Source organism: Dermacentor silvarum, chromosome 7 (genome assembly GCF_013339745.2).
Source record: "Dermacentor silvarum isolate Dsil-2018 chromosome 7, BIME_Dsil_1.4, whole genome shotgun sequence".
In the NCBI taxonomy this organism is placed as follows: domain Eukaryota; kingdom Metazoa; phylum Arthropoda; class Arachnida; order Ixodida; family Ixodidae; genus Dermacentor; species Dermacentor silvarum.
In genome coordinates, this window is record NC_051160.1 from 175253387 (window position 1) to 175325475 (window position 72089).

General features: G+C 48.3%; 1 protein-coding gene across 6 annotated transcripts; it reads left to right on the forward strand.

Moving 5' to 3' along the window:
* Nucleotides 1–9779: 9779 nt before the first annotated feature.
* On the forward strand, nt 9780–51526 carry LOC125947070 (uncharacterized). 6 transcript variants are annotated; one of them, XM_049671385.1, is made up of 6 exons: nt 9780–10057; nt 10125–10240; nt 49437–49991; nt 50093–50195; nt 50923–51133; nt 51366–51526. In XM_049671385.1, the coding sequence occupies exons 3-6, from the start codon at nt 49927–49929 to the stop codon at nt 51494–51496; spliced, it is 510 nt and encodes a 169-aa protein (XP_049527342.1). In that variant the 5' UTR covers nt 9780–10057; nt 10125–10240; nt 49437–49926; the 3' UTR covers nt 51497–51526. The 6 variants fall into 6 exon arrangements, with proteins under 6 accessions (XP_049527342.1, XP_049527344.1, XP_049527346.1 ...); XM_049671384.1 differs by lacking the exons at nt 9780–10057; nt 10125–10240 and adding exons at nt 48070–48360; nt 48428–48540; XM_049671387.1 differs by lacking the exons at nt 9780–10057; nt 10125–10240 and adding an exon at nt 10590–11133.
* Nucleotides 51527–72089: the final 20563 nt, after the last annotated feature.

Genomic DNA, 72089 nt, shown 5'->3' on the forward strand with positions numbered 1-72089 from the left:
TCGTAGTTGACAGAGGTGTTGCCTGTCGAGAACTGAAACTTCGTACGCCCCTAGAGGCAGTTGCTGTCCGAGGGGTATTGTTTGACAGGCTAGTCACTGTTAGCTCTATATACATCCCTCCTAATTATCATCTTAATAAAACTGAATTCCAGAACTACATAGATCAACTTCCGGCACCATACATAGTTGTCGGAGATTTAAATGCACATAACACATTGTGGGGAGACTCTCGTTGCGATGCGAGAGGACGCCTGATTGAAAACTTTCTCTTTTCTTCAGGAGCATGTTTACTTAATAAGACAGAGCCAACTTACTACAGCATGGCGCACAACACATACTCCTCCATAGATTTAAGTATCGTATCGAGTACACTGATTCCGTATCTGGAGTGGTCAGTTGTGAAGAACCCTTTTGGGAGCGACCACTTCCCAATCATGTTAAAACTGACAAAACAAGATCTATGTTTCCCACACATTCCCCGATGGAAGGTTGACTCGGCTAACTGGGAAAGTTTCCAAGAACAAACGTATTTAAGCAGGGATGATATTGACTCTTTAAATATAGACGATGCTGTAGCATATATAACAGGCTTTATAATTGAGACTGCCACAACATGCATCCGTCAAACTAACGGACTGGCTAATAAACGTCGTATCCCGTGGTGGAACGAAGAATGCAAGGAAGCACGGAAAAATCAAAACAAAGCTTGGGGACGACTTCGCGACTCTCCAGCCGCCGAAAACTTGATTAGTTTCAAACAAATAAAGTCTCAGGCTAGAAGAACACGTCGACGTACTAAAAGGGAGAGTTGGGAGAAGTACATCTCCAGTATAAATTCTTACACGGATGAGACGAAAGTGTGGAATCGAGTAAATAAATTAAAAGGCCGGGAGGTACACCCACTCCCCTTAGTAAGTACTCAAGGAGAGAGCCTGGAAGATCAGGCTGGTTGTCTGGGCGAACACTTTCAATATATCTCCAGTGCGTCCCACTACACACAAGCATTTCTGAGAGTTAAAGAATGCGAAGAGCGACAGGCCCTAAAACGTAAAGGTTCATCGAGTGAGGCCTACAACTATCCATTTACTTTAACTGAACTCAAAGCATCCCTCGCTTGCTGCAAAACTCGGCGCCAGGCGGTGATCGTGTCATGTATGAAATGATTAAGTACCTGAATCCTGAAGCGCTTAAAACACTCCTGTATCTTTTCAATGTCATGTGGGCGCATGGATATATCCCGTCCTCGTGGAAGGAAGCTATAGTCATTCCGGTGCTTAAACAAGGCAAAGACCCGTCCCTAGCCAGCAGCTACAGGCCAATAGCGCTAACAAGCTGCCTGTGCAAACTATTTGAAAAAATGGTCAACAGGCGCTTAATCTGTTTCCTTGAAAATAACAAATTACTAGACCCCTTCCAATGTGGTTTCAGGGAAGGTATGTCCACAACAGACAACCTTGTTCGCATTGAGTCTTGTATCAGAGACGCTTTTATACATAAGCAGTTCTGTCTTTCAGTGTTCCTCGACCTAGAAAAAGCTTACGACACGACATGGCGCTACGGCATTCTCCGAGATCTCTCTGCGATGGGTGTCCGTGGCAGCATGTTAAACACAATTGAAAGTTACCTATCGAATCGCACATTCCGCGTAAGAGTGGGTAACGCTCTTTCTAAGTCATTCACCCAAGAGACCGGTGTGCCACAAGGGGGCGTGCTTAGTTACACACTATTTATTGTAAAAATGAGTTCCCTGCACACAGTCATCCCACGCACTATGTTTTATTCTGTTTATGTCGATGATGTGCAGATAGCCTTCAAGTTATGCAATATTGCCATCTGCGAACGACAAGTGCAGCTGGGAATAAACAGATTGTCCCAATGGGCAGATGAGAACGGTTTTAAAGTAAACGCCCAGAAGAGCACTTGCGTACTCTTTACAAACAAGAGAGGCATAACGCCTGTCCCCAGTATAGAAATCAAAGGAGATGCGCTCTCTGTGAGCAGCGAGCATAAGTTTCTAGGCATTATTTTAGATTCGAAGCTTACATTTATTCCTCATATTAAGTATCTGAGGGCAAAATGCCTGAAGACAATGAACCTTTTAAAGCTTCTGCCGCGTACGACTTGGGGTAGTGATCGAAAGTGTCTGCTTAACCTCTATAAAAGTCTTGTCCGCTCACGCCTCGATTACGGAGCTGTAGTGTGTAATTCCGCAACGCCAAGTGCATTAAAAATACTAGACCCCGTTCACCATCTGGGTATCCGCCTTGCGACCGGTGCTTTCAGGACAAGTCCAATCCAGAGCCTCTACGTAGAGTCAAATCAAGCGGTCACTTCATTTGCAGCGGTCATACAGCAGTTTTACATATTTTCTGAAGGTACAAGCAAACATTGAACATCCCTCTTATTCAACTATAAATGACGTGACCGATGCCACACTCTTCCATAATCGACCTGCAGCGAGAAAGCCGTTCTCTTTGCGTGTGAGGAATCTTAGTGAGGAAATGGGTGTTCCACTGCTTGAACAATGTCCTATGGCTCCAGCGAAACTGTTGCCGCCGTGGCACTGGCAACTCATAGAGTGTGACACATCGTTCGTAGAGGTCACTAAACACGCGCCAGAGGCACACATTAAAATGCATTTCTTAGAACTCCAATCTAAATACTTGTGTACACAGTTTTACACAGATGCTTCCAAGTCACATGCCGGGGTATCTTATGCAGCCGTCGGCCCATCCTTTTCGGAATCCGGTGTACTCCACCCGGAAACGAGTATCTTTACGGCTGAGGCCTATGCACTATTGTCGGCTGTGAATCATATAAGGGCATCAAAACTTCAAAAAGCAATTATATTTACAGACTCCCTAAGCGTGGTGAAAGCTCTGATGTTACTCTGTAAAAACAAAAATCCTGTACTTACTGAGCTCTATTCCAGTTTATGCAGAGCGTATATATCTAACCAGCATGTGACTATATGCTGGGTGCCTGGCCATAGAGGCATTGAGGGTAATGTGCTTGTAGACCAGTTGGCCACATCAACTACATCGCAAGCTATTAATCATGCGGCTACTATTCCTCCCGCAGATCTGAAGCCTTTTCTGCGAAGAAAACTGCGCGACCACTGGCAGCGCTTGTGGGACGCTGAAACAAATAATAAGCTTCACTTAATTAAGCCACAGTTAGGTTTCTGGTCACCCGCAACGAAAACACGACGAACTGATGTCCTGTTCTGTCGTCTAAGAATAGGACACACATACGGTACTCACAATTTTCTGTTGAATGGAAATGATCCTCCAACCTGTGGTAGATGTAGTGAGAGGCTGACCGTCCTCCATGTCTTCGTGGAGTGCCGGGAAGCCGAAACAGAAAGAAAGAAATATTTTCCACAAGCGTACCGATATCATGTCCCGCTTCACCCCATTATATTTCTTGGCGAAGAACCGATTTTTAATGCCAAAGCAGTCGTCGATTTTTTGAACGATGTGGTCCTGCATGTTATTTGCCCAACTAGTTCGTAGCACATCCTCTCTCGAGAGGATGCCGCTGTGATAGTTTTTTATAGCACATGCCTCCAGGCCCTTGTGGTTCAAGGGCTCTGTTTAGGCAGTAGTGCTTCTTGCCAATTACTGCATCTTAAATATTTTAAATATCGTGTCATTACCTCTCAATGCATTCTTCATTTCATAGTACACCTCATGTCATTGCCATGATTTTAGTACATGTATATTTTACGCACTTTACAGCGATTATTTTTAGGCGCTTTTACAGCCACGCTTCATCTACTTCTCAGAATTCATCGCTCCACTGCACACTCACAAACACTGGCATGGCGCTCTTTGGCCATAACTGCCCTTGCGCCATAAAACACCGCACATCATCATCATCATCATCACACTTCAATCAACCAAGAGCACAGGCTGGCTTCAGAAAGGGATATTCTACGATGGATCACCACCATTTCGTCAATCAGGTAATCGAGAAATCTGCAGAGTACAATAAACCTCTCTATATGGCTCTCATAGATTATGAAACGGCATTTGATTCAATAGAGATAACAGGAGTAATTGAGGCATTTCATAATCGAGGAGTTCAGGAGGCATACGTGAATATCTTGGAGAATATGTACAAAGTTTCCACAGCTGCATTGGTTCTCCACAAGAAAAGTAGAAAATTACCTACCAAGAAAGGGGTCAGGCAAGGAGACACAATCTCTCCAATGATATTCACCGCATGCTTAGAAGTAGTATTCAAGCTCTTAAACTGGGAAGGCTTAGGAGTGAGGATCAATGGTGAATACTTCGGCAACCTTTGGTTTGCATATGACATTGTCCTATTCAGCAAAAATGGGGACAAATTACAACAAATGGTTGAGGAACTTAACTGAGAAAGTGTAAGAGTGGGGTTGAAGATTAATATGGAGATGACAAAGACAATGTTCAATAGCCTGGCAAGGGAACAAGATTTCAGGATCGCCAGTCAGCCTCTAGAGTCTGTAAAGGAGTACGTTTATCTAGGTCAGTTACTCACAGGGGACCCAAACCCGCCGCGGTTGCTTAGTTAGCTAAGGCGTTGCGCTGCTGAACACGAGGTCGTGGGATCGAATACCGGCCGCGGCGGCCGCATTTCGATGGAGGCGAAATGCAAAAACGCCCGTGTTTTTGCGTTGTAGTGCACGTTAAAGAATCCCAGGTGGTCAAAATTAATCCGGAGGCCTCCACTACGGCGTGCCTCATAATCAGAACTGGTTTTGGCACCTAACACTCCAGAAAATAAGAACACAGGGGACCCTGATCATGAGAAAGAAACTTACAGAAGAATAAAATTGGGTAGGGGCGCACACGGCAGGCATTGCCAAATCCTTACTGGGAGCTTACCACTGCCGTTGAAAAAAAATTGTACAATCATTGCATTCTACCGGTGCAAACATAAGAGGCAGAAACTTGGAGGTCAACAAAGAAGCTCGAGAACAAGTTAAGGACCGCACAAAGAGGGATGGAACGAAAAATATTAGGACTAACGTTACAGAGCAGTGTGGATCAGAGAACAAACTGGGATAGCCGATATTCTAGTTGACATTAAGCGGAAAAAATGCAGCTGGGCAGGCCATGTAATGCATAGGGTAGATAACAGGTGGATCATTAGAGCTACAGAATGGGTGCCAAGAGAAGGGAAGCGCAGTTGAGGACGGCTGAAAACTAAGTGGGGTGATGAAGTTAGTAAATTTGCAGGCCCAAGTTGGAATGAGCTAGCGCAAGACAGGGGTAACTGGAGATCGCAGGGAGAGGCCTCTGTCCTGCAGTGTAAATGAAATATAGGTTGATGATGATGACAAGGAATCGTAGCTAGTATGAGTTTTCAAAGACTGCAAACAAATTTAGTCCTTTTACTACTTTGTGCATAATAATTGTCACATACAATTTCATTATACAGCATCTAGTTGTAAGCTAGCAATAGCACTGTAATGCAAGGCATACTGAGAATTCTACAGTGGTGCAAATGATGTACCAGATCATTAACATAATAAAGGTGCAACTACTGAGCTTTCCAAATACAATGAACAGAGGGCTATGTGGCTCCATACATCTGCAAATACCACAAACTAGAGCACTGCACGGGCCGATTTTTTCAGCCCGGGCCCGGCCCGGGCCCGTTTTTACGCTGGGCTGCCCGCCCGAGCCCGATCAAAACTTTTATGGTGCGACCCGGGCCTGGCCCGTGCCCGGAAATAATCTACGTTACCCGCCCGGCCCGGCCCGCCACCCCTTTACCTTAGGCACGACCCGAGCCCGACTCGAAACCAGCCCGAACCCTGCCCGAGACCGAAAAATAATGTTTTTCAGAGTTGATACGCCCGAGAATAACTCGCTGCACGCTACATATCACACCACCAGAAAGCCCGAGCCCGGCCCGGGCCAACGTCAAAAAACCCGAGCCCGGCCCGGGCCTGGGTCAAAAAGGACACGCCGTGCCCGAGCCCCGTCCGAGCCCGTGAAAAAACTGTTCTACCCGGCCCGGCCCGGCCCGTGGGCCGGGCCGGGCCCGGGCTTTCGGGTAAGCCCAAGCCCGTGCAGTGCTCTACCACAAACTACCTCAACAGAAATCACAACATATACTAAGTGTCCCTTGCAAGCTCACATTATGCTAACATTAGGGACTAATGTACTACTCTATACACAAGCAGAAAAAAGTTTAAGTGTAATCCAATGTGCAGAGCAGTGATGTAACAGCTGGCACAATATTATGCACAGTGAGCCCATACAACTACTCCTGCAAAAGCAGATATGTTGCAATTTCTGCGCCTGTTGCACCTATTCCCGTTCGTGCATGTTTTAGATGTCAGCAATGTATAGTGTTTTTCCAACTTTCATCGCAACACAAACTCGGTCCACTTCAGCACCATACAAAGGCACTTCATCCCCAACATCAGTACAAATGTGCATGTGGTTCACTATTTTGTGCTCCAGACATATAAGCTTCCGACACAGAAGGACACACATACCATCTTCTAGTACAAAAACTTTGTTCAGTACATAGCGCTCACCATCTTTAGATTTCAAATATGAGTTGCATGTTCTTTTGGTCCTCTGGTAGGTATGCACATGGAAAGCTTGTCCTTTCAAGCACACCCTTTTGTGCTCCACAACAATCTTGGGACAATAGCCCAGTTTTTCAAGGAAAACGGGCTCTTCATTTGAGATATCTGTAGAAAAGAACCCCTTGCCAAGCCGCCTGTTTGGCGGTTTCTCTAAAGCACTGGCAGCAGTCATTTTTTGGCACAATGCCCGTGCCTTCTCAGAAAAAGTCACGGATTGCAGCAGCTGGAAAAGGTGTAGGCGCACTGCAAAGCGTTCGATAACCTGGAGTGGTACTCCGTTTGCATCGCTAATCAAATTCAGCAATGTGCCATTACCCGATTCAAACACGAATGTTGAATGAGACCATAAAGGCCCGAGCAGCCGTGCACTCTGCGGTAGGTGGAGCAGCAGGTGGACATTAAATGTCATAGCTAATTTTCCATAAAGCTCTTCAACCTCATATACAAATTTGAAAAGGTTACCCATGGCTTCTTTGAAGTCATTTTTTGAAATTTTGTCCTTCAGTAAGAAAAAAATGCCATTGACGAGGAGGCACATGTGCTCGTAGTACTTTCTTTCTAGAATACCGTCAAGGCATGGAACTGCATAGAATAAAAGCCAACACTTCCATTCACTAGCTTTCCACATGCTGCGGTCGTCTAGCGTACGTGGCAGTCGTGTAAAAAATTGAGGTGGCCTTAGGTGCAACAGCCGTGCAGTCACTCTTTGAGACTTCAATGGCTCCCCAATGTATGCTGGTGAGTGGACATTACTTAACCAAATTTCCAAAAGTTGTTTGGCAACACCTTCAAGGACTGCGTGCATGTAGTCAGGGCATACTCCCCTCACTAAGTCGAATTTTGGAAGGTGTACAAGTGGTGTGGATCCTTTCACACCATGCGAAGGTTGACCAGTTGACAGGGCCACCCGGATGTACAACTTGACCTGGCTTGTAGTTCGTACAGCTGACGCTTGACATCCCTGAACTGGATACGTCATGGACCCTGAAATATTAAAGCATTCACATAAATCATAGCACAGCACAAAATGACCAAGTAATTAACATAAGCTTCATTGCAGTATATAGGAGTAACAGCACACAGCTAAGGCAGGGCTGGATCCAGGGTAGCCTTCAGAGGGGGAGGCGGGCTTCTTGCACGCTCAACACTGAGGGCTTGCATGTCTCGGGCAAGGGAGGGGGGGTCCAAACTACCACGCCCTCCCGCGGTCTGCCAGTGGCTGTATATATATATATATATATATATATATATATATATATATATATATAAGGCGGCAGGGAATTTATATTTATTTGCAGGAAACACAGAACAGGCTACTCAGTAATAAATACTATGGGAATTGATGTTAGCTACATAATTGCATTCAGAATATTTAGTTTGCACTGAATGACTAATATAGTGAAGTCAAGTTGGAACTGCTGGTTACTCTGGCCTACAGTGTAAGCAATATTTATACAGGAGAAAAACGTAACTGTGACTTACCGTTGTGTCTTTCGCCTTTGTGTAGACAAAAGCTGCATCCAAAATAATCGTTGAACTGCTTGGAGTTCAGGACTGCTGCACCTGCTGGTGCATCAACACAGCAGCAAATCACATGAATCATTGACTCCAGCTTTTGTTCATTGCACTGCCACTTTATGGTACCTGTCGCTAGCACCTCCTTCACAAAGACTTCTAAAAATTTAGTCATCTCCGGGTGTCCTTTTCCAAACCAGAGACCACCAAGTAAAACATTGCTCCAACGCAATGCTACAGGCAGCTCATTTATTACACACTGGATGGGTCACAAGGCTGTCTTGTTGCAGTTGAATACTTTGGCGCCGTCAGTGTTGAAAGTGAGGGATATGTCACTCCACTGGCAGCCTTCCATTTGCTTCTGGTATAAGGCACCATCCATGATGTCCGTCAATACAGCTGCATCGGCAGAACTCTGTGATGAACTCCCGCCTCGATTTTTCTTGCTAAGAGAATCCACAAGTGTCTCGGCTAATTTCTTCTTTGAAAGTTATACTTCAAACTGTTTTTTAAGTTCAATACTGCAAAGAAATTGTGCGCTGTATTCTGAGCGTCAAAGTTTAGGCAAACGAAGTCTCAGCCAGTTGGATTTGCAGCATGAGTACTGCACGATGTGCAGAAGTAGTGGCGCTGAACTGTCCTTTCCAGGTTTTCCTTGCTTTTCGCAGCAAATACTGCGATGACGGCAGCACTTCAGCTCCCAGCAGAAGATTCATCACGTGAACAACTTTCTCCATGTCAGTCCAATTTAATCCAGCTGACGTCGAATGTGCCATCAAAACGACCATTTCATCGACAACACTTAACTCGGAGTTCGGCAAACATTCACCAGAATTAAGGAAGTCTTCCACATCATTTGCGGTGTTTTCATCACTTGCATTGTCTTCATCGCTTGCGCCGCTGGCAGCCTCCTCCGTAGTTCTGTCCTCCGTGAACACAGCATCGTCGGCACAACGCGTTGACTGATTGTAACAATATTCGCTCTCTTCTGATATAATTGCATCATCTCCCGCCGAGGAGCAATCTGCTGGCTCTGCGTCTGCAGTTTATTGACGGGCTAAAACCGCGCAGGAGCTTCTTGCCTGGAACTGGAGCATTGCTCGTGGAACCACGAAAGGTTCTCCAGGTTTCAAATACTGCTTCCGCTTCTTGAAGCGAGGCTGAGCAGAGCACGCAACTTCTGAATTACTGTCACCCATTGATATATAGCTTTGAAAGCTACATCGATATATATATATATATATATATATATATATATATATATATATATATATAGCTTTGAATATGATACAGTGAGGGCGACGAGACGCACGTGCTGTAACAGAGAAAACTTGCAGATGCACGAGGCTCGTGGTGGCTTGCGTCGGAAGGAACGACCACCGTGTCACGTGGTGTCACAGACCACAACCGACATAGAACCAGTCAGTTGACACTAAAAGTGAAACGCTGCATTGCGTGGCAGCGCTGCATGTTTGAACTTTTTTTTTGTCAGCACGTTCCTTGGTTAAACTAGTTAAGCCAAGTCCTTAAAAACAATTTCATAATATTTAACATGTATAAGAAATTTATGCTAAGCAATAGAAGTTGTTTTATAAAATTACAGTGACAGAAAATGTTTATCTGCAACCGCGATCGAACGTGTGTCCTGCGCGCCATACGCGCTCGGCCGAACGAAGACAAGCCCAGCCTGCGAACCAGTCAAGCCGAGTCGCTCTGTCTGCTCAGCCGCTTTGTGAACCCCGTGTGTCTTTTAGTTGACGCAAGCCTCAATTAGGTTTGCTCTGATGCGCTTCCGCGACGATGACATGAAGGTTGTGGTCAGTATCAACCAGATTAAGAACTTCTGAGCCAAAAATGTGTTGGATTTTGACTCTACAAAATGGCACCAAGTATATTGGCAAGACGAGCAGCAAGAAGGATACTTCAAGGTACAAGTGCTCCGATTGTTTGGTGAGTTAAGTGCGTGTGATTTGCTCATGTTTGATGTATGTTTGATTTCACATTTTTTCCCCATTAGAAACACGGGAGGAAGCCTAAAGGCCGGGAAAACGTGTCCCTGGTCCTCCGCGTTCGGTGTCTGATGACAGCGAGGACAGCGACGACTCGATTTCAAGCGCGGACTCTTTAGCCGAGGTTGGGAATTTGCGCACAAATAATGTTACAGTTTGTTTTTGTGCTTGTCAGCATGCATAAACGGCATGAATATAGAGTAAAGGTCAAGGACACGCCTTGCACGTGAGCGTAGTTGGGAGACTCGCTAACCCTTTCTTTTTGTGTAGGTGTACAGCTTGTGTAAGTGAGGTACGTATTGTGTCAAAAACACGTTTATTGCCTCGTAATAGCACTATAGTCGATTTATGTGTTCAAGTGCGCGCAAAGCAGCTTATCAAACTTGTTGCACATATCATACGTTATTAGAACCATATGATGAAGGCCAACTAATATGTCTATGTATAATTCATTACAGAATGTGCATAGCGTACGTATACCTGCGTGCCTTATTAATGCAGTTGCTCTAATTGCATAATCATGCAACATGCAGCCAATTTGGTGTATAGCTCATTTTTGCTTGACACGTGTTTGGCGTGCAGAAACTAGCATTTTGGAATCTAGGTTGCCTTGCTTTCAATCTGTGATATATTTCTGATTGCCACATCGTGAAAGTACTATAGCCTAATTTATTTCATGTCATCTGTAAACTGAGATTTAGTTGCGTACTTGGGGAATGATAATCACCACCATCTCAGAAAAAAACATATCAGTGATGGTAATTCAATGTTGAAAGAATTTGCTGTAATTTAATGTTACCTACACAGTTTCTTTCTCCATGTAGCAGCTTTAGGACACCTTGATGTATCAAATAATTTGCTTCTACAAAAAAATGACCACATTTCCATGACAGCCTGCCATGCAAATGGTCATGCTGTAATTTTTCTGAACCACAAATTCTCTATTCAAGTTTCTGCCCTCTAAAAGTGTAGTAAATATTATCTGGTCACATTTATTTATCTCCGTTTTAAATGCAGGTAACCAAGCGATGCCGATCGAAGAAGAAAGAAGCAGAAGCAGTTTTTCAAAAAGAACACATGGATGCTCTGTTTCCCAGAGATGACCCTAGTGACCCAGACTGGGAAGCCGAGGCCAAGCGAGTGGAGAAGGACAACGACGTGCTTAAAGCTGCAAATGAGCAGCTGAAAACTGAAAATGTTAAACTCCGCAAAAGGGTGGAAATGCTCGAAAAAGCATTGTGCAGCAGGATATTTAAGACAGGTTTGAATTCTGTAGCAGTTTTTATTTCATTTGCAACAGTCAATTTTTATCTCTAAATACTAAGATGTACATATTTGGTTGTTTTCTCATATCTGTTTCACTTATACTGAACACATGTGGTAGGCGAATGTTAAAAGTTGTGAGCAAAAACAATGATTTTCCACTGAGTACCACCATGTGTCTACTTCCGCAGAAAACTGCCTGCTGTCTCAGGAGCATCAACCTGGCTGCTACATGATGGCCGAGAGACACATCCAACAGAAGAAACCTTCACCACAGGTGCAGGTTTCTCCTGTAGGGTGTGGATCTCTTCCTCCACAGGTGCAGGTTTCTCCTAGGAGAGCAGAGCAGAGCACGTGTCACCTGCTGCACCCACACCTGAGCCATCATCGCCCACCAGGCCACTGTCCGCTGCAGAGGCCGAACTTCTAGTAAGCTTGGAGGATTCCGACAAGAATGAGAGGCTGGAATCTTCTAAGATATTTTCAGTCGTTGGAAATGAGGTTTGTATTAGCTTCACTTGAATTTCAATCATTTCAAACTACAGGGGATGATTGGCCAGTTGGCCTGCTCGGACTCCCATTTGGTGGTTTAGTACTCAAATATTAATATTGTTACGGGGAAAAGAAGTAAGAAATATATTTACAGTGTATTTACAAGATTGGCAGCGGCTGACAAGATCATAGTAAGCATGCGAAGTCCCGAGCTTCGTCTTCTTCAAGTCCTCTCAAAACGTCTTCTTCATCGCTCTGTCACATGACCCTCGGCGGCTGAAGCACCGACCCGGTGCTGGTTAGGAGGCGGTCGAATTATACGGCTTAAGACGCGCGACGTGAACTACGTCGGAACAAGGCTGAGCCACGGTGGGGTCAAGAGGGGCGAATTCGTAGGTGACGTCGGTTACTTGACGCAAGACGGGGTAAGGGCCAGAGTAGCGTGAAAGCAACTTCTCCGAGAGGCCAACGCGTCGCGACGGAGACCAAATTAGGACCAGGGCGCCCGGTGTGTAGTGGGCGTCACAATCACGGGTGTCATATAAGCGTCACTGATTTTCCTGCGAGTCCACAAGTCGACGTCAGGCAATATGGCGTGCCTCTTGTGCCTGGAGTATGGCGTCCCGGGCGTACTCTGATGTGAAATGCAGGCTATCAGGCAGAAGGGTGTCGAAAGGTAACGTAGGGTCGCGGCCAAAGAAGAGGAAGAATGGAGAGATGCCTGCGGTATCGTGGCGAGAAGAATTGTAGGCAAAGGTAACAAATGGTAATGCAACGTCGCAGTCGCGATGGTCAGCGGAGACATACATGGATAGCATCTCAGTGAGGGTCCGGTTGAGACGCTCGGCTGGACCATTCTTTTGTGGATGGTAAGCAGTAGCAAGTTTGTGTTTAGTCGCGCACGAGTGTAGAATGTCATTAACAACTTTAGAAAGAAAGTAGCGGCCTCGGTCGGTGAGGAGCTGTCGAGGGGCACCGTGGTGAAGGATGACGTTTTCTAGTAGGCAATCGGCGACATCGGTTGCACAGCTTGTCGGAAGAGCCCGTATAATTGCGTATCGGGTGGCGTAATCTGTTGCTATAGCAATCCACTTATTTCCTGAAACAGACGTAGGAAAGGGGCCTAAAAGATCAACGCCTACACGAAAGAATGGTTCTGATGGCACGTCAAGTGGTTGAAGGCGGCCAGCAGGGAGTGTGGTCGGCTTTTTACGTCGTTGACAAAGGTCACACGCAGCGATATAACAGCAGACGTCACGGTAAAGACCAGGCCAAAAAATCGACGACGAACGCAGTCGTAAGTCCGTGACACGCCAAGGTGACCGGCAGTCGGCACTTCATGAAGCTGAGCGAGAACACTCCGGCGCAGATGCGAAGGGACAACTAAGAGTCAGTCAAGGCCGTCAGGGCACATGTTACAGCGGTACAAGATGCCATCGTGGAGTTGAAACATACGAAGGGAAGGGTCGGGCGTCGTTGAAGTCAGCCGTGGAATAAGTCTTTTAAGAAGTCGTCCCGGCGTTGTTCCGCTCCGAGATCGTCAAAAGCACTCAAAGAGAGAACGGTTACAGGAATGACGGCCATAGAAACGCCAGGTGGGTCGACAGGATGGCGCGACAAGCAGTCCGCATCTTGGTGTAACCGGCCTGTCTTGTATACAACTGAGTAGTTGTATTCTTGAAGGCGCAGAGCCCATCGGCCAAGGCGCCCAGAAAGATCTTGCAGAGAAGAAAGCCAACACAGAGCGTGGTGGTCAGTGATGACTCTGAATTGCCGGCCGTACAAATAGGGGCGGAATTTTCCCACTGCCCAAACCAGAGCAAGACACTCGCGCTCAGTGAAAGAATATTTGCGCTCAGCAGGGGAAAGAAGGCGGCTGGCGTAAGCAATAACACGTTCTTGTCCTTGTTGTTTCTGGGCCAGGATTGCTCCAATACCATGGCCGCTGGCATCGGTACGGACTTCTGTTGGAGCTGATGCGTCAAAGTGCGCGAGAATGGGAGGGGAAGTAAGCAGCCGGATCAGTTCAGTGAAAGCATGAGCTTGCTCACGGCTTCAAATGAAGGCAGCGTCTTTCTTGAGGAGTTGAGTAAGAGGTTGTGCAACGTCCGACAAAATTGCGGACAAACCGACGAAAGTAGGAGCAGAGGCTCAAGAAGCTGCGAACGTCCTTGGCGCACGTTGGCACGGGAAAGTCTTTCACTGCCCCTTGATCAGGACGGACACCAGAAGAATCGACGAGATGTCCGAGCACAGAAATTTCACGACGACCGAAGTGGCATTTGGACGAATTGAGTTGTAGCCCCGCCCGACGAAAAACAGATAGGACCGTCGATAGGCGTACGAGGTGCGTCGCAAAAGTCGGAGAAAAGCGATCACATCGTCCAAGTAACAGAGGCAGATGGACCACTTGAAACCGTGTAGGAGGGCGTCCATCAGTCGTTCAAACGTGGCTGGGGCATTACATAACCTGAAAGGCATCACTTTGAACTGATAGAGGCCGTCGGGAGTAATAAAAGCCGTTTTCTCACGGTCCATGTCATCGACGGCAATTTGCCAGTACCCGGAGCGGAGGTCTATGGACAAAAAATATTGTGCTCCATGGAGGCAATCCAGGGCATCGTCAATGCGTGGTAGCGGATAGACGACCTTCTTAGTTACCTTGTTTAGGTGCCAATAATCTACGCAAAATCGCCAACTGTTGTCCTTTTTCTTAACTAGTACAACAGGGGATGCCCATGGGCTGCAAGAAGGTTCAATGATGTTACGAGAAAGCATCTTATCAACTTCGTGTTGGATGATGTCTCGCTCGGTAGGAGAGACGCGGTAGGGTCGCCGATGGATTGGGCTCGCATCCTCGGTGTTAATGCGAAGTTTGACAACAGATGTTTGTTCGAGATGACGGTCTCCAAGGTCGAATAAGTCCCAGTACGAGGCAAGGAGGCAACGTAGTTCATTGGCACACTAGGGCGGAAGGTCGGGCGCGATCATTTTCATTAGGGCATTCAAGTCTGAAGGGGCAGGAGGCACAGCAAGAGTTGCACACGAGGAGTCGTCAGCAGTTAAACCAGAAATCTGGTAGTCTCGTGCCGGCGTGATTTGCGCAAGTGATATGCCGCGCGGGAGAACTTGTGCACTAAGTCCAAAGTTCACTATTGGAACACAGGACGTGTTGTCCGTAATGGTAATGACGGTGTGAGGAAATGCGACGTTGTGCGAGAGCAGGACATCCGGATTAGGGGATACGATATAGTCACCGTCTGGAATGGGCGGAACGGGTGAAACAACTATGTAGGTAACGGCAAGGTGAGGGAGGCGAATATGCTCTGTGGAACATAGCCGGATCGGAGCACTATCGGGGGGATCAATAGCAACAGGTACAGCGAGTTGCACAACACCAGCAGAACAGTATATCAAGGTGGAATGGGCTGAGAGAAAGTAAAGTCCCAGGATTATGTCGTGAGGGCAGTGTTATAGGACATAGAATAAAACAGAAGTATGATGATCGGCGACACTCACACGAGCTGGACACATGCCAATAACGGCCGGCGTTCCCCCGTCGGCGACTCGGAGCACAGGCGACGGGGCAGGAGTGAGGACTTTCTTGAGACGACGGCGAAGCTGAGCACCCATCACAGATACGTGCACGCCAGTGTCAATCAGAGCCGTAACAGGTACACCATCCACGTTCACTTTGATGAGGTTCCGATGTGTGGGCAGGGTCAGAAGAGGATTTTCGCATCGGGTCGGTATAGACGCATCACCTCTAGGTGCTGCACCCGTTAGTTTTCCGAAAGCGTGCGCCGGAAGGAGCTGGGGGACGGTGACCGACGCGATGGGGGCGAGCGGGAGAATGATGATGATTATTGTGGTTTATTGGCGCAAGGGCCAGATGTGACCAAAGAGCGTCAAGACGATGGTAATGGCTTGTTAGTGGTAGATGAATAGGGAATTATATGAACATTAGATGTGGCATGGCTGTAAAGGGGCCTAAAATCAGTCGCTGTAAAGTGCGTAAAATCTATACGTAATAAGATTATGGCAATGACTAATGATGTATGCTATAGATATGAACAATACATTGCGAAAGAATGATATGACTTACAAAATATTACAGATGCAAGAATTGGCCAGAAGCAAAAGTGCCTAGACAGAGCCCTTGAAACACAAGGGCCTGGAGGCATGTGCTATAAAAAACTATCACAGCAACATCCTCTGGAGAGAGGATGCGCTACGAACTTTTCGGGCTAATAACATGTAGCACAACATCTTTCAAGAATGCGAGGACTGCGTTGTTGTTAAAAAGCGGTTCTTTACCAAGAAACATAGCGGTATGCAGAGGGACACAATAGCGATATGCGAGAGGAAAGTGTTTCTTTCTTTCTCTTTCGGCTTCCCGACACTCCAAGAGGACGTGGAGGACGGTGAGCCTCTCGCCACATCTACCACATGTTGGAGGACCATTACCATTCAATAGAAAGTTGTGAGTACCATATGTGTGTCCTATTCTGAGACGACAGAATAGGACATCAGTTCGTCGTGTTTAATTGTACAGGGCCAGAACCCTAACTGTGGCTTAATCATGTGAAGCTTATTATTTGCTTCGGCGTCCTACAAGCGTTGCCAATGGTCTCAAAGTTTCGTTCGCAAAAAAAGGGTTGCGATCTGTGGCAGGAATGGCAGCGGTAAGACCACTAGCTTGAGATGTTATTGGTTTGGCTACTTTGTCTGCTAGCTCATTACCCTCAATGCCCCTATGGCCAGGAACCCAGCATATTGTCACGTGTCTACCAGATGAATAAATATTGCACAAGTATTTGTAAAGCTGAATAAAAACAGGATTTTTGTGTATTCTTACAGGACATTAGTGCCTTTAGGACACTTAAGGAGTCCGTGAAAATTATTGCATTCTGTAATTTTAATTTCTGAATGTCTTTAACCACAGACAGCACTGCATAGGCTTCTGCAGTAAAGATGCTTGTATAAGGATTCAATACGACCAATTCAAAGTAAGAGTGACCAATTGCCGCGTAAGATACGCCAGCATGCGAATTTGATGCGTCGGTGTAGAATTCAGTACACGAATACTTTGATTGGAGTTCACGGAAATGCATTCGAATTCGAGGTCTGCTGCGTACTTTGTAATTTTTACAAAAGATGTATCGCATTCTATCACCTGCCACTCCCAAGGCGGTGGCAGCTTAGCTGGAGACATTATGCGATGTTCGAGGAGTGGGTCATCAATTTCAACGCTAAGCTCCCTCACACGCAGTGAAAAAGGCCGTCTCACAGAGGGTCGATTATAAAAAAGTGTAGTACACGTCAAATCGTTAACGGTCTTAGAACACGGATGCTCATGATTGGAGTGTACTTTGAGAAAATATGTGAAGCTGGTGTATGATCTCTGCAGATGGAGTGACCACTCATTCGATTCTACATATAAGCTTTCAATAGGGCTTGTTCTGAAAGCGCCGGTAGCCAGGCGGATACCTAGATGGTGAACGGGATCTAGCATCTTTAGTGTGCTTGGGGCGGCAGAGTGATATACTACAGCCCCATAATCTAGTCGCGAATGAATCAGACTCTTATTAAGGTTCAATAGACACTTCCTGTCGCTGCCCCATGTTGTGTGAGGTATAATCCTCATTAGGTTCATGGTTTTTAGGCATTTCGCCTTGAGATATTTTATCTGGGTGTGATGAAGAAGACGTGCAACATGTTCTGCAGATGATGCACACCACCAACAGTAGCAGCATCGTGATCGCTCCGCAAAAGACGACGCCGAAGTTACCGCTAAGAGCGCTGCCCGACATAATTAACTGTTTAGCCGCCCGTTCTGTGCCAGTATATCCGAAGGACCTACATCTACGCCTGCATCAATAAACCTCATTTCAATTGGTGGAGGTGCGGGGTACGACCTGCCAAGCTTCCATCCTGGAACTCCGCACCCGTACGCTTCGTCCCGCTATGCCCGAAGACGCAACCACGCCCCCACCGTCCACGGCCCCGCCATCTACGGCCCTGCCATCCCCGGCCCCGCCATCTACGGCCCCGGCGTCCACGGCCCCTCCGCCCACGCCCCCTCCACCCGTCATCTGCTCCGGGGTGCCTTACCTGAGGGATCCGGTGGTCTTCAGCGGCACCGACGACAGTGATGTGGAAGACTGGCTATCGACTTATGATAGGGTAAGCGTCCACAATCGATGGGATGACACCGCTAAACTGAACAATGTCCTCTTCTACCTTTCAAATGTGGCTCATCTCTGGTTTAAAAACCACGAGAAAGATTTCACCACCTGGTCTGCATTCAAGGCCGCCCTCATAGATGTGTTCGGACGCCCCGCTGTGCGCCAGTTGCGCGCTGAACAGCGTTTGCGCCAGCGCGCCCAGCAGCCGGGCGAGTCGTTCACAAGCTACATTGAGGACGTTCTCGACCTCTCGAAGCGCGTCAATGCCTCGATGCCCGAATGTGACAGAATCAAGCACATCTTGAAAGGCACTGACGATGACGTCTTTCAGATGCTTCTTGCAAAAAACCCGACCAGCGTAGCGGAACTCATCAAACTGTGTCAGAGCTACGATGAACTCCGGAAACAGCGGGCCTTGACTCGTCGCCTGGTTACTAACGACGACAGCCTCGTAGGCCTGGCCGTCCACTCGGACCAGTCAACACTACTGCCACAGCTCCAGGCGTTCAAACGCGAGGAAGTAGCTGGGCAGCTCTCACTGGTGCAGTTTGCTCAGCAACAGCCCCAGCCCCGTCCTGATCCTTACCTGTCACCCGCTATTCGGCAGGCGATCGAAGCAGAAATTGCCGACGCTGTACCAGTGTCCCCTCAGTCGCATCCGGTAGCTGCTCCTCTCACGTACGCCGATGTCGTCGCACGGCCTCGAACGCACCCTGTTTTCACACCGCGTCAACCACTGCACGCGCCGACCCCACCCCGCGCCTATGGCGCTGGCCCCATGGCCGCAAACCCTTGGCGTACTCCTGACGACAAACCAATTTGCTTTGCCTGTGGCCGCCCCGGACATATCGCTCGCTACTTTCGCCGCCGCATGCCGTTGGCCATCTCATATGGCTATGAACCAACGACTCGCTATGCCGACCAGCCACCGCTCCGCTACACTCCAGGATCACCTCCAAGAGCTCCTGATCGTCAAGCGTCCTTCGACCGACGATCTCCGTCACCACGTCGGCGCTCTCTCTCCCCAATGCGTCGTCGTCCCATGCCTTCAGAAGAGGAAAACTAAACGCCGCAGTTCATGAGGCAAGAATTGCGTCGCCGTCACAGCGTCCAAGTCCTCACAATTCTCCGTCGAATGTACTTGCTGTTTTTGTTGAGGGAGTATCAACTCTTGGCTTTGTGGACACTGGTGCCGCCGTTTGTGTAATAAATGAAAGACTCTGTCGCTCCATCCGGAAAGTTACGACGCCAGTTGCTGGTGTAGCCCTCCGTACCGCAACAGCGCAGCATGTTCAACCGTTAGCAGCTTGTACGGCCCGAGTTGTAATTGAGGACATGATGTACATTATTGAGTTCATTGTGCTGCCATCCTGCTCTCACGACGTCATTTTTGGATGGGATTTTCTCTCGCGACACAAAGCCATCATCGACTGCGAGCGGGCCGAAGTCGAACTTTCTCCTTTGTGCGACCTCCATTCCGACGATTCTCCCGAACATCCCCCTAATTAGTCGTCTCTGAGGAGACCGACATTCCTCCGCACGCCGCTGTTGTTTTACCTGTGTCTTGTGGAAGCATCTCTGACGCCACTGTTTTGTTCGCCCCTTCTGAGACATTCATCGCAAAATATACTGTACTGCTTCCCTTCGCGACCCTCAATTTTTCGGCTGGTTTCAGCCATATTTTCGCATGCAACCTTTTGTCCGCTCCGCTCACATTGCTCCGTGGCCAGTGTCTCGGCCATGTCCAAGCCATTCAGTCCCTATACATCGTCGACGTGCCCGATGCTACTTCTCGCGACGACCTTACTAAAATCTGCACTCTTTCTGCTTCCGACAAGTCCTGCACCGACATCTTTAGCCCAACCATCGCTGACGGCCTTACACCAGAGCAGCGTTCGGAGCTTATCGCCGTCCTGTACCATTTTCGTTCTTCTTTCGAAGCTATTCAGCCTTCCCTTGGACGCACGTCAACTGTCACGCACCACATCGACACGGGCTCCCATTCACCACTGAGGCAACGACCATACCGTGTGTCTCCTACGGAGCGGCGTGTGATTAGTGAGCATGTCGACGACATGCTTCGACGCAACATCGTGCAGCCCTCTCACAGTCCGTGGGCCTCGCCGGTCGTTCTCGTTAAGAAGAAGGACGACACTATCCGCTTCTGTGTTGACTTTCGCCGCCTAAATAAGATCACCCGCAAGGACGTGTACCCTCTACCGAGAATAGATGATGCCCTTGACTGTTTACAGGGGTCGGAATTCTTCTCCTCACTCGACTTACGCTCAGGGTATTGGTAGGTTCCCATGGCCGCCGCTGACAAGCCCAAAACTGCATTTGTTACCCCCGATGGACTTTATGAGCTCAACGTGATGTCCTTCGGCCTCTGTAATGCCCCCGTAACGTTCGAGCGAATGATGGACACTGTTTTGCGTGGATTGAAATGGCAAACGTGTCTGTGTTACCTCGACGATATTGTCGTCTTCGCTCCGGATTTTACGACACATATTCACCGCCTCAAGTGCGTTCTGACGTGTCTTACCAACGCTGAGCTCCAACTTAATCTCAAAAAATGCCACTTTGCCGCTCGAAAGTTACCCATTATTGGCCACGTCGTGTCTAAGCACGGCGTCCAACCTGATCCCGCGAAATTGCGTGCCGTTACTGACTTTCCTAGGCCGACAAATCTCAAAGAACTTCGCAGTTTCGTCGGCTTATGTTCATACTTTCGACGTTTCATTCTCAACTTCGCGTCTATAATACGCCCTCTGACACAGCTTCAGGGTAGCTCCGGCAACCTGTCATCATGGTCTCCAGCCTGCGACGAGGCGTTCACTACTTTACGACGTCTTCTCGCTTCACCTCCTATTCTGCGTCACTTCGATCCTGAAGCTTTGACGGAGGTACACACAGACGCCAGCGGAATTGGTCTCGGCGCCGTGCTAGCACAACGAAAACCCGGGCACCCTGAATACGTTGTTGCTTATGCCAGCCGTACCCTAACCAAAGCGGAGACCAACTATACTGTGACTGAAAAAGAATGCTTAGCCATCGTATGGGCCCTTAGCAAGTTCCGCCCTTACTTGTACGGCCGCCCGTTTGACGTCGTCACAGATAATCACGCCCTTTGTTGGCTATCAAATTTGAAAGACCCATGTGTCCGCCTTGCCCGATGGGCTCTTCGACTTCAAGAGTTCGACATCAACGTCGTCTACCGCTCTGGCCGCAAGCACTCGGATGCTGATGCTCTGTCACGGTCTCCTCTGCCTACCGACCTTAGTTGCCTGTCAACATCAACGCCCATCGTCCTGCCTCTCACCATCGACAGAATTGCTTCATAGCAGCGCCACGACCCCTGGATAGCGGCCCTCCGCGACCTACTTTCTGACTCGCCCACGCTTCCAGCCTCTCGCGCACTCCGCCGCCAAGCTGTTCACTTCACCATTCGCGACGACCTTCTCTGCACCGACGCAACTACGCATCTGACGGCCGTAAATGGCTACTCGTCATACCGCGCAGCCTGCGCTCCACTATCTGCGCATCCTTTCACGTTGACCCGCAGTGCGCCCACGCTGGAGTCTTCAAAACATATGAACGACTTCGTCAGCGCTACTACTGGCGAGGAATGTTTACATTCGTCCGCAAATTCGTTCGTTCATGTACGGACTGCCAACGTCGGAAATCTGCGCCTTGCCGTTCAGCTGGAGCTTTGCAGCCCCTTCCCTGTCCCGCCCGACCATTTGATAGAGGCGGCATTGATCTCTATGGTCCGCTTCCTATGACACCCGCCGGTAACCGCTGGATCATCGTCGCCGTCGACCATCTTACGCGATATGCTGAAACTGCGGCACTACCTTCCGCCACTGCGCGCGACGTCGCCTCCTTCCTGCTCCGCTGTTTCATCCTCCGTCACGGCCCACCTCGTGAACTTCTCAGCGACAGAGGGCGCGTCTTTTTGTCGGAGGTTGTCGAAGCTCTTCTGGCTCAGTGCCACGTTATTCATAGGACAACCACCGCTTACCACCCCCAGACGAATGGACTCACGGAACGTTTCAACCGGACCCTGGGTGACACGCTGGCCATGTACGTCGCATCTGACCACACAGATTGGGACCTTATCCTACCATTTGTTACGTTCGCCTACAACACTGCAACCCAGACTACCACTGGCTTTTCTCCCACACCATGGACACCCTGCTACCCTACCAGCCCGATGCTTCTGAGTGTGTGCCCGTTTCGACTGCAGCACGTCATGTCGAGGAGTGTCGCAAGTTAGCGCGCCACTTCACCACCGCTGAGCAACAGCGCCAGAAACGGCTCCATGACGCTCACTGTGAGCAACCTGTCTTCTCTCCCGGCGACCTCGTCTGGCTGTCAGTACCTGCGCATGCTCCTGGCCTCTCTTCAAAACTTCTTCCCCGCTTCGATGGACCTTATCGCATTGTCCAGCGCACGTCTGCGGTGAATTACCTAATCGAACCACTGACACCCCCCTCTGACCTCCGTTGTCGTGGGCGTGACATTGTTCACGTCAATCGCCTTAAGCCGTACCGTGAGCCGCTCGTGATCACTACTGTTTGAGCCGCCAGGATGGCTGCTTTTTATCACGGGGGTGATTGTGATGAAGAAGACGTCCAACATGTTCTGCAGATGATGCACACCACCAACAGTAGCAGCATCGTGATCGCTCCGCAAAAGACGACGCCGAAGTTACCGCTTAGAGCGCTGCCCGACGTAATTAACTGTTTAGCCGCCCGTTCTGTGCCAGTATATCCGAAGGACCTACATCTACGCCTGCATCAATAAACCTGTCTTATTATTGTCTTAGTATTATAGACACTTCTTGTCGCTTGCCCATTTTGTGTGAGATATAATCTTCATTAGGTTCATAGTTTTTACGCATTTCGCCTTGAGATATTTTATCTGGGGAATGAAGGTAAGCTTAGAGTCAAGTATGATGCCTAAAAACTTGTGTTCTTTTTTCACAGGTATTTGCGGTCCACACAGTCCTAAACAAGGATCTGGGATTAGGCCTCTCTTTTTTTGTGAAAAGAACATAAGAACTTTGGTGGGGGTTTACTTTGAACCCGTTTTCGTCTGCCCACTTAGACACTTTGTTCAACCCCTGCTGTACCTGTCTCTCGCACACGGCGAGGTTACAGGACTTGAAGCCCATTTGTATATCGTCCACGTAGATGGAATAAAAAATAGATGGTGGTAGTGAAGCTCGAAGTGTGTTCATTTTGACGATAAAGAGCGTGAAACTGAGCACGCCTCCCTGGGGTACACCCGTTTCCTGTATAAATGGCCGCGACAGTGCATTACCTATTTTAACCCGGAATGTGCGGTTGTGTAGGTAGCTTTCAATGATGGTTAACATATTGCGGCGGATTCCCATTGCCAACAGATCGCGTAGGATTCCGTAACGCCAGGTTGTATCGTACGCCTTTTCCATATCGAGAAACACGGATAAGAAATATTGTTTATGTATAAAGGCATCACGAATATTTGCTTCGATGCGCACGAGATGGTCGGGTGTAGACCGTCCTTCTCTGAAGCCGCACTGATATGGATGAAGAATTTTGTTTGACTCAAGGAAGTGTAAAAGGCGACAGTTTATCATTTTTTCAAAGAGTTTGCAAATACAACTTGTGAGGGCTATTGGGCGGTAACTTGTTACTCTTGTTGGGTCTTTACCTTGTTTCAAAATTGGAACGACAAGGGATTCATTACATGCAGTAGGTAGGTACCCGGCAGCCCATATAGCATTGAAAAGTGCGAGTAGCGTTATTTGAGTATCTCTGTGGATGTGTTTAATCATGTCGTATATGATCCTGTCCGGTCCAGGTGCAGAGCTCCGACATGCAGTCAAGGAGGCTCTAAATTCGGCGATGTTAAAAGGCATGTTATAGGTTTCGTTCTGTCTGCATTTGCGGTCAATAGTCTTGCGTTCTGCGATTTGTTTGTGTTTTAGGAATGCCTCGCAGTAATTATTCGATCTAGATACGCGCTCAAAGTGTTCGCCAAGAGCGTCAGCTTGGTCTTCCAAGCTGTTCGCTTCGTCGTTCACTAGCGGCAACGGAAGGATTTCTTTTCCTTTTAGCCTCATTAGCCTGTCCCATACTTTTGCCTCTTGAGTACACGAATTGATACCTGAGAGAAACCTCTCCCAACTTGCCCTCTTAGCCTGTCTTCGCGTCCTTCTTCCCTGGGACTTAACATGCTTAAATTCTGTTAGATTTTCAGCTGTAGGACATTCACGTAGTTTGCCCCAAGCTTTATTTTGTCTCCACCGTGCTTGTCTGCAATCGTCATTCCACCAGGGGACCCGTCTTTTCAATGAAGTGCCACTTGTTTGAGGAATGAACTTCTCAGCGGCGTCAATGATAAAAGCAGTAAATATGATACGGCATGATCTATAGTAAAATTATTCATAAAATCTCGTGATAAATACGTGGATTCCCTAAAGCATTCCCAGTCATCTGAGGCCAGTTTCCAGCGAGGAACATGGGGGAAGAGAGTCTGTTCGGTTACTACGTTTAGGGTTACTGGGAAATGATCACTTCCGAATGGATTTTTAATTACACGCCATTCTAAATCAGGGAAAAGTGAGGCAGAGCCAATTGACAGGTCTATTGATGAATATGAACTATGGTGGATATTGTAATATGTTGGTTCCTTCTTATTGAAGAGGCACGCACCGGAGTTAACGAGGAAGTTTTCAAGGAGTCGACCTCTCGCGTCACATCGCGAGTCTCCCCAAAGAGTATGATGAGCATTGAAATCACCAGTGATAATATATGGTTCTGGGAGCTGGTCGATGAGGCCGTAAAATTCTGTTTTACTGAGGTGATGGTTGGGTGGTATGTAAATGGAGCAAATCGTTATAAGCTTGTTGAATAATATTGCTCGCACAGATACAGCCTCGAGAGGCGTGTGAAGGACAAACTGTTGGCAAGCAACAGACTTATTTACAGGTATGGCTACACCTCCGGACAAGGCAGAAGCGTTGTCACGATCTTTACGGAAAATGGCATATTGCTTGAGAAAGTTGGACTGTGTACGTTTTAGGTGTGTTTCTTGGACACACAGCACCTTCGGATTAAATTTATGTATGAGTTCTGTGATGTCGTCGAGGTTACGAAGTAGTCCTCTGACGTTCCACTGTAGAATCTGTGTGGCCATGTTGCAGACAATGTTTGTGCTATGTGTCTCGTGTAAAAACACTAACTTAACTTACAGAACCCTTGTCGGGCCCTGTGATGTGGGCTTTTTCTTTTTTGGAGCGGTCGAGAGGTTCTTGCCGCTCCTTTGGCGCTGGCTGCGCCGTCTGGCTGGAAGATGTGTCCATCGGCTCTTGCGGAGCTCTGGACACCCGCTCTTGAGAGCGGTTTGTTCGCAGTCAAGGCCTCGTCTCGAGGGACAAGACCTTGGAGGCCACCAGCCCGGAGGTGGATGGCCCCTTCTGCCGGGGTGGCGGAGCAGCGCTAGCTGCAGTCACCGAGGGGGCAGATGGCTTCACCGCCGGCTCACTACTCGTGGGCCGGACAGCAGCCGGAAGCCGCTGCGACGCTGCTCCCTGACGCGTCACATCGGCAAAGCTGGTTTTAGACAGGTGAGTCACCCGCCGTCGTGCCTCTTTGAAAGTTATGTTTTCTTTTACCTTAATTGTCACTATTTCCTTTTCTTTTTTCCAGTATGGACACGACCGCGAGTATGCGGCATGCTCCCCATCACAGTTAACACAATGTAGAGAACTTTCACAAGACTCAGAGGAATGTTCGTGAGCACTGCATTTCGCACACGTTTGGCGGCCTCGGCAGTTCTGCGAACTATGGCCGAACCGCTGGCATTTGAAACATCGAAGGGGATTTGGCACGTATGGCCTAACACGAAGCTTGATGTACCCGGCCTCGATGGACTCGGGCAGGACACTTGAGTTGAAAGTATTAGATGCTTGATCAGGAGTTCTTTGCCGTCTGGCCTCATTTTAATCCGTTTAACATTGATGACATTCTGATCACTGAAACCCTCAAGGAGTTCAGCCTCACTCAGCTGCAACAGGTCATCATCTGAGACAACGCCAAGGGTGGTATTCATAGTACGGTGTGGGGTTACTGTTAATTGGGCATCTCCAAATGACACTAGATTGGGCAGTTTCTCGTATTGTTTGAGATCACGGAGTTCCAAGAGGAGATCCCCGCTTGCCATCCTAGACGCTTTGTAGCCTGGTCCAAAAATATCAGTCAAAGACTTTGAGACAAGGAAAGGTGAAATTGTGCGTACTGATGTGTCTGACTTTTCAGAGTGAATGACATGAAATCGGGGGAAATTCTGTGTTTGGTGTCCAAAAAACTGGAACACATCTTCGGTGCGCCCTCTTTTCAGACGGCGATCAGGGAGTAGGGGGACATTGTTCAGCCATAGGTATAGAATTTTTCGGCAGCGACGCCAGCCTACCACCATGGAGCCCAACGAGGGGACGCTGCAGGACCTGGAAAAGACAGGTCCTGCAAAACGCCAGCTGTACGCCACTACTATAACCAAATACGTATAACCAAGGGTGGTTATAACACACAAGGTAAACCCTCACCACCAGGAATGTTGGAAGTAAATGGAAGAGAAAAGACGACAGGAAAGATTAAAGGTGAGCGAGAAAGCCGAAGATTGAAGAGGACAGGAAAAGGCGACTGCCGATTTCCCCCGGGTGGGTCAGTCCGGGGGGGGGGGGGGGGGGCGAGCGGGAGAAGCGGCGATGAGGCGAAGGAGAGCGGCTAGAGCGGGCGGGCCGAGAAGTATCGCCACGAGTTACTGGTTGCATGCGCGGTGGGAAGCAAGAAGCAGCATGAGGCGGGTGGTCGGATGGGAGATAGGGCCAAGGGGTCGAATTCCACGAAGAACGGCAGTGACGTGAAATATGACCGATACGGCCACAAGTGAAGCATATTGCCCTGTCGTCGGGAGTGCTCCCTTCAGCCGGGTTGCGATACCGCGGAGGAGCATTCATGTTGCGAGGGCGCATGGCCGAGCTGGACAAAGCGTAGTCAGGCCGATTAATGGAGCAGACGTTGGTCAAGCCAACGTTGGCCAATTCCTCGCGTACGACGGTCTGGATCAGGGAAACGGTGGACTGGCAATTGTCGGAGCCAAGGGTTGGGGTTTGGATAGGAGATGCGGCCTCGATTTCACGCCGGATGATGTGGACGATGTCATCAGAGCGATTGGGCGTGGGCAGACTGCGGAGGTCTTCGCAGGTGGACGTAGCAGCCGTGTTGGGGAGGCGGGGAAACAGGTGGGCAATGCAGCGGCTCTTGGCTTCTTCAAAGCGCCGGCATTTGGTAATGATGGCTTGTACAGTAGAATAATCACAAGGAGGTGAAAGGCATCATCTGCTATGTCCTTAATGACATGTGCGACCTTATCAGCTTCGGACATTCTCGGATCCATTTTGCGGCACAGAGCGAGCACGTCCTGGATGTATGTGAGGTAGGACTCAGTGCACGTCTGGACGCGCGAAGCGAAGTCTTTTTGAGCGGCGCGCTGACGTCCAACAGGCTTGCCAAACAAATCCGTGAGCTTCTGTTTACAAATTTCCCAGGTGGTAAGTTCCTCTTCGTGGGTCTGAAACCAGACGCTTGCCGTTCCCGCGAGATACAATATCAAATTAGCCAGCATGGTGGTCTGGTTCCAATGGTTGCTCCTGCTCACCCGCTCATAAAGTTGAAGCCAATCTTCAACATCCGTGTTGTCAGTGCCGGAAAAGGTGCCGGGGTCGCGCGGTTGTGCCAGAATGACGGTTGGCGTCGAGGCCGACGAGCCCGAAGCATCCTCGCCTTAAGCTGGCATGGTAGATGCAGCCAAGGAGCGCCCGCTGCGTAAATCCGTCTTGCGCTTGAGCCCGCAAACTCCACCAAAAATGTTACGGGGAAAAGAAGTTAGAAATACCATCATCTTCATCATCAGCCTATATTTTATGTACACTGCAGGACGAAGGCCTCTCCCTGCGATCTCCAATTACCCCTGTCTTGCGCTAGCGTATTCCAACTTGTGCCTGCAAATTTCCTAACTTCATCATCCCATCTTGTTTTCTGCCGACCTCGACTGCGCTTCCCTTCTCTTGGTATCCATTCTGTAACCCTAATGGTCCACCGGTTATCCATCCTACGCATTAAATGGCCTGCCCAGCTCCATTTCTTCCGCTTAATGTCAACTATAATATCGGCTATCCCTGTTCGTTCTCTGATCCGCACCGCTCTCTTCCTGTCTCTTAACGTTAGTCCTAAGATTTCTCGTTCCATTGCTCTTTTTGCGGTCCTTAACTTGTTCTCGAGCTTCTTTGTTAACCTCCAAATTTCTGCCTCATATGTTAGCACCGGTAGAATGCAATGATTGTACAATTTTCTTTTCAACGACAGTGGTAAGCTCCCAGTCAGGATTTAGTAATACCTGCCGTATGCACTCCAACCCAATTTTATTCTTCTGTAAATTTCTTTCTCGTGATCAGGGTCCCCTGTGAGTAATTGACCTAGATAAACGTACTCCTTTACAGACTCTAGAGGCTGACTGGCGATCCTGAATTCTTGTTCCTTTGCCAGGCTATTGAACATTATCTTTGTCTTCTGCATAATCATCTTCAACCCAATTCTTACACTTTCTCGATTAAGGTCCTCAATCATTTGTTGTAATTCGTCTCCATTGTTGCTGAATAGGACAATGTCATCTGCAAACCGAAGGTTGCTGAGATATTCGCCGTTAATCCTCACTCCTTAGTCTCCCCAGTCTAAGAGCTTGAATACTTCTTCTTAGCATGCAGTGAATAGCATTGGAGAGATTGTGTCTCCTTGCCTGACCCCTTTCTTGATAGGTAACTTTCTACTTTTCTTGTGGAGAACCAAGGTAGCTGTGGAATCCTTGTAGATGTTTGCTAAGATATTCACGTATGCCTCCTGTACTCTTTGATTACGCAATGCCTCTATGACTGCTGGTATCTCTACTGAATCAAATGCCTTTTCATAATCTATGAAAGCCATGTAGAGAGGTTGATTGTACTCCGCAGATTTCCCGATTACCTGATTTATGACATGTATATGATCCATCGTAGAATATCCCTTCCTGAAGCCAGCCTGTTCTCTTGGTTGGCTGAAGTCAAGTGTTGCCCTGATTCTATTGGAAATTATCTTGGTGAATATTTTATACAATACTGAAAGCAAGCTAATGGGTCTATAATTCTTCAGTTCTTTAACGTGTCCCTTCTTATGGATTAGTACAATGTTGGCGTTCTTCCAGCTCTCTGGTACACATGAAGTTGTGAGGCATTGCGTATAAAGGGCCGTAAGCTTTTCAAGCATGATATATCCTCCATCTTTGATTAAATCTACTGTTATTCGATCTTCTCCAGCAGCTTTTCCCCTCGTCATGTCTTTCAAGGCCCTTCTAACTTCAGCGCTAGTTGTAGAAGGAGCCTATGTATCCGGTTCATCACTATTTTGAATGAAAGTAGCTTGGCTGTTTTGGGCACTGTACAGGTTGTGGGTTCTTGGTGTCTCACAGGAGACCAACCACCGCGGGTTCGAGCTTAGCGAGCCACAGGGCCGCGTCAGCCGTCGCCTCCAGCACCGCTCGCGCGCGAGCTCAGAGGCCGCAAGGGGCTACAGAGCGACGCACGCAAAAACACAGTAAAGCCCTGAGTTGACGGAAACCGTTTACTGAAACCGTCGGCACCAGCACTGCACAAACGCCCGCACGGAGGGGAGCCAAAGGGGTCCCGCACCAGGGCGAAAATACAATAACAGGCAGCAGAACTGATAGTTGGGCGAGTTGGTACGAATTCATAGTGTAATCTTTTTGCGCACACAATTGACACGTGTCAATTGTGTGCGCAAAAAGATTACACTATGAACAATAACAGGCGCCTATAGCACGTCGCGGCGAGAGCACAGGCTCAAGCTGGGACACGCCGCTAGGAAAAGTCCCGGCGGCTATGCTACTTGCTCTGGCGATAACCAATGGGTCAACTCGCGAGAGCACGGGCAATATCCTTCGGCTTAGGCTTTCGGCAAGTGCGGCTGGGCGAGGTACGACCTCGCGCGAGCACTAATGGCACCGCTCGTCGGCTTAGCGTCGGGAAAGGATCAGCACAAAGTACGCGCTCCCCGCACGGGCAAAGGCACCGTGCGCGAGCTCCAGTCCTAGTCACAAAGGTGTCGGCGGACGAGAGGAAAGCATGAACGTACCGTGCGCTGGTCCCGGAGAAAAGTCCACGCTTTGCCGCTAGCAGCCGACAACCGGCCGCGTCGTGACGTCAGCGCTCCGCGCTCACCGCCAACCGCCGCGTGCGCAGCGCCACCGCGGGAACCGGTTAGGCGGCGCGGGCGGAGAAGGAGGCCAGCGGGGAACGATGGCGAGGGATGGCAGAGCAGTGAAGCTCGCGCAATCATGCCGGCGCAACCCTCAATCCCCACATCCTCCTCTCCTTAAATGCCCCCCTACCTGCCTGGCGAAACAGCTAGTAGGGGCTTATGCATCAAAGACAATTGAGTCTTTCATGCACAAGCTAAATGCTAACCTCAGCCCAACAAGTACTCTTAAAACACCGCGTTACATATTTTATGCACTATAATAATAATAATAATTATTATATACAAGGATCGTGGAAAAATAAAAAATTAAACTGCTACGCTCTATAATACAAAAAAAATGCCGCGAGAGGGGGGAGAAATATTAACAAAATAGTCGGCCGCTGGCGCGGGACAGTGTCCAAGGTGCGAAGGGGAAGCGGCGCGGAAAGTTCTGTGGCTAGGGGCGGTGGCCGAAGACGTAGGAGTCTCGAGGGCAGTCTTGATAGCAGGAACGGGCTCACCGTTGGTAGATCGGCGTTGTTGCTTTCGTGGTGGTGGCGATCCCGAACTCCAGCCGGATGGGGCAGGACACTGCCGGATCAGCTGGCCACGCCGCCGGAGCCAAGATGACAGGGGCAGCCACAACCGTGGCTGCAAGGCGTTTGCACAGCGGCGGCGACCGCAGAGAGCCGGGCTCTCGGGCTGTCGTCAGAGGGTCAGTGACCCCGTCCACCTTCAGTGTCCACGACGATCCGATGCCGCAGTTGGTGCGACTTCTGGTTGCTTCGAAGAGCAACAGGCACCACGCACGCACGCGCACATACACATGCACGCACACACTCCTTGAGGTTTTCTCCATGGCTGCGCAACACTCCCAAACACCGCAATGCTCCTCGCCGTCCACAACGCGCCGCGCCATAGAAGGCGCAAAGCGTCCTTCGCCCCCCTCACACCGACGAGTCAATCGGACCATTGTCCTCCCCGCGCCTGACGACCGCGCAAATCAACAACCCCCTTCTCGGCAAAGAGAAAAAAAGGAAAGAAAACAACAAGAAAAACAAAAATCTTCACCGTCTACGTACAAGGAAAAAAAAACGTAATGAATTAAACTATAAGGCTGTACACGCGAAAATTAAACACACTTAAAAAAAATACACTCAGCGTGCGTACTTTAAAAAAAATGGAAAAAATATGCACACTGTTAAAACACTACCTAAACACATTTGCAATACGCTGGGCTGGGACTAGCTTCTTTTCGTGCACTGGCCGCAAAGAAGCTGGCCCACTGAGGCTACGCATTTTACTCAGGGCCTTCGGTTGCGGAAAAGTCCGTCGTCCGGCGCGAAATCACACAGGTGACCGCTTCCTCAGATTGTACCGGTGCGTGGTCCGAATGCGGTCCGTTGCTCCGGGTGTGCCCTGTTGCTTGCGCGCAATGCCACTGGGCACTGGCGCGAGCTCGTCGGACCGTGACGCAAAGGCCTTCAGGTCGGCGATATGGGCACGGCTGAGTTTTCCCGAAGGGGGATCCTTCAGCAAGTACGCGAGTGGAGACCAAACTTTCTCTACTCGGTACGGACCAAGCCACTTAGGAGCGAGCGAGGCTGAGAACCCCTTCGTCGCATCGCTAAGAGCGTGGTTGCGCTTCAGGACGAGATCACCTACCTTAAATGAAAGATGGCGATGCTTCCGGTCGTATTGAGCCTTCTGCTGGGCCCTGGCCGACGCCAAACTCTGCCTTGCTCTACAGAGAGCCCGACAAAGCCTGTCCCGAAGTGCTGAAGCATAACCAGAACAGTCTGCTGGCGCTTCCTCGTCCCCGAGCTGGCATTGCATGACACTGGTCACCGGATTAGCCAACTCCCTTCCAAAATTGAGAAAAGCGGGAGAGAAACCAGTTGAGCGATTCTCGGAGGTTCGGACTGCGAACGCGAGCTCATTCAAGTGGTCTGCCCAATCCTTTTGACGTTCGGCAAAGGCCGCTAACATTGGTTTAAGAGTTCTATTGAGTGTTTCCGTCAAATTGGACTGGGGATGGTAGGGCGAAGTGGTGCAGTGATTAATTCCCAGGGAACGGCACGTAGCACCAAACACCCGAGCGGTGAAATAGGACGCATTGTCCGTAATCAGTCTTTTCGGAAAGCCGAACCGACAAAACACTTCCTGTAGCCTTTCCAGCACCGCCCGCGCAGTCACTTTACGAAGCGGAAACAGTTCCACCCATTTAAAAAAATGATCAACGACTACCATCAGGTGTGTGAACCCCTGCTTACTCCTGGGGAAAGGCCCCATAAGATCGCAGGTGGCCACTTGCTACGGACGCTCACTGTCGATTGGTTTCATCAGCCCAGCCGGCTTGCCACCCCTTGATTTCACCATTTGACAGACATGGCCGGAACGGCAATAGCGAAAAATGTCATGCTTTATGCCAGGCCAGGTCACAGTTTGGCTTAGTTTCGCAAAAACTTTAGAGCCACTCAAATGACCGGCCAAGGGTTCGTCATGAGAACATCGCAACAGTGCGCTTCTCAGACTTTTGGGGATAACCACCTTAAACGGGTCCACAGCGTCATCATCGGTGGCTATGTATTTCAGCAGGAGCCCATCATGATCCAGCAAATATAAATCCGCGGGGGACTCAGCGACACACGCTGTTTCCGGCCCCCCTGCGCCCGCCGCACTACCCGCAGCGTCTCGGCGCTCCGTCTCCCTAAGACCGTCGCTCACTCCGCGACAAAACGGATCAATTTGCTGGGCCTTCAGTAGCTCTTGCCTGCTGAAAGCGATTCCAATTCTCCCAAAGGGGAGGTTGGTCTCGTCCCCACTCAGGACTGCAGCCATCGGCGTCATGGGTTCGCTTTCGAGAAGCTCCCCCGCACGCACGCTTTCCGGCGCGCTGCTTGCCTGGAGCGCGGAGAAACAGGTTTGCCCGCTTGCGGACTCGCCTCTCTCTCCGCTCGTTTCGCCCCCGACGCTAGCTGGCGCTAAGGCACCGGCAGCGGCTGTTGCACCTGGAGAAAAGCTCTGGGTGGACAATGGGGCACGAGATAGCGCGTCAGCTACCACGTTAGTGCTCCCCTTTCGATACTGCACAGAAAAGTCATAATGCTGTATCAGGAGAGCCCAGCGCGCCAGCCGGCCCGCAGGCTCACGGAGCCGCATCAGCCAGCTTAGCGCACTGTGGTCCGTTTGCACTACGAATTTCGTACCATCAAGGTAGACATCGAATTTACGTAGTGCAAACACGATAGCGAGGCACTCCTTCTCCGTCACGGAATAATTCCTCTCAGCCGGTATCAAGGAGCGGCTGGCAAAGGCCAGCGGCTGCAACATGCCATCGTATTCCTGTAGGAGGACTGCTCCTAAACCCAGATCACTCGCGTCGGTCTGGACAACGAACGGTCTGGTCAGGTCGGGGAGTCTGAGCTGCGCTGTCTCCGCAATGGCGCTAGACAGTTGGCGAAAAGCCTGCTGCTGCTCAGGTCCCCATTGCCACTCGGCCGACTTACCCAAGAGCTTGCTCAAGGGCGCCTGCACTCGGGCACAGGACGGGATGAACGACCGGTAAAACTTGGCCATTTCCAAAAAGCGGCGAAGGCCACGTACGTCCTTGGGCGCGGGGAAATCGAGGATTGCCCGAAGTTTCTCCCGATCCGGCTCAATGGAGCCTTCGCCCAGCGTAAACCCCAGTAACTGAACTCGGGTTTGCGCTAGTTGGGCTTTCGCAGGATTCAAAGTCATCCCGGCGGCCCGCACCCTCTCGAGCACATCGGCAACATGGGCCAAGTGTTCTTCGAAGGTTCGTGAGTAAATCACGATGTCGTCGAGGTAGCACATGCAGTATGACCACTTTGCTTCCCCGCGGACGCGGTCCATCAGTCTCTGAAAGGTCGCAGGACCGTTGCATAGACCAAAGGGCATACGAGTAAACTCAAACAACCCTCTGTGGGACGTGAACGCGGGCTTGGACCGGTCACGCGCATCCATCCGGACCTGTAGGTACCCTTTCGAGGCATCCAACGTAGTGAAGTACCTCGCACTGCCCAGGGTTCCTACAATGGAGCTAATCGTAGGAAGCGGATAGGCATCCTTACGAGTCACTCCGTTCAGACGGCGGTAGTCTACGCACAGGCGACGACTGCCATCTTTCTTAGGCACCAACACAATTGGAGACGCCCAGGCGCTGTACGAGCGGCGGATAATGTCGGCCGATAGCATCTCGTCCAGCAAACCATCAATCACCTGCCTCTTGGCAAGACTGACGGGCCTGGGGTCACACTTCAAAGGAAGCGCGTCACCAGTTTCGATCGCGTGGCTCGCCAAATCGGTACAGCCCGGTTGATCGGTGAAAAGATCTGCGTTGTCGCGTAACAGTGCCGACAAACGAGCCTTCTGTGCATCATCCAAATGAGCCGCACAGGCGGACAGAGGATGTGGTGCCTCTTCGTGCCGTGTCGCTCTATCCCACTGGGGATTGTGAGTCGACAAGCGCATAGCGCAGGGGCTTTCCCCCGAATTCTGCGCGCGACACGGTTCGTGCCGTGCCTCTCGATCCCAAAGGGGACCATGAGCGGGCGAGCGCGAAGCTCGGGGGCTTGCCCCCGAACTCGGCGCGCGACACGATTCCGACGCTCCATCTGCACAGGCAAGATCGGACGCCGGCGGGCTGATGAACGGCTTTAGGGACGTGAACTGACCGTCGCGATAGCCGCCATTCGAAATGTCCACAACGATCCCAGTTTTAAGGAGAAAGTCCCGGCCGAGAATCACAGGAACACTGAGCCCTGGGAGATGAACGAAACGCGTGCGTCTCATTCGCTCTCCCCACCTGACAGTCAGCCTTGCGGCGCCAGCCGAATGGGCCACGCCTTTCGCAAGATTGAATGTCGTTCGGCAGTCCCGCAAGCGCACTGCGTGCTTTTGCAAGTGGGACAAAACCTGTTCGCCGAACAACGAAGCCCTTGCGCCCGTGTCCAGCAGCGCCGAAAATTCGCGGCCGGCAATGGTCACCGGAATAAACGGCGCGTGCGCCCCAGCAACACAACCTGCTCGGTACGCCGAGGGAACAAGCGAAGGTTCGGTCACTCGTGCCTTCACGAGCGACCTGCTATCCCGTTTCCCGACCTCACAGGAGACCGGGGCGCGGTGCAATCCCTTGCAATGTGCCCTCGTTGGCAGCAAAAACAGCGTACTCCGCCGCGGTATCTTTCCCGAGGCGGAGCAGCCTCAGCTCCCTGCCGGGGTCGGCTCGCCGCTTGATAACGAGCGTTTCCCTCCGCGATGCGCTGGGTCGAAAAGCGTCCCTGCGCATGCGTTTCGGTCGGTGGCGCAGCACAGGCTGCCCGCTTCCCGTGCGTGCAGCCGTCGAGAGCGCGCGCGCTCAGCTCCCAAACACACCCGTTTGCAGCCGCAAAGGCAGCTTGGCCGGGTTGTTGCCGTTGGGGAAAGGGTTCAGGCCCTCTCCACGCGCAGCTCGGCTCAAGGGCCTCGCTGGCGGGCGGCGGTGGGCGATAGGCGCGCGCGGCGATAATAGACAGTTTTAGTTTAGCGTTAGCGTAATAGCGGGGTTACGGGAAATAGCGTTACCGTTCCGCAAATAAACTTTGCAGAAAGAGAGTTTTAGTATAGCGTGATAGCGTAGTGTACGTGCGGGACGCTATTCCATTACGCTTTGAATTTCGCATACACAGGGCACCTAATTCTATGTATGTGTGCGTCCGGAAAGTGCGATAGGCAGCGCAATGGAAGCCAGGAGCGCGTTGTATTTTTACTTCACGTCCGTCGATCTGCAACGAAACAGACAAGCAGTACAAGCTGTCTACCATAGCCTCCGAAATTCTCCCATCTCAGAGGCCATATGCCGTCGTCGCGCCTATCTCCCGACTTTAGCGACAGATGGCGGTCGCATCTAAGAAAAAATTTCTCTCGTTAGGCTTAGGCGCGTTCGAAACGAGAATCGATCTCGAAAATTCCTCAAGATTAGCCATAACACTCTCTCGGCGAAGCGGCATGAGACTAAGCAAAAGCCGTTTACGCAGTCATTTGCTACGAACGAAGTGAATTCTACAAAAACAACGCCAAATTCAGTTCGAAGCGGGCGACCGGGACCGCCGCCATGTTTTACGTACACTACGTACACCACGCTAACACGGTAACGTTAACTCTGAGAAATAGCGTGCGCACGGTAAACGGTATGGGTCAGTTAGCGTTCTGCGCATGCGCACTTCGATCCCGCTATTCCGGTACGCCCGCTATTCCGGTAACCACGCTAAACTAAAACTGTCTAATGTCACCTTGAATGCGCTTTGCCTCGGCGGCTAATTCCTCCAGATTTCGGAAGCGGCCGCCGCGCAGGTACGCCGAAAAGGTCGGATGTGCCTGCCTGATCTACCGTTCGACGCGTTCCTCGTTCGAGGCATTGGGCTCAGCGACTAAGAAAAGGTCTTGCATCGCCCGTACGTACTCCTGAAGCGACTCATCAGCAGCCTGTGTACGTAGCCCAAGCTCTCGCCGCATCCTACTGTCGTAGTCAGCGGGTAGGAATTCACGCAGGAATGCCGCGCGGAACTCCTCGAGGGTTGTTGCACGGTGTCCGGAAAGCCTGTACCACCTAGCCGCCGAGTCAGTGAGTGCAACAGGGACGACGCGTCCGAGTACATCCTGATCGTTCAAACCCAGAGCTCTCTGGTAGCGTGCGAGGGAGTAACAGTAGTCCCTGGCACTGAGCAGGTCACCGTATCCGCTGTAGGTCGGGACTGCCAAGCGTACAGCGGGGTGAGCGCATTTCGGAACAGCCGACAGCGTTTTAACTGCCCCAGAGAGCGCCTGGATCATTTCGGCGGCGTTATGCAACAGCGTCTGTGCGCCTGCTCCAAAGGGAGCCGTTGGCGCGTTAGCGGCGCGATCGAGCAAGGATGAACTGACGTCCAGCTCGATGAGTGGCGCGGTTTCCACAGGGATACCGGCCGGCGCGCCGCCGTCCCCAGAGCAAAAAGGGCTCCTAGCGGGGTGCGCCTGTTGTCGTTCACAGCTGCCACTTGAGGCAGCTATACGTGAATTGCTTAGGCCGCTTGCAGCCAGCGTTGACAAAACAGGCGCGTGCTCGATCGGTGTGCCACTGGGCACCACCGAATGTACTCCAAAGGGAGACGTATGAGCGGAATTCGTGGTCGCCGTGATTGAAGGTTCCCCACAGGGGGCCGCGGCATACCACTGGTTTTGGCTGTTCAATTGAGAAGCAGCCAGTGTCGATACAACAGGTGTGTGCTCGATCGGTGTGCCACTGGGCGCCACCGAGTGTACTCCAAAGGGAGACGTATGAGCAGAATTCGTGGTCGCCGTGATTGAAGGTTCCCCACAGGGGGCCGCGGCATACCACTGGTTTTGGCTGTTCAATTGAGAAGCAGCCAACGGGCAAAAGTCGGAGAGGGCTAAGGCCCCGTTTCCGCGCTGCGCTCCGTTTACTCCCGAAGGAGTCAATGATCGGGAGCGCTGCGACATCGCACTGCTTGGCATTCCAAAGGGAGCCGTGGCAGACGAATGTGCCCGTGTGCACTGTTCGGAGAGGGCTCTGGCCCCGTTTTCAAACAACGCTACTGCTCCAAAGGGAGCTGGTACGTAGCGCCTCACGTTGCCGTCCCCACAGGGGGTCGTTACAAGCGAGGGTGCAGGAGTGCGCTGCTCAAGGGGGGCCCTGGCCCCGTTCTCGAGCAACGCGGCGTCTGCTAGCACTAACAAAGGTCACTACGCCTAGCAGACATAACGCGGCGAGTCCAATTCGCTAAGGCGTATTTACTCGGCTAAGCACAGACAAAGGCTTAATGAGCCTTTGAATCCGCGTTGGGCGCCAGTGTGGGTTCTTGGTGTCTCACAGGAGACCAACCACCGCGGGTTCGAGCTTAGCGAGCCACCGGGCCGCGTCAGCCGTCGCCTCCAGCACCGCTCGCGCGCGAGCTCAGAGGCCGCAAGGGGCTACCGAGCGACGCACGCAAAAACACACTAAAGCCCTGAGTTGACGGAAACCGTTTACTGAAACCGTCGGCACTAGCACTGCACAAACACCCGCACGGAGGGGAGCCAAAGGGGTCCCGCACCAGGGCGAAAATACAATAACAGGCGCCTATAGCACGTCGCGGCGAGAGCACAGGCTCAAGCTGGGACACGCCGCTAGGAAAAGTCCTGGCGGCTATGCTACTTGCTCTGGCGATAACCAATGGGTCAACTCGCGAGAGCACGGGCAATATCCTTCGGCTTAGGCTTTCGGCAAGTGCGGCTCGGCGAGGTACGACCTCGCGCGAGCACTAATGGCACCGCTCGTCGGCTTAGCGTCGGGAAAGGATCAGCACAAAGTACGCGCTCCCCGCTCGGGCAAAGGCACCGTGCGCGAGCTCCAGCCCTAGTCACAAAGGTGTCGGCGGACGAGAGGAAAGCATGGACGTACCGTACGTGCGCTGGTCCCGGAGAGAGTCCACGCTTTGCCGCTAGCAGCCGACAACCGGCCGCGTCGTGACGTCATCGCTCCGCCCTTACCGCCAACCGCCGAGTGCGCAGCGCCACCGCGGGAACCGGTTAGGCGGCGCGGGCGGAGAAGGAGGCCAGCGGGGAACGATGGCGAGGGATGGCAGAGCAGTGAAGCCCGCGCAATCATGCCGGCGCAACCCTCAATCCCCACAAGGTCAGTATAGAATTCTTCCGCTGCTTTTACTATGTCATCGAAATTGCTGATGATATTACCATGCTTATCTTTCAGTGCATACATCTTGCCTTGTCCTATGCCAAGCTTTCTTCTTACTGATTTAATGCTGCGTCCATATTTTACGGCTTCCTCAATCTTTCCCACGTTATAATTTCGAATATCCCTTACTTTTTCCTTGTTGATTAGTTTTGACAGTTCAGCGAATTCTATCTGATCTCTTGAGTTGGACATTTTCATCTTCTGTCGTTTCTTTATTAGGTCCTTTGTTTCTTGGGAGAGCTTACCAACTGGTTGCCTTGGTGCCCTACCTCCCACTTCAATTGCCGCTTCTGAGATCAACCTAGTTACGGTTTCATTCATTACCTCTGTGTTGTCTTTATCTTCCTTTTCTAAAGCTGCATATTTGTTTGCAAGCACCAGCCTGAATTGGTCAGATTTTACCCTTACTGCCAAGAAATATATTTACAGTGTATTTACAAGACTGGCATCGGCTGACAAGATCATAGCACGCGAAGTCCCGAGCTTCGTCTTCTTCAAGTCCTCTCAAAACGTCTTCTTCATCGCTCTGTCACAATATGATTTGGTACTTTAACATGCGGGATCTTTCTTGTCATCCGTATAACTGGTACTTGATTGTGCTGCCCTTGGTTTTGGTGAGTATTTCGTGTCGTTTTCTGTGTAGCTCCATACAATGGAACTTGGGCACGATGGAAAGTAGAAGGAAAAAAGGAGTGCATAGGATAGAGCACTACTAGCCTAGCAAAGCACCTTGCTGGAATGAAATGTTGATTTGATATGGAATGAAAGATAGAGGCTGATGACCAAACTGTTGTTTCTTAGCAAAACATTTTCTTGGTCAAGTTAGTTCATAACTGAGCGCCAGTCCTGTGTACTCGTCTCGTCCTTGTTGGTTTTTTTTTTTGCTGTTTTTCCTTCTTTGTTGCTTCGTTTGCCTGCAGCCACTGTCCAATGTTCTTTTCCATGATAACTCTGAAACGTTGCATATCAATGTTTACAAGCAGCTGCATTTTTTTTGACTGGTAATTAATTGTGTTACAGCCTAATCTACTGATTGCAATGACAAAAACCAATAATAAAAAATAGTATTGCATGGCTTGGCTTTCTGTTGCAGTATATAACAGTAAAAGTTCGTTTGTGACAGTATTGCTCTGGTTGTTTTATCGTTTCAGGTGTTCCTGGGTAGTGGCATGTGGCTGCAGAAATCCGTGTAAGGACATTTGGTGCAGCGCCCGAAAGATGGCATTTTTCTTCCCGAGGCCAGCGTTCGGATATTTTTGACTGCAGGCCTCTTTAACAGAAGTGTCACGGGCGCTGCATCAAATAGAACTAAAGCGGAAGCCAAGCCACCCTTGGATACTATGAAATATGAAGTTCTAAAAGGTATGCTCTAACCCACTTAAAATGCTATAATGGTTGTGTAATGTTTCATGCAATTTTTTGGTATATAGTTCAACTGTTGCAACATTGTGCACATGTGCGGTGAATTAAAGGTCTAGATAATTTCTCATTACGCGCCCAACTTTCTATACTAATACTTGGCAATCAACATTAAACTTTGATGAATTAAGAAAAAGTGTTTCAGTTTTCTGATTTCATGGTCCTGTTTATTTTCAGCATTTTTCAGGCACTACCTGGAGAGCCGATGCAGTAGCCCCGAAGAAATTGCCACAAGGCATAGTTGCCTTGGCAAAATAGTCGCTTGCAAAATAGCCGACATCATGAAGGGGCAGAGGAAGCATATATAGTTTTGTTTTTAGAATATATTTGTGTACATGTGCCTCAATCATCATCTATGCTTATCATTCTAGGGGTGTTGCCACATTGTGGGCCCTCTGAGTGAAGATAAACACCCACGGTACACTTATACAAGACTAATTACAATAGGCAAATAGGACTATTGAGACCAATAGGTCTCAATGGTCCAATAGGCAAATACAAAACCAATACATTACCAATAGGCAAATAGAGAACCAATAAGCAAAAATAGTTCCAATAGGGAAATACAGAACCAATAGGTCAATATAGTTCCAATAGGCAAGTACAAAACCAATAGACCAATAGGTGTCAATAACCCAATGAGCTATTAGTTTTCTATTGGGAATTTTTGCTAGGGGAACCAATGTAGCTGTGGAATCTTTGTACATATTTTCCAAGATATTCACGTATGCCTCCTGAACTCCTTGATTATGAAATGCCTCAATGACTCCTGGTATCTCTAATGAATCAAATGCCGTTTCATAATCTATGAGAGCCATATAGAGAGGTTTACTGTTTGCGCTGTTACCCAAAGTTTCAGGTTTATTGTACTCTGCAGATTTGTCGATTACCTGATTGACGACATGGATGTGATCCATTGTAGAATATCCCTTTCTGAAGCCAGCCTGTGCTCTTGGTTGATTGAAGTGTTGCCGCGATTCTATTGGAAATTGTCTTGGTGAATATTTTATACAGTACTGAAAGCAAGCTCATGGGCCTATAATTTTTCAATTATCTAACGTCTCCCTTCTTGTGGATAAGTATAACGTTCCAGTTCTAGTTCACTGGTACACTTGAAGTCGTGAGGCATTGCATATAAAGGGCCGCAAGCTTTTCAAGTATATCTCCTCCGTCTTTTATTAAACGACTGTTATTCCATCTTCTCCAGCCACTTTTCCCCGGGTCATGTCTTGCAAGGCCCTTCTGACTATTCCTTGTATTCCCCCTCAGTTGTATATTCTCAGCTTGTTGTGTACCCTTAGAATTTGCTCACATGGTGTTTATTTCAGTTCATTCATAAACGTAGTATGTATGAAACCGTATGTCAGCGAGTGACTGTAGAGGTACTTTCGAACAGTAATCTACTCTAGTATCGGGGCGATGCTTCTTTTTAGAGGGAGGCAGATGCTGCATCCCTTCTATGTCGACAAGAAAGAGCCATGGGAGCTTTAGTAGGCTTCGTCTCGTGCGCCGACTTAGCGGAGATTAGAAGAGCTCTACGCTCGTCTCCTATTTTTGCACCGTGACAATATGCAAGAAACTAAAAGTAACTTGTTCAAGTTCAGTTATTCCTGTGTATAACTGGTGTTGTTCTTTTTTTGTTTTCTTCTTGGTATCTGCGACACATGTTGTAAATGATGTGTGCTATCAATGCATAACCTGAACCCTTTACTATGACTGCACATGTGACAATAGGATCTCTCTAAATGCACATTTGTGCCTATATAATAAAGCTATTATTTTTGTGAAGTGTGATTGTTGTACGTGTCATTACCAGGAATTTCCTGGCAGCCTTCTGGTAGAATGCAACACTAACTTGCCTGTGTCTGCAAGATGCAGTTTAGACACATGCACTTGTAGCTAGGGAGCACCACTTAGTGATGAACAAGAATTCATTACATCCATTCCAACCTGTATTATTGCAACAAGCAGCTGCTGCCTGCTGGACCGTCTTGCTTTCTTTTTTGTCCTATAACAGCAACTATATCCATCATCTCTGCATACCTGTTGCTCTCCAATTTTCCTTCAATAGACAAATAGCTGAGCATTTTACGACTACTTTCATTGTGCAAACAGAAAAATAACCGTTAACCATCAGATGATGCAGTCATATCAGAAATGGCTATTGAACCAACACAGATGCAAATGCATCTTTGCCATGCATTTAAAGAAATGTGAATATAGCTGTCGGTTATCAGATTGATACCTACTCTAGTGATACTTAAAGAGACCAATAACTGTCAGCTATTGGACCAATAAGAGACCACCTATTGATTCAATAAGACAGAGATAGGTGGCAGCTATCAGACAAACACACTGTATTAGTCGAATAAGAGACCTATAGGTGGCAGCTATTGGACCAATACACTCTGTATTAGTCCAATAAGAGACCAATAGGTGGTAGATATTGGACCAATACGCTCTTTATTAGTCCAATAAGAGACCAATAGGTGGCACCTAATAGACCAATACAACCTCTATTGGTCCAATAGAAGACTAATAGGTGGCGGCTATTGGTCTCTATTTGTTCCAATAGAATTCCTATACAGCCTATAGAGCTCCAATAGATTTCCCATAGAACCTATAGAGATTTTCTATTGGACCAATAGAAAATTCTATTGGTATTTTTGCTAGGGTAGACTCCACATGAAAAGTAGAAAGAAAGGGGTCAGGCAAGGAGACACAATCTCTCCAATGATATTCACTGCATGCTTAGAAGTAGTATTCAAGCTCTTAGACTGGGAAGGCTTAGGAGTGAGGATCAATGGTGAATACTTCGGCAACCTTTGGTTTGCATATGACATTGTCCTATTAGCAAAAATGGGGACAAATTACAACAAATGGTTGAGGAACTTAACTGAGAAAGTGTAAGAGTGGGGTTGAAGATTAATATGCAGAAGACAAAGATAATGTTCAATAGCCTGGCAAGGGAACAAGAATTCAGGATCGCCAGTCCTATTCAGCCTCTAGAGTCTGTAAAGGTGTACGTTTACCTAGGTCAGTTACTCACAGGGGACCCTGATCATGAGAAAGAAATTTACAGAAGAATAAAATTGGGTTGGAGTGCACACGGCAGGCGTTGCCAAATCCTGACTGGGAGCTTACCACTGTCATTGAAAAGAAAAGTGTACAATCATTGCATTCTACCGGTGCTAACATATGGGGCAGAAACTTGAAGGTTAACAAAGAAGCTCGAGAACAAGTTAAGGATCGCACAAAGAGCGATGGAATGAAAAATGTTGGGCCTAACTTTAAGAGACAGGAAGAGAGCGGTAAGGATCAGAGAGCAAACGGGGATAGCTGATATTCTATCTGACATTATGAGAAGGAAATGGAGCTGGGCAGGCCACGTAACGCTTAGGGTAGATAACAGGTGGATCATTAGAGCTACAGAATGGGTGCCAAGAGAAGGGAAGCGCAGTTGAGGACGGCTGAAAACCAAGTGGAGTGATAAAGTTAGGAAATTTGCAGGCCCAAGTTGGAATGAGCTAGCGCAAGACAGGGGTAACTGGAGATCGCAGGGAGAGGCTTCTGTCCTGCAGTGGACATAAAATATAGGTTGATGATGATGACAAGGAATCGTAGCTTGTATGAGTTTTCAAAGACTGCAAACAAATTTAGTCCTTTTACTATTTTGTGCATATTAATTGTCGCATACAATTTCATTATACAGCATCTAGTTGTAAGCTAGAAATAACACTGTAATGCAAGGCATACTGAGAATTCTACAGTGGTGCAAATGATGTACCAGATCATTAATATAAAGGTGGAACTACTGAGCTTTGCAAAATATACAATGAACAGAGCTCTATGTGGCTCCTTAAATCTGTAAATACCACAGACTACCTCAACAGCACTCACAACATATACTAAGTGTCCCTTGCAAGCTTACATTATGCTAACATTAGGGACTAATGTACTACTCTATACACAAGCAGAAAAAAGTTTAAGTGTAATGCAATATGCAGAGCAGTGATGTAACAGCTGGCACAATATTATGCACAGTGAGCCCATACAACTACTCCTGCAAAAGCAGATATGTTATAATTTTTGCGCCTGTTGCACCTATTCCCGTTCGTGCATGTTAGGGATGTCAGCAATGTACAGTGTTTTTCCAACTTTCATCGCAACACAAACTCGGTCCACTTCGGCACCATACAAAAGCACTTCATCCCCAACATCAGTACAAATGTGCATGTGGTTCACTATTTTGTGCTCCAGACATATAAGCTTCTGACACAGAAGGACACACATACCATCTTCTAGCACAAAAACTTTGTTCAGTACATAGCGCTCACCATTTTTAGATTTCAAATATGAGTTGCATGTTCTTTTGGTTCTCTGGTAGGTATGCACATGGAAAGCTTGTCCTTTCAAGCACACCCTTTTGTGCTCCACAACATTCTTGGGACAATAGCCCAGTTTTTCAAGGAAAATGGGCTCTTCATTTGAGATATCGGTAGAAAAGAACCCCTTGCCAAGCGGCCTGTCTGGCGGTTTCTCTAAAGCACTGGCAGTAGTCATTTTTTGGCACAATGCCCGTGCCTTCTCAGAAAACGTCACGGATTGCAGCAGCTGGAAAAGTTGTAGGCGCATTGCAAAGCGTTCGATAACCTGGAGTGGTACTCCATTCGCATCACTAATTAAATTCAACAATGTGCCATTTCCCGATTCAAACACGAATGTTGAATGAGACCATAAAGGCCCGAACTGCCGTACACTCTGCGGTAGGTGGAGCAGCTGGTGAACATTAAATGTCATAGCTGATTTTCCATAAAGCTCTTCAACCTCATACACAAATTTGGAAAGGTTACCCATGGCTTCTTTGAGGTCATTTTTTGAAATTTCGTCCTTCAGTAACAAAAAAAATGCCATTGACGAGGAGGCACATGTGCTCGTGGTACTTTTTTTCTAGAATACCGTCAAGGCATGGAACTGCATAGAATAAAAGCCACCACTTCCATTCACTAGCTTTCCACATGCTGCGGTCGTCTAGTGTACCTGGCAGTCGTGTAAAAAATTGAGGTGGCCTTAGGTGCAACAGCCGTGCAGTCACTCTTTGACACTTCGATGGCTCCCCAATGTATGCTGGTGAGTGGACATTACTTAACCAAATTTCCAAAAGTTGTTTGGCAACACCTTCAAGGACTGCGTGCATGTAGTCAGGGCATACTCCCCACACTAAGACAAATTTTGGAAGGTGTACAAGTGGTGTGGATCCTTTCACACCATGCGAAGGTTGACCAGTTGACAGGGCGACCCGGATGTCCAACTTGACCTGACTTGTAGTTCGTACAGCTGACACTTGACATCCCTGCACTGGAATACTTCATGGACCCTGCAATATTAGAGCATTCACACTAATCAGAGCACAGCACAAAATGACCAAGTAATTAACATAAGCTTCATTGCAGTATATAGGAGTAACAGCGCACAGCTAAGTCAGGCCTGGATCCAGGGTAGCCTTCAGAGGGGGAGGCGGGCTTCTTGCACGCTCAACACTGAGGGCTTGCATGTCTCGGGCAAGGGAGGGGGGGTCCAAACTACCACGCCCTCCCACGGTCTGCCAGTGGCTGTATATATAAATATATATATATATATATATATATATATATATATATATATATATAAGGCGGCAGGGAATTTATATTTATTTGCAGGAAACACAGAACAGGCTGCTCAGCAATAAATACTATGGGAATTGATGTTAGCTACATAATTGCATTCAGAATATTTAGTTTGCACTGAGTGACCAATATAGTGAAGTCAAGTTGGCGCTGCTGGTTGCTCCGGCATACAGTGTAAGCAACCTTTATATAGGTGAAAAACGTAACTGTGACTTACCATTGTGTCTTTCGCCTTTGTGTAGACAAAAGCTGCATCCAAAATATCCGTTGAACTGCTTTGAGTTCAGGACTGCTGCACGTGCTGGTGCATCAACACAGCAGCAAATCACATGAATCCTTGACTCCAGCTTTTGTTCATTGCACTGCCACTTTATGGTACCTGTCGCTAGCACCTCCTTCACAAAGACTTCTAAAAATTTAGTCATCTCCGGGTGTCCTTTTCCAAACCAGAGACCACCAAGTAAAAGGTTGCTCCAACGCAATGCTACAGGCAGCTCATTTATTACACACTGGATGGGCCACAAGGCTGTCTTGTTGCAGTTGAATACTTTGGCGCCGTCAGTGTTGAAAGTGAGGGATATGTCACTCCACTGGCAGCCTTCCATTTGCTTCTGGTATAAGGCACCATCCGTGATGTCCGTCAATACAGCTGCATCGGCAGAACTCTGTGATGAACTCCCGCCTCGATTTTTCTTGCTAAGAGAATCCACAAGCGTCTCGGCTAATTTCTTCTTTGAAAGTAAAACTTCAATTTGTTTTTTTTTTAAATTCAATACTGCAAAGAAATTGTGCGCTGTATTCTGAGCGTCGCAGTTTGGGCAAACGAAGTCTCGCCCAGTTGGATTTGCAGCACGAGTACTGCACGATGTGCAGAAGTAGTGGCGCTGAACTAACTGTCCTTGCCAGGTTTTCCATGCTTTTCGCAGCAAATACTGCGATGACGGCAGCACTTCAGCTCCCAGCAGAAGATTCATCACATGAACAAGTTTCTCCATGTCAGTCCAATTTAATCCAGCTGACGTCGAATATGCCATCAACACGACAATTGCGTCGGCAACACTTAACTCGGAGTTAGGCAAACATTCACGAGAAAACAGCTTAAGGAAGTCTTCCACATCAGTTGCGGTGTTTTCATCACTTGCGTTGTCTTCATCGCTTGCGCCGCTGGCAGCATCCTCCGCAGTGCTGTCCTCCGTGAACACTGCATCGTCGCCACAACGCGTTGACTGATTGCAACAATATTCGCTCTCTTCTGAGATAATTGCATCATCTCCCGCCGAGGAGCAATCTGCTGGCTCTGCGTCTGCAGTTTCTTGACGGGCTAAAACCGCGCTGGAGCTGCTTGCCTGGAACCGGAGCGTTGTTCGTGGAACCACGAAAGGTTCTCCAGGTTCCAAATACTGCTTCCGCTTCTTGAAGCGAGGCTGAGTAGGGCAATTTAACTTCGGAATTACTGTCACCCATCGATATATAGCTTTGAAGATGATACAGTGAGGGCGACGAGACGCACGTGATGTAACAGAGAAAACCTGCGGATGCACGAGGCTCGTGGTGGCTTGCGTCGGAAGGAATGACCACCGTGTCACGTGGTGTCAAAGACCACAACCGACATAACACCAGTCAGTTGACACTAAAAGTGAAGCACTGCACGGCGTGGCGGCGCTGCATGTTTGAACTTTTTTTTGTCAGCACGTTCCTTGGTTAAACTAGTTAATCTAAGTCCTTAAAAACAATTTCATAATATTCAACATTCATAAAAAATTTATCCTAAGCAATAGAAGTTGTTTTATAAAATTACAGTGACAGAAAATGTGAAGCTGCAACCGCGACCGACCGTGTGTCCTGCGCGCCATCCGCGCTCGGCCGGACGAAGACAAGCCCAGCCTGCGAACCAGTCAAGCCGAGTCGCTCCTGCTCAGCCGCTTTGTGAACCCCGTGTGCCTTTTAGTTCACGCAAGCCTCAGTCATGTTTGCCCTGGTGCGCTTCTGCGACGCTGACATGAAGGTTGTGGTCAGAATCAACCAAATTAAGAACTTTTCAGCCAAAAATGTCTTGGATTTTGACTCTGCAAAATGGCACCAAGTATATTGGCAAGACGAGCAGCAAGAAGGATACTTCAAGGCCCAAGTGCTCCGATTGTTTGGTGAGTGAAGTGCATGTGATTTGCTTATGTTTGATGTATGTTTGATTTCACCTTTTTTCCCCATTAGAAACACGGGAGGAAGCTGAAAGGCCGGGAAAACGTGTTCCTCGTCCTCCGCGTCCCGTGTCTGACAGCGAGGCCAGCGACGACTCGATTTCAAGCGCGGACTCTTTAGCCGAGGTTGGAAAATTGCGCACAAATAATGTTCTAGTTTGTTTTTGTGCTTGTCAGCATGCATAAACGGCATGAATATAGAGTAAAGGTCAAGGACACGCCTTGCACGTGAGCGTAGTTGGAAGACTCGCTAACCCTTTCTTTTTGTGTATAGGTGTACAGCTTGTGTAAGTGAGGTACGTGTTGTGTCAAAAACACGTTTCTTGCCTCATAATAGCACTATAGTCAATGCGATTTATGTGTTCAAGTGCGCGCAAAGCAGCTTATCAAACTTGTTGCACATATCGTACGTTATTAGAACCATATGATGAAGGCCAACTAATATGTCTATGTATAATTCATTACAGAATGTGCATAACATACGTATACCTGCGTGCCTTATTAATGCAGTTGCTCTAATTGCATAAGCATGCAACATGCAGCCAATTTGGTGTACAGCTCATTTCAACATGACACGTGTTTGGCGTGCAGAAACTTACGTTTTGGAATCTAGGCTGCCTTGCTTTCAATCTAATATATTTCTGATTGCCTCATTGTGAAATTACTATAGCCTAATTTATTTCATGTCATCTGTAAATTGAGATTTAGTGGCATACTTGGGGAATGATAATCACCACCATCTCGTAAAAGAACATATCAGTGATGGTAATTCAATGTTGAAAGAGTTTGCTGTAATTTAATGTTACCTACACAGTTTCTTTCTCCATAGCAGCTTTAGGACACCTTGATGTATCAAATAATTTGATTCTACAAAAAAATGACCGCATTTTCATGACAGCCTGCCACGCAAATGGTCATGCTGTAATTTTTCTTAACCACAAATTCTCTATTCAAGTTTTTGCCCTCTAAAAGTGCAGTAAATATTATCTGGTCACATTTCTATATCTCTGTTTTAAATGCAGGTAATGAAAAAAGCTGCCAAGCGATGCCAAACAAAGAAGAAACAAGCAGCAGCAGTTTTTCAAAAAGAACAGCTCGATGCTCTGTTTCCAAGAAATCACCCTAGTGACCCAGACTGGGAAGCCGAGGCCAAGCGGGTGGAGGAGGAAAACAACCTGCTTAAAGCTGCAAATGAGCAGCTGAAAACTTAAAATGTCAAACTCCACAAAAGGGTGGAAATGCTCGAAAAAGCATTGTGCAGCAGGATTTTTAAGACAGGTTTGAATTCTATAGGAGTTTTTATTTCATTTGCAACAGTAAATTTTTATCTCTAAATACTAAGATGTACATATTTGGTTGTTTTCTCATATCTGTTTCACTTATACTGAACACATGTGGTAGGCGAATGTTAAAAGTTGTGAGCAAAAACAATGATTTTCCACTGAGTACCACCATGTGTCTACTTCCGCAGAAAACTGCCTGCTGTCTCAGGAGCATCAACCTGGCTGCTACATGATGGCCGAGAGACACATCCAACAGAAGAAACCTTCACCACAGGTGCAGGTTTCTCCTGTAGGGTGTGGATCTCTTCCTCCACAGGTGCAGGTTTCTCCTAGGAGAGCAGAGCAGAGCACGTGTCACCTGCTGCACCCACACCTGAGCCATCATCGCCCACCAGGCCACAGTCCGCTGCAGAGGCCGAACTTCTCATAAGCTTGGAGGATTCCGACAAGAATGAGAGGCTGGAATCTTCAAAGATATTTTCAGTCGTTGGAAATGAGGTTTGTACTAACTTCACTTGAATTTCAATAATTTCAAAATACAGGGGATAATTGGCCAGTTGGCCTGCTCTGACTCCCATTTGGTGGTTTAGTACTCAAATATTAATATAATTTGGTACTCCGACATGCGCGATCTTCCTTGTCGTCTGTATAACTTGTACTTGATTGTGCTGCCCTTGGTTTTGGTGAGTATTTCGTGTCGTGTTCTGTGTAGCTCCACACAATGGAACATGGGCACGGTGGAAAGTAGAAGGAAAAAAGGAGGGCATAGGATAGAGCACTACTAGCCTAGCAAAGCACCTTGCTGGAATGAAATGTTGATTTGATATGGAATGAAAGATTGAGGAGGATGACGAAACTGTTGTTTCTTAGCACAACATTTTCTTGGGCAAGTTAGTTCATAACTGAGCGCCAGTCCTGTGTACTTGTCTCGTCCTTGTTTGTTTGTTTTGTTTTTTTCGCTGTTTTTCCTTCTTTGTTGCTTCGTTTGCCTACACCCACTGTCCAATGTTCTTTTCCATGATAACTCAGAAACGTTGCATGCCAATGTTTACAAGCAGCTGCCTTTTTTTACTGGTAATTAATTGTGTTACAGGGCCTAATCTACTGATTGCAATGATATAAACCATTAATAAAAATGGTATTACATGGCTTGGCTTTCTGTTGCAGTATATAACAGTAAAAGTTGGTTTGTGACAGTATTGCTCTGGTTGTTTTATCGTTTCAGGTGTTCCTGGGTAGTGGCGTGTGGCTGCAGAAATCCGTGTACGAACATTTGATGCAGCGCCCGAAAGATGGCATTTTTGTTCGTGAGGCCAGCGTTCGAATATTTTCGACTGCAGGCCTCTTTCACAGAAGTGTCACGGGCGCTGCATCAAATAGAACTAAAGCGGAAGCCAAGCCACCCTTGGATGCTATGAAATATGAAGTTCTAAAAGGTATGCTCTAACCCACTTAAAATGCTATAATAAGTGTGTAATGTTTCCTGCAATCTTTTGGTATATAGTTCAACTGCTGCAACATTGTGCATATGTGCGGTGAATTAAAGGTCTAGATAATTTCTCATTATGCACCCAACTTTCTATACTAATACTTGGCAATCAAAATTAAACTGATGAATTAAGAAAAAGTGTTTCAGTTTTGCGATTTCATGGTTCTGTTTATTTTCAGCATTTTTCAGGCACTACCTGGAGAGCCGATGCAGCAGCCCCGCAGAAATTGCCACAAGGCATAGTTGCCTTGGCAAAATAGTAGCCTGCAAAATAGCCGACATCATGAAGGGCCAGAGGAAGAATATGTAGTTTTGTTTTGAGAATATATTTGTGTACATGTGCCTCAATCATCATCTGTGCTTATCATTCTAGGGGTGTTGCCACATTGTGGGCCCTCTTCTGTGAAGATAAACACCCACGGTACACTTATGCAAGACTAATTACAATAGGCAGATACATGACCAATAGGCAAATACAAAACCAATACATTACCAATAGGCAAATACAGAACCAATAAGCAAATATAGTTCCAATAGGCAAATACAGAACCAATAGGTCACTATAGTTCCAATAGGCAAATACAAAACCAATGGACCAATAGGTGTCAATAACCCAATAAGCTATTAGTTTTCTATTGGGAATTTTTGCTAGGGAATAGTGGGAAAAGAACCTCCACAGAGCTGACAAGCCCCTGGACGACACGAGCGCAGCATGCGAGCTCCATTTCGAGCCACGTTTTGTGCTCAACTCCAACGCAGTTCCTGATCACTGTGAATTAATTCTTATCCTTCGGGACGCCAAACAAGGACAACTTCGGCCGATCCTTTACATGTGCCTGTTTGGCACCCAGGCGCGTAACTGTGGTTTTGTCGATGCCATGGCATGGCTCAGTTACTGCAAGGCATATTAATTTCTTGCAGGCTATGTGCGAAAAAAACACTGAATGAAAAAAAAACCCCACGCGACGACGTCCACAGAAAAAAAGACAATGCAGCTCAGCAAATCCAACTAATATGATCGGGCTGGGTAGCGTTGCACGTTGGTGAAACGTGAACCGTCGCACCCACGTTGCATTGAAACCGATGCGAGCGCCGCCGCTCGGGCTATCAGAGAAGCTCATATTGGCGACATTCCTGGAGCCGCCGCATCGCATAGCCTCCGCCGGAAAGTAAGCCCACTGCCGCCTTCTAGTATACTGTAACGTGGTGAAACGGCCAGTACATTTGCTCTTGCGTTTACCTGAATACCGGACACGCTAAACTCTATTGTGGCAATGCTTCGACGTGAAGTAGGCCGCCACTGCTGCGACCGGGTCGCAGCAGACAAAAGGTGCCCAAAACGTCTGCTGCGACCCATGACGTCACGTCCGCAATAACCCATGATGTCACGTCCGTTTCTTTTCATGGCGGCTGTTTTTCGGGGCCGGTCGCGTGGTGAAGCGGTCCGTATTCCGTGCCTTCTTACAGAGTAAGTAATCAATTTTTCCACTCTATATGCATGTAATAAAAGGTTGGGGCTGTCAGCTGCTTTATGTGTTGCCGTTAGTTATCTGCCCGCATATTTTGCCTCGTGGCCGCGTCAAGTTGCAGCCGGCCCGTGGAATGGGCTGTGGCATCCCATATAAAGCTATAAAGCTGATACTCCTTCAGGATCGTTAGTACGTGTACAGAACCTTCCAGTAGTGTGGTTCAGTGAATGATGCGTGAAAAAAGGAGGACGCAAGAAAATCCTCGCATGGTGAGCTGTTCCGCCAGATCGTGTTAAATCGCGTTTTTGCGCGAGATGGTCGAACAGCTTTGCTACTGCTTTTCTACAGCTTTGCTGCATTTCATTTAATCATCACCTGCATTCTTTTTAATAAGACAAATGGCATTACTGCGCGAAAGATAGTCTCGAAGTTTCCCAACAACAGCCAATGCCGCCGTGCCTGTTGCATGCACGCTTACCAGCTACACGCTGTCCTGATGCAGTTAGAACAATTATGAGGCAGTATCAGCCTGCTACTGCGGGATACAGGATCACTATGACAATACAATTAAAATAACTAAAGAAATTAATGCCGCAAGTGTGGTGTTGAAACGTTGCCAAGCGTGATAAGCGGACCTGCCTCGTAAGATGCGTTGAATGAATCGGTTTCCTAAAGTCAGCTTTGCCGCAGTAGCATTGTTACGCGGTGAAGCTTACCCAAAAATTATTGCAGTGAAGCATACCAAAAGTGAAAAGGGGCCGCTATCACGGGACATGTATATGTCCCTTAACTATGTACGCGCGCACTCGCCTTCACCCATCACATTATGCGCGCCGAGGAGCGTAATAAGTGTATTGGCAGGTGTACTCACATATATGAAAACTGCCAAGAAAAGCTGGTTAAGGCAAGCTCTCTTGTCGAAACGTTTGCACCAGCCTGTTCGACCACTGTTATATCGCCGCAGTTTGTGTATTGCGGTGAAGCATACCGATAGTGGGTAGGGGTAACGCGAATCGGGAGTGTAGGGTTTCAGCCAGCGACGAACCCTAGCAGTCTCAACGTTCTAGCCTCAACAAAGCATATTTTTGCGCCAGGATGATGTTTCGACAACTTTTGTTGGCTGTTGGTGATGACACAACTCTTTTACAGATAACATTCTCTAAGCCTTTTGAAATGACAGGGAGCACTGACACCAGCCGATAATTTGACATGTCATTTCTTTCCCCTGATTTAAACAGTGCAGTCAGCTTCGCCTGTTGCATTTTTGTAGGATAAACGCCAGTAGACAAGCAAACATTGAATACGTGGGTGAAAACAGGCACTTTGCTTTGTTGTGTACCTGTCATACTGCTATTAAATTTTTCTTTCCTTTTAATGTGCTTACGTACATCACATCGCAAGGAGTGACTGTTTAATTAGTGGCCTTGTCATGTTAAAAAAACCAGGCTCTTCTCAAGAGAGGATGGGGTGAAGTACCTGTGAAATTTTTTTACAGGGGTAGTTTTCTGAGAAGAAATCAGATGCCAGAAACAGACCTGTGGTATCCCGGGTTTGAGTATTTAACAGTGGAAAGGATACAGAATACATTATATTTCTTGTCTGAAACCAACAAGTAAGTTAAATATGTAAATATATTAAATAGCGTCCATGAGCAACTGCAAGCTGTGCACACCTAGACCCATAACGCACTTCTCTTGCTCCAGTCCATGCAGGCTGTCAGCTGCTTTGTTGAAGCCTCTAGTACATTCTCAGGGGTGCAGTAATTTTTGTCTGCATTTTGCTCAAGTGTGCCCTAGACATAATTGAGTGATTTGCAGTTGCAACTGGACTGCAGCCTCAGCTTGGGAGACCAGTGGTTGGGCACATTTTGTAAAACTAAGCTACACATAGCATTACCAGTTTGAGCAGAGACCCGTTTATATATGCGTCACCTTTAGCATCTAGATTTTTTACCATGAATTCAGAAAAATCTCCAGCACATCGAGTCCCTAGATTTGAAATGCTGTACAAGTTGTCTTCTTGTTCATTGCGGTTGGCTTAACTTCTGTGCAAATGGGAGAGTACTTCTGCATAGCGCATCAAAGAGCATTCTTATTAACATGCCTTCCTTTTATTCATCTTACCTACAATCAAGAGCAAACGTGTATAGCACATGAATGTGCTGTGCTTGAACATGACTTACATTGCCATGTTTAGTAGCACAGTGCACGTACCTGGTGTTGGTTCATTCAAGCTAAGCATTACTACAACCTTTAACTGTAGGTATTATGGTGTGAGAGCAGAGAAATGGATATGCAAAAAGAGTTGGGCACTTTAAGACATTTTTTATGTGTGAAAAGGTGAAAGATACACAAAATGGGATAGAACACGTGCACTTTCATCTTTTCTCACAAAAAAAGTTGGAGGAATAAAGTTTCTTCACTGTGCTATAGAAACTATATGCTTGCTCTCAAATGTAATTCTGATTCGTTGGATTTGTTCTTGGGCGGTTTGTTTTCTTGAGTGTGCTTTAATTTTTACACGTCAACGTTTCAAATTCGTTTTTATTTTGACAGACTGAACATCCCACGTCTTGGTTTGACTTCCTGGTACAGGATACTTGCAGTTGGCCTGGAGTGGTTAAGCAGCATGGTGTACTTTTATTAAAAACACAGATTTCACCAGTATAGAAGCAGCTCATCAGAAAAACATGTGTGCTGAAAATAAAGTGTTGCCACCCACATTCCTCGGTGTCTAATTATGCTTGTATCCCTGTGTTCTCTTCAGCAAAACCACTTATATATGGGGAATTGATTGTGATAAGTGCTTGTGAGAATTTTCAGGAAGAGCTTTGGACCATTTTTACTGGTGCACAGGTAAAATGTGCACATGCTGTAAAATTGAAACACCAGGTGGAGTAGCAAACACCAATGCTTGATGTGGCATTTGTCGGGCTTGTGTGTCGGCCCATTTTCCATACAACAATATACTCTAGGACAGCATGCTAGCACTACAAAGCACCCATAATTTATGTTAGGTATAAGTTACTACAAGCTCTTTAGAGATGGTCACAAGAGAAATGCTGGCTTTAATTCAAAACTAAAAGTGAAGGAAGCTGTGCAAATGTATTGAGAAATTATGCAATCTGTGCCGTTTACTCAGTTCAGGTAACGTCCAAACGTGCAATAAGGCCTTGATAGCTGAAACCTGAGTAACAACTGGTAATGCAATTAAAGAATCTTGCTACACCTCTAAAAATGAGGCAGTGAAATGAGTGTCACAATTCCTTTTTGTTAGTACTTCGTTTGAGTTGAATATACTGATTGTAACAACACAAAGTGGAGGGGGTGATGCACATTAGAGAAATGCTAGTCCATTTTTATATTCCAACTTCTCTACATTCAAAGTGCAGTAAAGTTACCATGGAAAGCTACAGTGAAGCCATTGGTTGAGTCTGAATGGTGGCAATCACCAACCTAACTGCTTGGGTTTACAGTGCCTTACTTGTACATACCTATTTAAGCGTTGAGCTATTTGAACATTGATTAAGGTAACCAACATATGAACAAGTAATTTACTGAGTAAATTACATAGGGAAGGGCAGAAAGATGGGACAGAGCACAGGGAGTGTATTCTGCAAGTGTCAACCAAACGGACATAACCATTTTAACTGCTGCTTAAGTTCTGATTGGCTGGGCCGGAACACACGTGAGAGGGAGACAGGTGCCCCAGTCAATCAACACTTCAGTGACAGATGAAATGCACGTGTCCACTAGATGAATACTTTCAGAACCCCCCCTCAGTTCTGTCTGTGACCAACATGCCTGGTATGGCACCCTTGCTTTCAATATCTTTCTTTATCAGCAAAAGTGTGAAAGAACCACGTTTGTGCATGAAAAGTTTTCCTGAGGTTGTCTGCCTTGAAGCCCATGGTGGTAATCACAGGAAACAGGGCGGATCCAGAGTAGCACCAAAGGAGAAGCCTTTATCAAAACAAATATGGAGGGGGGTTACTGCATGCTCAAATTTGTGAGCTCACAAGTTTGCCAAGGCCGCGTCGTGTCAGTAGTTGATGAAGCCTACATGAGAGAGAGACAGATAAATGAGATGAGAAAGGCAGGGACGTTAACCGGAAGGTAACTATCCATTAACATGGTTAATGAATAACCACATAGGCTAAAATTATTTAGGTACTGTTTATGAGGACTACATATTTGCTGGAAATCTCTGAAAATAATTGTGCAAGCGCAGAATAACACCCTCCACTAGTGGTGACATCCTTGAAAGAATGAATATGTATCAGTTGTGCCTGTGTGGTGAATAAAGTTGCATAAAAAACTTGGCAATGGACAAAATTCAGAGTAGTACTCCAAATACTTTTTCTCTTCTTTAGCACTAGATGAATGCAAATAATTATAATAATCAATTGAATATTGAATGCCAACTACAAAAATAAAAATATTAAATGTTTCAGCTCCTACCTGAGAGCCATGACTGTGAACAAAGCTCCAGTTGAACCATCTCTAATTTTTCATTTTTAATGGTTTGCGTTTAAACTACTTACCATGCCTCTTTCAACCAGACCTGACGAGCTTCCGTCAAACTCTTCCCTACTTCAACGCAAATAATTAGAGGTTGGCAAATGTAAATTTTTACTAATGGGAATAGTAAGTGTTGAATAGTCGAATACAGATGAATACATTTACAGCAGGCATATTTATCTTGATATAATTAGGCACCGTGCTTGTACTGACTACAAAAAAAGAAAAATACTGCTAACTATCAGGGAAGAATAGGATTACTTTTAAACACAAGTTCACTAATTGTCATTTAAAATACTGCACGAACACCTCTCAAAATCTTTAGAGCCTGGTGGCAAACAAGAGTTCTAAGAATAAATAGCTGCTGTATGACTAGCTGTAAAAAAGTACTAAATAAATGGTTGCCGCAAAAAAAAAGGAAGGCAAAAGCTGCAGAAGGACTATTTTGCTTTAAAGACATGTAAAAGGAGAGGTTGCAAGAAAGAAATCACTGGTTATAAAAAAGTTACATGCTTAGACTGTCAATAAAATTAAACGATATGGACAAAATATAGTATGAACAAAATATAGCACTTTACGCCTATCACACCGGAATATGTATGTATGTATGTATGTATGTATGTATGTATGTATGTATGTATGTATGTATGTATGTATGTATGTATGTATGTATGTATGTATGTATGTATGTATGTATGTATGTATGTATGTATGTATGTATGTATGTATGTATGTATGTATGTATGTATGTATGTATGTATGTATGTATGTATGTATGTATGTATGTATGTATGTATGTATGTATGTATGTATGTATGTATGTATGTATGTATGTATGTATGTATGTATGTATGTATGTATGTATGTATGTATGTATGTATGTATGTATGTATGTATGTATGTATGTATGTATGTATGTATGTATGTATGTATATTGTCACGATGGTGCTAGACACCGGATCCCGGCCCCGGCGGCCGCATTTCGATGGAGGCGAAATGCAAAAACGCCCGTGTGCTTGCGTTGTAGTGCACGTTAAAGAACCCCAGGTGGTCAAAATTAATCCGGAGCCCTCCACTACGGCGTGCCTCATAATCAGAACTGGTTTTGGCACGTAAAACCCCAGAAAGAAGAAGAAGAAGAAGGTGCTAGACACCGGTAACTACAGTAGGCGAGCGTACGGCAAGACAGACATTTATTGAGGCGAACTTGTGCCCCGCATAACCGAAAACCAACTGTAGCCCAGTAAGAGCAACATGTGCGAGCACGGATGGCGATCGGCGAAAACAGAGAGCATCACCAATGTGCGGGCAGTACTTAAAGGCTGCGAAGGAACATGCGCAGTACTATCGCGAGAGATAGCGCGAGTTGCCCTGCCTGATACGATGGGCCCATCGTAGGTACGAAGCTGGTATCACGGTAGGTTTGCGCGAGTGCTCAAACGCGATAGCAATCGTCATGCGAAAGTCATCGGAACAGATGTAAAGACCATAAGGCACGTGGCATTGCTCCCCTCCAAAAAAATAACATCGTCCCGATGTTGGAAATAAGTATTCAGTGAAATAAACAACACACTGGAATTTGTGAAGAACAGAAAGGTAGCAAAGAAAAAACTACACAACACGCTTTCTGACGTGCGTAATAAGGCTTCAAGCGCACGACATGAACAATTTCAGGCCGTGCGCGCCGTCGCTGAGAGTTCTTCATCCCGTCAGGAATGACCTCATAGTTCAGTGCACCCACGTGGCGGACAATCTTGTATGGGCCGAAATAACGTCGAAGGAGCTTCTCGCTGAGGCCTCGTCGGCGAACTGGTGCCCATACCCAAACGTGCTCGCCGGGCGTGTATTCTTGATGGCGGTGGCGAAGGTTGTAGTGCCGGGCGTCAGTCGCTTGCTTTCTTGCGGTTCGGACTCTAGCAAGCTGCCGGGCTTCTTCGGCGCGCTGCTGAAAAGTTGCCACGTCGGGGTTTGGGTCATCGTCATTTACATGTGGCAGCATGGCGTCGAGTGTCGTTGTCGCTTCCTGACCGTAAACAAGAGCGAACGGTGTCAGCCCAGTTGTCTCCTGAATGGCTGTGTTATAGGCGAAGGTGATATAAGGGAGTATTTCATCCCACGTTTTATGTTCAACGTCCACGTACATCGACATCATGTCCGCCAGGGTTTTGTTTAGCCGTTGCGTGAGACCGTTAGTTTGCGGATGGTATGCGGTAGTTCGGCGGTGAGCGGTGTGGCTGTACCGCAAAATGGCCTGCATCAGTTCACTACAGAATGCTGTCCCCCTGTCAGTGATAATGGCCTCTGGCGCACCGTGGCGCAGGACAATCTGACAAATAAAAAATTTGGCGGCTTCCTCAGCGGTGGCTCGTGAGAGTGCGCACGTTTCTGCGTAGCGCGTTAAGTAATCCGTCGCAACAATAATCCATTTGTTCCCGGCGGTAGACGTTGGGAAAGGCCCAAGAAAATCCATTCCAACTTGCTGGAACGGTCTTGTCGAGGGTTCGATCGGTTGCAGGAGTCCGGCAGGTTTCGTTGGGGGAGTCTTGCGGCGCTCGCATTCTCTGCACGTACGGAAGTAGTGCTTGACTTCTTCGGCAATACGGGGCCAGTAATAACATTCTCCAATCCGCGCGAGTGTTCGTGTATAGCCGAGGTGTCCGGATGTTGCTTCATCATGAGACGCCAGCAAAATGTCTTGACGTAAGGACGACGGCACAACAAGCAGATAGGCCTTCTTTGTAGGATCTTTTTGTAGTTCTTTTTGACTAGAACACCATCTCTCAAACAGAATGCGGACACAGTGCGCTTGAAGATTTGTGGGATGGTGTCACTTTGTCCCTCAAGGTAATCAATGAGGCCACTCAGTTCAGGGTCGACCCGTTGGTGTGTGGCGAAATCGGAGGCGGTGACCATGCCCAGAAAAGGTGAATCGTCGTCTGTACACTCTGGTGGTTGCTCGACGGGGGCTCGGGACAGACAATCTGCGTCTGAATGCTTCCTTCCGTTCTTGTACACTACAGAAATGTCGAACTCCTGCAGTCGCAAACTCCATCTTGCGAGGCGTCCAGACGGGTCCTTCAGGTTGGCAAGCCAACACAAGGCATGGTGATCGGTAACGACAGTAAACGATCTGCCGTACACATATGGGCGGAATTTTGATGTTGCCCACACTATTGCCAAACATTCTTTTTCGGTGGTGGATTAGTTTGACTCTGCCTTCGATAAAGAGCGACTGGCATAGGCGATGACCTGTTCTCGTCCATTCTGTCCCTGCACAAGAACGACGCCGAGGCCGGTACTGCTGGCGTCGGTGTGGATTTCAGTTTCCGCGTTTTCATCGAAGTGCGCCAAAATGGGCGGTGATTGGAGACGGCGCTGCAGCTCTCGAAACGCTTGCTCTTGTGGCGCATGCCATACAAAAGGGACGTCCTCTTTTGTCAGGCGTGTCAGCGGCTCTGCGATCCGCGAGAAGTCTTTGACGAAGCGTCTATAGTAGGCGCAAAGTCCGAGAAACCTTCTGACGCTTTTCTTTTCACGGGGCTGCGGGAAGTATCGCACGGCAGCTGTCTTCTCAGGGTCTGGTAAAACGCCGGCAGAGCTGACAACGTGGCCCAGGAATTTGAGCTGTTCGTAGGCGAAGCGACATTTTTCAGATTTGAGCGTAAGTCCGGAAGACTTGATAGCACGCAGTACCACTTCTAGCCTACTAAGGTGCTCTTCGAACGTGGAAGCGAACACTATGACATCATTAAGATACACCAGACAAGTCTGCCATTTCAGCCCAGCCAACACGGTGTCCATTACTGTTTGGAAGGTTGCGGGGCAGTGCAGAGTCCAAATGGCATGACTTTGAACTGGTATAATCCATCTGGTGTAATGAACGCAGTCTTCTCGCGATCCCGTTCGTCAACCTCCACCTGCCAATAGCCGCTCTTTAGGTCCATAGACGAGAAGTATCTTGCATTGCAAAGGCGATCCAAGGCGTCGTCAATTCGAGGGAGCGGGTAGACGTCCTTTCTCGTGACCTTGTTGAGTCGGCGGTAATCGACACAGAATCTTAGGGTGTTGTCTCTCTTTTTCACGAGCACAACGGGGGAAGCCCAAGGGCTTTGAGAGGGTTCGATGACGTCGTCATGCAGCATTTCTTTGATCTGTTTTCGGATTGCTTCGCGTTCTTTCATGGACACGTGGTACGGCGACTGGTGAATAGGCTGTGCACTTTCATCTGTTATGATTCGGTGCTTCGTAAGCGTCGTCTGGCGAATCTTCGACGATGTAGCAAAGCAAGCCTGGTAGGTATGAAGCAGTTTCTGCAGCCGTTCTTGTCTATCTTGCGACAGCGCAGGGTTCACATCGAATGAAACGCCAGAAGGCCGAGGTGCGAGTTCGTTTTCGATAGTGAGGACGTTGGCTATGTGCGGAATAGTTTCGAAGAGTGCCACCCCGCTCTTCGCCTTTGGTGAGATGACGATATTCCGAGCAAAAACTTGTTATCAGTATGTTGGCTGTTCCTTCGATCAGGTGGACGATCCCTCTTGCTACAGACAACCCCCGCTCGAACAGCAAACTTGGGTTCGCTTCGACCAATCCCTCGACGCAGCTGCCGTTGTTGGTACCCACTGCGATCATAGTACTCGAGCGGGGTGGCAACGTGATATGCTCACCGAGGATAGCGAGTGAAGCAGATAACGCAGGACTTGGATCATGTGCGATGGCGTTGTCTGGTGAAAGAGTTATGGTCCGTGCTTGTAGATTAATGACCGCGCTGTTCTCCGAAAGGAAGTCTACGCCGAGAATGACGTCACGGGAGCACTGTTCTAGAACGATGAAAACGGTAGGGTACGTGTGTCCTCTCACCGCTACACGAGCCGTACATCTTCCTTTTGGTGTTACTACGTGACCGCCTGCTGTTGGTATCTGTTGGCCGTCCCAAGCGGTAAGAACTTTCCTTAGTTGAGTGGCGAACACGGCGCTCACGACGGAGAAGTCAGCGCCGGTGTCAACCAGCGCAAACACAGCACGGTTGTCTACCTTGATTGCTAGGTCCGTGGATTTGGTTCTGGTATTGCAGGTGCGTCGTTGTGTGACGTCGCGGCTTTGTCGGGACTTGCTACTGACGTATCGCTCGGTCTCGTCGGAGGCATGAAGATTATGTCGCGCCGTTGACGCATTTTGTTCGTACGCGGCAGGCGTAGTTACAACACTGGAACGTTGCGGCGGGGGAGGGGCTTCAGCTGTGCGACGAGCAGCAACCGTGCCTCCATCGGTTGCCGTCTTCAGTTTCCCAAGCGAGGGCTGGGGGGACCTTCTCCGCTCTGCTCCCAAGTAGCCAGGGCGGGGCCAACCAGAACGGGACCTTCTCCGCTCTGCTCCCAAGTAGCCAGGGCGGGGCGAACCGGAACGGCGGGATGAGGGCGACGGCGACCTGTAGCGGCTCATTTGCGAATTCTGCATTTGTAGGTAGTGCTCGATCTCAAGCGGCTTTTGGCCAAGTTGCGGACGTGGAGCACCGATAGGGAACCCACGGATACCGAGGTTCCTATAGTAGCACCGACGGTATACATGGCCGGGTCGCCGCAGTGGAAACATAGAGGACGCTGGTCTGGAGTCCTCCAGACGTCGGACTTTCTCAGCGCTGCCTGTTCGACCATAGGCGGGCCGTCGTTTGCTCGCGAGCGTAGTAGTGGTGTGTACGTCGGTCTGGTCGGGCTCACTTGGCGTTGCACAGCATTCGGGTGCTTGGTGCGGCTGAATGGGTTGCCGCGTTCCCAATGCCTGCTGGACTTCTTGTCTGATAACGTCGCTGATCGCTGCGACTTGAAGACCGGAGTTAGGAAACATTTTGCGGAGTTCCTCTTGTACTACAGCCTTGATTGTGTCTCGAAGGTTGCTCATGCTCATAGCGTCGATTTCCATGGGAGATGTGCCGTGGACTAGAGCAGGGCGCCCATACTGTCTTCTTCGAACGTCGAGTGTTTTTTCGATGGCTGCGGCTTCAGTTAAAAATTCGGCGACAGTTTTTGGTGGGTTCCGCATAAGGCCAGCAAAAAGCTCTTCCTTCACGCCTCTGATAAGAAAACCGAGCTTCTTTTCTTCCGGCATTTCTGGGTCTGCTTGACCAAAAAGATTCTTCATTTCTTCTGAGAAGACGGCCACGCTTTCATTAGGGAGCTGGAGACGTGTTTGAAGTTACACTTGTAAATGTTAGAAGAAGGCTTCGCTTGAAGCTTTCCCATGTCCTGAGCTGGGATTCTTGGTTGATAAACCATGTACGTGCCGACTCCTCCAGCGCGAAGTAAACGTGCTGCAACTTCGCGTCGTCGTCCCACTTGTTGTAGCTCGCCACGCGCTCGAATTGTTCGAGCCAGTCCTCAGGATAATCGCAGGGGGTTCCACGGAATGTCGGTGGCTCGCGTGGTTGCTGCAACACGACGGCGGTAGAAGTGAGGGGCTCGCTCATCTTGGCTGTCGGAGCTTCTTTCGTAGGGCGTGTCTTCTCTGGCAGGAGGCCGTACTCAGGGAAGAGCCCAAGATTCCGGCGGCTTCTTCGTTGGTCGTCTTCTTCTGGCATCACCAATGTGCGGCAGTACTTAAAGGCTGCGAAGGAACATGCGCAGTACTATCGCGAGAGATAGCGCGAGTTGCCCTGCCTGATACGATGGGCTCATCGTAGGTACGAAGCTGGTATCACGGTAGGTTTGCGCGAGTGCTCAAACGCGATAGCAATCGTCATGCGAAAGTCATCGGAACAGATGTAAAGACCATAAGGCGCGTGGCAATATATTGTTACGTGTGGAAGGACACAGACGAAAGAGGCTATTTACAGGCTATTTACACTGAAGCCAGACAGTCAGGCCCACAATCGCTCGCACCAAGAGCACAGACACACTTCATCGTCTTTCGCGCGGCGGCTCGTCTCTTCATCTTTCGATGCTATCGTAATACTACCCCCCCCCCCCCCCCCCCCGGCGGCAAAAGCGCCGTCACTGTGCTGTTAAATATCCAAGGTGCTTGGAGAGGTGTAGGGTTGGAGCCGGGCGACGTGGACAATATCACTGGTTGTCACAGCGGAGTGGGCGTGGCTAGAACGATTTCATAGGTGACATCGGTCACTTGGCGGAGCACGCGATATGGGCCTGTGTAACAGGAGAGCAGTTTTTCACAAAGGCCAACTTTACGCGATGGTGACCAAAGCAACACGAGGGTGCCGGGCCCAAAATGCACATCACGGTGACGGAGGTCGTAGCGTTGTTTCTGTTTTTCTTGAGACACTTGCAGACGAGCACGCGCAAGTTGGCGAGCATGGTCAGCACGGGCGATTGCATCACGGGCATAATCGCTAGTGGAAGCCGTGGGGAACGAAAGCACAGTGTCTAGTGGTAGCGTCGGTTCTCGGCCATACAAGAGGTAAAACGGGGAAAAGCCAGCAGTTTCGAGACGGGAAGAGTTGTACGCAAAGGTAATGTAAGGTAGAGCCAGGTCCCAGTCATGGTGGTCGACGGAAACGTACTTCGATAGCATGTCTGTAAGCATGCGGTTCAAACGCTCAGTGAGGCCGTTCGTTTGTGAGTGGTAGGAGGTGGTAATTTTGTGCTGTATTGAGCAGGCACGCATGATGTCGTCAATGACTTTGGACAAGAACATACGGCCATGGCCGGTGAGCATCTGACGCGGAGCACCATGCATCAAAATGATATCGTGTAGGAGGAAGTCAGCGACGTCAGTAGCGCAACTGGTCGGAAGAGCGCGTGTTACGGCGTAGCGGGTCGCGTAGTCCGCAGCGACGGCAATCCACTTGTTTCCTGATGTAGATTCCGGGAAGGGGCCGAGAAGGTCTAAGCCAACACGATGAAAGGGCTCGGCAGGGATGTCGAGCGGCTGCAGGTAACCAGCGGGGAGCTGGGAAAGCTTCTTGCGTCGTTGGCAAAGTTCACAAGCGGCAACGTAACGCCGTACGGAACGGGCAAGGCCCGGCCAGAAAAAACGGCGACGTACTCGGTCATAGGTTCGAGAGACGCCGAGGTGCCCTGCCGTTGGGGCGTCGTGGAGCTCTTCTAGAACGGTTGAGCGGAGGTGTTTAGGGACTATAAGTAGGAACTCGGAGCCGTCCGGATGAAGGTTACGACGGTATAGAGTACCGTCGCGGAGTACGAAGAGGCATAGAGTAGTATCGGCCGGAGAGTGTTCCAAACGGTCGATGAGTGCTCTGGTGTAGGCATCACGACGTTGCTTGTCGGCGAAATGAAGGAGCTGGGATACTGAGAAAACGGAAGCAGCACTGTCAGTATTGGATGAGTCAGAGTCATCAACAGGGTAACGCGACAAGCTGTCAGCGTCTTGGTGCAGGCGGCCAGACTTGTACACCACGGAATATGAAAATTCTTGTAGCCTCAAAGCACATCGACCAAGCCGGCCTGTAGGATCATTTAGCGATGAGACCCAGCAGAGAGCATGATGGTCAGTGACGACAGAGAAAGGGCGACCGTAAAGGTAAGGGCGCAACTTCGCAACTGCCCAGACAACAGCAAGGCATTCTCTTTCCGTAATGGAATAGTTGCGCTCCGATGGTGATAGGAGGCGGCTTGCGTAAGCAATAACGCGATCCTGGCCACGCTGACGCTGGGCTAAGACGGCACCTACACCATCACCGCTGGCATCTGTACGCAATTCTGTAGGGGCATCAGGGTCGAAGTGGGCGAGAATGGGCGGTGAGGTGAGAAGAGTGACGAGACGAGAGAAGGCGGAGGCTTCTGAAGTACCCCACGAAAATTGTACGCCATTCTTCAGAAGATTAGTGAGGGGTCTAGCAATTGCCGCGAAATCCTGAACAAAACGACGAAAGTAGGAGCATAGCCCAACAAAATTGCGAACGTCTGCAGCTGTCTTCGGAACCGGAAAGTCTCGGACGGCGCGAGTTTTGTCGGGATCAGGCTGCACTCCGGAAGAGTCGACGAGATGGCCCAGAACAGTAATTTGGCGGCGGCCAAAACGACATTTGGACGAGTTGAGTTGCAGCTTCGCCTTTCGAAATACGTCAAGTATAGCTGTTAGACGCTCAAGGTGAGAGTCGAACGTTGGTGAGAAGACGATGGCGTCGTCGAGGTAACAGAGACACGTGGACCATTTAAAACCTTGGAGCAAGGAGTCCATCATACGCTCATAGGTGGCCGGGGCATTGCATAACCCAAACGGCATTACTTTAAATTGGTATAGGCCATCAGGTGTTACGAACGCGTTTTTTTCTCTGTCCATGTCGTCGACAGCAATCTGCCAGTATCCAGAGCGAAGATCAATAGAAGAGAAATAGCTGGAACCGTGAAGGCAGTCAAGGGCGTCGTCGATTCGTGGGAGCGGGTAGACGTCCTTCTTAGTAATTTTGTTCAAATGGCGGTAGTCTACACAGAAGCGCCACGTGCCGTCCTTCTTCTTAACCAACACCACAGGTGACACCCAGGGACTCGAAGAAGGCTCAATGATGTCTTTATCTAGCATTTTGGTCACTTCATTTTGAATTACTCGGCGTTCCGACGCAGAAACGCGATATGGTCGTCGGTGAATAGGCGGAGCATCGCCAGTAGGAATCCGATGCTTGACCGCGAGCGTCTGGCCTAAAGGGCGATCGTCGAAGTCTAAAATATCTCTGTAGGCCGATAAAACTTTGGAAAGGTCTTCAGCCTGAGTAGAGGACAGGTCCGCCGCAACCATTTTCTTTATGTTGGGCACGCCAAACTCGGAAGAACCATCGGTTGATAAAGCTGCCACTTGATGGTCGCCGAGGCAGTCAACGTTGGCAAGGCAAATACCTTGCGGGAGAATTTGTTTTGCCAATGCAAAGTTGAAGATAGGCATGCGAGTGCAGTTATTAGTAATGGTAAGAATACTGTGAGGCACGGTGACGTCATACTGTAGTGGAATATCGGGCAGAGGAGTGACGAGGTACTCGCCATCAGGAACAGGTGGGGAAGACAACAGTTCAATATAGGCTATTGACTTTGGTGGTAGGCGAATAAAGCCTTTGGGGCGTAAGCGGCACTGGGGTTCATCAGGAGGTTCTGCGAGAATCGGCAACTCAAGGCGAAGGGTGCTGGCGGAGCAGTCAATAAGAGCAGAATGTGCAGAAAGAAAATCGAGTCCGAGAATTAGGTCGTGGGGGCAATGAGCAAGCACGGTGAAGAGGACAGGAGTGTGGCGGCCGGCGATGCTGACACGTGCCGTACACATGCCGACGATAGGGACAGTACCGCCATCCGCAACGCGGACGACGCGTGCCGACGCTGGGGTGAGGAGCTTTCTGAGTCGTCGTCGGAAGGCAGCATTCATAATTGAAATATGGACCCCTGTATCGATCAGTGCAGTGACAGGATAGCCGTCGACGTCAACGTCAAGAAGGTTTTGGTTCGTAGGCAACGTTAGCAGAGGATTTGAGGGCAGGGTCGACAACGCAGCTTCACTTCCAGAAGCTGCAGTGTCTAGTTTTCCGGCGGTATCCGGGAGGCGATAGGCGGCGACGAAAATCGACGGGGTTGGGGCGAACGAGACTGGTGGCGTCGAGGTGAGGGCGAGCGGCTGTAGCGAAGGGTCGGAGCAGGGGCATCAGCGACAGTGGGTTCATGGCGGGAGGCATAGGGAACAGAAGGTCCAAAGGTGCGGGGATAAGCGGCGGCGTATGTCCGAGGAGGAGGTGGCCATCGGTTGCGGCAGTGACGAGCGACGTGGCCGATGCGACAGCAGTGGAAGCAGATCAGCCTGTCATCAGGGGTACGCCATTCGGACGGGTTGCGGCGAGATGTGGCAGAAAGGGACTGCCGAGGGCGAGGAGGGCCACTAGAGAACTGGGGAACGCTAGGTTGAGACGTTGAACACACGGAGTTCAGACCCATGTTCTCAAGCTCCTGTCTGACGACGGCCTGAATCATCGCAATCGTGGTAGCTGGCGGATCAGGAGGCGTCGCGGAGAAAGCTGAGGAACAGGCGGCCTCGAGCTCGCGACGAACAATACGGGTTACGTCGTCACAGGTGGTGGCCTGACGCGGTCGACCCTCACATGTCGGCGTAGCAGCAGTGTTGGGTAGCCGCGTGATGTGGGGTGTGATACGGCGGCTCTTAGCGTGTTCAAGGCGACGGCATTCTTTTATGATGGCGTGGACAGTCGAGATGTTGCCGAAAACAAGCAAATTGAAAGCGTCGTTGGCAATGCCTTTTAGCACATGGGCCACTTTATCTGCTTCGGACATAGTATCGTCAGCTTTGCGGCATACAGCCAAGACGTCGAGGATGTATGAAACATACGGCTGTGTAGAGGTCTGCACACGAGACGCAAGAGCCTTCCTCGCGGCAACCTTGCGCCCAAGAGGGTCGCCAAACAGTTCCCGAAGCTGTTCTTTGAAAGTGTCCCAACTGGTGAAGTCGTCGTCATGCGTTTGGTGCCACACGCGTGGGGTGCCGCCGAGATAAAAGATGACATTGGCGAGCATAATCGTTGGGTCCCACCTGTTATTAGCACTGGCGTGTTCATAGAGCTTGATCCACTCGTCAACATCCTGTCCCTCCAGGCCAGAGAACACACCAGGGTCGCGATGTTGGGCAACCGTGACGACAGGCGTAGTCGGGTGAGCCGAAGCCGTTGCAGAGGCGGTCTCGTCATCGCGGGGCATGGTGACAAGCTCGATGTACCGACCACTTCGGAGTTCCGTGGTGAGGACGGGGATCGCTAACCTGCACCAGAATGTTACGTGTGGAAGGACACAGACTAAAGAGGCTATTTACAGGGTATTTACACTGAAGCCAGACAGCCAGGCCCACAATCGCTCGCACCAAGAGCACAGACACACTTAATCGTCTTTCGCGCGGCGGCTCGTCTCTTCAACATCTTTCGATGCTGTCGTAATATATATATATATATATATATATATATATATATATATATATATATATACTATTTTGCCTACACCATTGGCAGATTCAGTTTGTGTCTTCCCCGAGACATGTTGGAGTTAAGTGTGATACGTATGACTTGTATCTGTTACGTCGAAAATCTCTCTCCCTCTTGTTCTCTTTTTTGGAGGAGGCCCCCTCTTGATGCTATCCTTGATTATACACTCATCTTAGCCCACATTATTTTATATTTAAGGCGTGTAAGGCCACGGTTATTTATGAGATTCAACTCTCACATCGTACATACCATACGGAATTCTACATAAGCCTGCACCCATGCTTAATCATTTTCTGATCAACTGTTAATGTTTAGACTAGCATCTTTTCCTCTTGCATGACAGTAATCTCGGCTGTATTGCTGCTGCCCTCTCATGTATGTATTCTAATAAATTATCATATTCAACTTCTTCTTGAACATTGAGTCCAATCTTTGCCACCTTTATGCGTGTGTTGGATGTCACTTTTTAAGACGTATCTTCACATTCTGCTTCCACTTCATCCACTTTAGCATCCTCACTTCAGTCACTTCTCTGCCCTGACTTCTAGATTACTTTATTAAAATTGTTTCAGTTCCATATACAGTATTGCTGGTCATGTATTGTCTTATAAGGTTATTAGAAAGTAAAAATCATTCAACTTGACTGGGACCTGTATAACATAAATATACACCATGATGCATCTTTCCAGTTTTTTCAATCTATGTCAGTTTTGCTGATCCTCTGGATTGATAAATAGTTCCATTTTGGCGTTTTCTTTTATCATTGAACCTAGGTATCCGTCTTCTCTATGACTTACCCTCATGGCTTCCCTTTCATTTACTCTGATAAACTGACATGTGGCTACCAGACGTGGACAGCTTGCCTCACAACACAAGCTGCTTTTGCCCTAACCTTTGTTCAAGGTGCGAGTCAGCATGGGCAAAGCAGCGAGTGCAGGGAATTATAGAATTAAGGCAGAGGTGTGAGCAATTAAGAGAAGCCACCTCTATGAGGGTAGTGTGAGGAAAAGTATTTAGCAATGTTGGGAATTTGCAGTTTCTGTTTATTGGTATATTAATACTAGCTCTTTTAGTTATTTCAGCACATGTTCTGCAACTTACAGTTGCAATGTGTCTTTCGTAAATGTTTCCACACTCAAGACTAGAAGTTTGAGAACCGATATTTCGTACTGATTCGGTTGATTCATACCTACAAGCAGTAATTTTCGCATTTTACATCAGCTATTGAATGCAATGCCCACAGTGGCGCACCGACGGGGGGGTGTCCGGTAGTTGTAACGCCCCCCTGAGGCCAAATTAACCCCCCCCCCCCCCCCCGACGCGTCCAGCCCCACTAGTCCAACGTGTACCTTTATTGCTCTGTTCACATTGTCATTACAATTCAGGAGGTGGCTTGACGTCGAATTTTCCTGATTAACAAAAACCCTCTATCATTGTCGTCTTTATTCATTCACACTTAATTTACATTGAGTAAAATGCTGATGGTATAAATCTAGATCGTCATCATCCTTGGTGTAATTATAATTATTAGGCATTTTATTCGCTGTTGGATTCCTTTGGTTAAAGCAAGGCAATTGCATATTATGCAAAGTGCTTGCTCTCACCCCACCCTAAAGATTCAACCCCCCCCCCCCCCCCCCCCCCTGGCAGAGATTCTGGGTGCGCCACTGAGTCCAGATGTGTTCTCAGTCTGCTTCGGTAGGAGTATAGTTACTAACAGAGTGAAGGATCATGAATCGGTGTGTTTTTAGAAAGTGCCTTAAATATGCAGCTGTGCATAATGCTATACTCTCTCCTAGCACTGATTTCTTGACATGTGACTTCAAAAAATGAAGTCATCTGCATGAGCTATTACGAGACAGAATTGTCTAAGTTATTCAAAGGAAACATCAACCTGGTGAAAGCTTCTTGAATGCTGCTGAGCAACACATACTAGTTAAGGAATGCTTTGGAAAGCCTGTGACCTGGCTTTAATTCAAGTTGCATGCCTCAATTAAATATTGCCTTGAGAATTATTTTATTCCGGTAAGTGCACACATATTTGTGTTTATTTCTGATATTCTTCTTCGTTAATTACTTTCTTGGTTCAGTGCATATATTTATAAAGCAAGAGATACTGGCTTGTTTTTTCTTTGCATTAGCAAATTACAATATTCGTTTAACAGCACACCTAACAATAACGTTTAACAGACACTTGCAGAATACACCCCCTGTGCTCTGTCCCATCTTTCTGCCCTTCCCTATGTAATTTACTCAGTAAAATACTTGTTCATATGTTGGTTACCTTAATCAATGTTCAAATAGCTCAACGCTTAAATAGGTATGTACAAGTAAGGCACTATAAACCCAAGCAGTTAGGTTGGTGATTGCCACCATACAGACTCAACCAATGGCTTCACTGTAGCTTTCCATGGTAACTTTACTGCACTTTGATTGTAGAGAAGGTGGAATATAAAAATAGACTAGCATTTCTCTAATGTGCATCACCCCCTCCACTTTGTGTTGTTACAATCAGTATATTCAACCCAAACGAAGTACTAACAAAAAGGAATTGTGACACTCATTTCACTCCCTCATATTTAGAGGTGTAGCAAGATTCTTTAATTGCATTACCAGTTGTTACTCAGGTTTCAGCTATCAAAGCCTTATGGCACGTTCGGACGTTATCTGAACTGAGTAAACGCCACAGATTGCATAATTTCTCGTTACATTCGCACAGCTTCCTTCACCTTTAGTTTTGAATTAAAGCCAGCATTTCTCTTGTGACCATCTTTAAAGAGCTTGTAGTAATGTATACCTAACATAAAAGATGGGTGCTTTGTAGTGCTAGCATGCTCTGTCCTAGAGTACATTGTTGTATGGAAAATGTGCCGACACACAAGCCCGACAAATGCCACATCAAGCATTGGTGTTAGCTACTCCACCTGGTGTTTCAATTTTCCAGCATGTGCACATTTTACCTGTGCACCAGTAAAACGGGTC

Excerpts from the sequence above, each read along its gene's own strand:
- LOC125947070 (XM_049671385.1), top strand. The coding sequence starts at position 49,927 with ATGATGGCCGAGAGACACATCCAACAGAAGAAACCTTCACCACAGGTG. Across the intron at positions 50,196-50,922 it reads TTTCAGTCGTTGGAAATGAG|GTGTTCCTGGGTAGTGGCGT; the intron begins GTTTGTACTAAC and ends TTATCGTTTCAG. Across the intron at positions 51,134-51,365 it reads GAAATATGAAGTTCTAAAAG|CATTTTTCAGGCACTACCTG; the intron begins GTATGCTCTAAC and ends GTTTATTTTCAG.